The following is a 72089-nucleotide window of genomic DNA, read 5'->3' on the forward strand; positions in this document are numbered from 1 at the left end:
TCGCGAACTAAACACACCCTAAAGACGCGCCAAAAGCAAAACCACCCGGTGGAGCTGATGATCCGATGCGATTGCATGCATGGTCCACATCTCTAGCTGCGTAGCAACCTCTGCTGTGTCTCTCTGCTTGCGTGGCAAGTGCTAGCGGAGGCAGACAGCACAAAGCTAGGAGTAGCAGGGATAGTAGGATGTGAATCACTCCACTAGAGATTAAAAAAGAATAATTGGGCTTTCAGAAAGACAAAACAGAAATAAAAAGATAATGGAAAAGAGGCAGAGATCTTTCATCGATAAAAAGGATAAAGGCCGGATGTACGGTGCCAAATAAACATGCTAGGGCACACCAAAGACATGGCAATGGGAAATGGCCTTTTGATCTCTCTCGGAAAGCTGTGGTGGTGTCCAAAAACTCCAAAGACTAAAGGAAGATGAGATGGCCACTTGGCCGGACAGGCAATGCAAGGCAAAGTTGTTTGGTGGGACGAGCTAGACGATGGGGTCGGCAAAGTTTGGTGGGAAATCCGCATGCACCGGCCTTTCATTTCATTTGTACGGAGAATCTTATCTGCTCCATGATCTCTACTATATACCTACCTTTTTGTTTTCGTGTGCCGCTAGCCTTTGATTATTAATAAATTAATTAATTAAAGTTTGGTGGCGTACGGTTCCTTGTACGGAATCCAAGCATACCATGTAAAGCTGTTTTTATTAGGTCGATCTAAACGGATCCCAAGTCTTCATACATGCTCATCGTCTTCATGAGACGGGCTCAAATAAACCCTGCTACTCCTGGCATCAATTCAGCAAGATAGAATCGATATTGGAGATGATGATATTCATTTGAACAATCTATTAGTATGCATGTCTTGTAGTATGTATAAACTTACCTAGCTACCTACCTGCCTCGCTCTACGTACGACTAGGATGATGACATAATCTTAATTACTAGTAGCTCCCTAGCTAATCTTTCCTGTTTTTCAGTCATCGATGGATGCCTTTTACATTGTTTCAATACAAGTACGAATCATGAAACGAGAGGAATAATAGATACATACAGAAAACAGCAGAAGAGGACGACGATGAGTCGCGGCATTTGTTGTAGTGTTCGTTTTCACTTCACCCTCAATATTACGAGAGGAGAGGACACACATTCATGAATGAATACCCGGGAAAAGAACCTGCTGCTCTTCTACCAGTTTCTGTTTTGCTCACATCTTCTTCAACGCGTCAGTCAGTGTCACCGACTCACCGTATCCTTCTACTCCATATACGTATAGCTTCAACAAAGTTTTTGCCGCGAACTCTGTGAACCATACACACATTCTTTCTTATAGTACATTTGTTGTTATACTCTTTCAAAGAAAAAGAAAAAAAAGAAAAAATAGACGCAAATAGTCATATACACGCTCACCTCTAGAGATAAGCAAAATATGGGCCAGGCAAAGAAAAACAGAGATAGACAGGCCCAAGAATATGAACCTAGGCTACTCAGGCTGGCCTAGTTTTCCGTTGGGCCATGAAAAGCAGCTTCACACCTGGCAGGCTTGGGTCTAGATGGGCTGGACCAGATTTGCTCATGTGGTAATCAATGACATGCATGTGTGCCTTTTTCTAAACCGTGTTACTAGAAAATTAAGCAAGTGGGCAACCAAACTCATTGATTAATGAGGTTACCAAACTCCTTAGTTGGTCTTCAAATTGCTTGGATAACTTGTATTTTTCAGGATAAAGAGAGTAATTAGTTGTCTAATAGTTCGCAATTAATATTTGCTAGGTACCTATTAGCTTGGTCATGTTTGGATCCACCAACTAAAAGGTGAATGCATTAATAGTGTTGTCTACAATGTCTTTTTTTCCTATTTGCTATTGGTATGATTACGTGGACAGAAGTAGGTGGGAGGTTTGAGGTTGCTTATAAGATAATTGTTAGCTGAGTCCCCAGCTAACTATTAGTTGATTTATTTAGTTGTGGCCTTTTGGACCTACCCTAGCTAATAGCAGTTACTCCCTCTGTTCCCATTTATTTGTCGTTCTAGCTATGCTTCTAGTAGTCTAGATTCAAAGCATCTTCTATGTATCTAGATGTTATGTATGTCCAAATTCAGAGAATCTCTAATGTATCTTATAGAAGGCCAAAACGACATATAAATGGGGACGGAGAGAGTAACTATTAGCTGGATTGATCCGAACAATGTATTTTTGTTTGAGAGAAACTAACTATTATTAGCTGGATGATTTAAACAACAACCTCAGTGCAGAGTTTCTGTTGACGTAGAGGTAAAAGGGTTGGGGTAAAGGTAATAGATTGATTTGTTTGTCGATTGGATAGATGGGAACTCAATCGGCCATGATCCTCTCATATATATAGAGGGGGTGGTCTTATCCCAGTAGGAAACCTCTCCAAGCCTTATTTTTCAAGTTTCCCACGAGTTTGGAACAGTTCGGATAGGAATCCAAAATGCCAGATCCGAATAGGATTTTCTGTGAGATATGTCGGAAGTCCCGACTCAGGTTGGAACTCTCGACAGTCGAAACTTCCGACTTTTGTTGGGACTCCCGACGTAGGGATAACCCCAAACACCCAGGCAGATTTCTTTAGGCTTTTCGGAAGTCCCGACACCCGTCGGAACTTCCAATAGTCGGAAGTCCCGACTTGGGTCGGAACTCCCGACAACGAGGCATCTTTCCAAGAGCATAACTCCTTCATCCGGACTTCAAATTAGACGTTCCATACATGTTTTTTGACCGTCTTAACGAGAGGAACGCAATGGTGAAGTCCATTTCATATTTTGACAACTTCACAAAATGGACATTTTTTGTTGTCAACATATGCCCCCTGTTTTCAGGTGAATGATGCATGAACCTAAAAACACTTATTCAAAACCAAATAACGACGATACCCATCTCATCGGCTGCTTAGTGACTAAGGGTGATGTATATATCGGCCATTGTTTGGTGAGCACTTAGGCTTCTTGCCAAACACTTAGAAAGTACCTTTTCAAGTACCTCCCATTGAATGCTCTCATGAGACGTTCATCTTGCAATGTCTCGAGCACATATGAATTTCTGAATATAATTTTGACCACTTTGTAAGGACCTTCCCAATTTGGTGACCACTTGTCAAACTGATTGCTCTTCGATCCAATTGGTAGTGTGGTTTTCCACACCAATTCTCCCACTTGGAAGGATTTATTCCTGACTTTCTTGTTGTATGCTTTGGCAACTCGAGCTTTATCTTTCTCTATTTCCTTGAGAGATTTTAATCTCACATCAGTCACCTCATCGATATTATCCATCATCAAATCATGATACACAATAGCTGATAAATCATTTTATTTAGCAAGCCTGTATGCATCCAAATTCACTTCGACAGGCAACACGGCCTCTTGGCCATATACTAACTCAAAAGGAGTAACCTTTGTAGCACCATACCTTGAAATGCTATGTGCCCATAGAGCCTCAGACAAAACTTCATGCCATCTCCTTGGATTCTCCTCAATTTTTTTGATGAGCTTGATCAAAGTCTTATTACTAGACTCAGCTTGGCCATTGGCTTAAGCATAGTATGGAGATGAATTGAGCAACTTGATCTTATATAATTCGGCAAATTCCCTCACCTCTTTAGACACAAACAATGTCCCTTGATCTGTAGTTAATGTTTGAGGAATGCTAAATCTATGAATAATATGCTCAATAATGAACTCAATTACTTCCTTGTGTGTCATATTCTTCAAAGGAACTCCCTCGGTCCACTTAGTAAAGTGATCCGTAGCAACTAACACAAATCGGTGTCCCTTCGAAGATAGAGGATATATTTGGCCAATGAAGTCTAGCCCCCAACCACGAAAAGGCCATAGTTTGATGATAGGATAAAGCACAACAGCAGGCACAAGCTGAATATTTCTAAACTTCTGGCACTCTTCGCAATCTTTGTAGTAGCGAAAACAATCGGCCATCATAGTAGGTTAATAGAAACCGGCTCTACATAATAACCACTTCATCTTTGGGGCCGATTGATGCGTACCATAGATGCCTTCATGGACTTCTCCCAAATCCACTCTTGCCTGATCTGATCCCAAGCACTTAAGCAGCAAATCTTCGGCGGTTCTTCGATAGAGCTCATCATTATGCAATACATATTTGAAAGCGCTCCGCCAAATAATTTTATCAATTTTGGCACTTGGATCACGTAGATATCTCAATAAGGGAGTCCTCCAATCTTCTAAATCAGCCCCAACATCACTAGAAGTTATATCGGGCCGATTTGATAGCTTCTCGGGTGAATTGACCGGGCTGGTCATAGGGGAGTCGGCTGAGCCAATAGGGCCGGTAGGCTTAGCCGATTTGAAGGTGTCAGCTTGGCCAACTAAGGCAGTCGGCTTAGCCGACTTGGCCATAGTAGAAGAGTAGTCGACTGAGCTGACTTGGTCAGTCGGCTTAGCCGACTGGTCTGTACCTACATAGAAAAAATTGAAATCTTCATGCATCGGCTGTTCTTGAATATGAAAATTATGTCCACTGATATCATAGCCAAATGCTTGTTGAGCTAACATATTGGCCTTTTGATTTTCATGCCTCAGAATATGCTAAATTTGGAATTCGGCAAAATAGTCAATAATATCAAGGCAAGCATCAAGATAAGTTCTTAGTGACCCTTCTAAACATTGAAATTCACTAGCAACTTGTTGTACCACCAGCAAGGAATCACCATAGGCTTCAACATGTTATACCCCATGGATTGCAATATGGCCAAGCCGAATAAGAAAACTTCACATTCGGCTCAAATGTTGGTGCAAATATAATTTTAATCGGCTTGATGTCTCCAATAGCACCATTGTGAAAAATAATGATTATGCCAACACCATAGCCTTATTTGTAAGCTGACTAATCATATTGTCACATCCATGAAGTAAATCAAAATGCATATATCATGCCCCCCGGGCCTTAAGGCCATCAAAGTAAATTCTATGGGGCCTTTCTAATAGCACGATGGTTGCAAGCATTCGTCGACTATATTTTACACTAAGGGCGATATCAAAATATCGGTCATATGAATTCATCCACATAAATATGCATAGCCGAAACAAAATATTTCGGCTCTCGATCATTGGTAAGTAAAATAATTTGGCAACCCTCCATAACATAAAGATCCACACTAAAGATTAAAATAAGGAGCTGAGGGATAACCATGCATACCAGGGGATGAATTCCACATAGGCATAGGCATAGAGTATGGATGGTGCCATGACCAATGATTTTGATGATTTGGTGCAAACCTCCAACTTGGCAATTATTTCTTGAATCTCCTCTCCTTTGTTTTTGTTGCACCACTTGCTTGAGCATCATTCTTTTGAGATTGAATTCTTCCTTTAAACACCCATGCCAAGCCTTTTTCTTTCAGCTTCTCTGCACTAAGCTTCTGTAACTTATTTTCTTGCCACTTTGGTAAACCGATTGAGCATATCGGTTTTATTTCTGTTTTGGATAGCAGCAAATCTTTCTTGATTTTGGGCACTCTCATCTTCTTTTGTTCAGATTTGGCACCTAGAATATTAACAGATGATTTTCTCACTTCTTTGCCATCAATAGCCGGATTTTTCAGCAATGTAATCGGCTTTTTGATTGTTAAATTTAGATCTAAACTTTTCTTCTTTCGGCCATCATACTTCACGTGGTAAATTTGCTTTACCACTTTCTTCTTTGGTTGAGCTCTAGACCGATTTTGATCAAAATGGTCTTTACAAGATGATGATCTCTCTAAATGTCTAGGAGCTGCATACTCTATATATTGTGGCCTAAAATATGGTGAAACATGTGCCTTTTGATCAAACCAGCCCCAAGATGAATAAGGATGAAAATACGAGTTGTGGTCCATATGACATGGTAATTGGCTGCTCAAAAGGAGAATATGTTGCTGCTGTATGAGATCTATCTCCTTGCCAATTCCACTCAAGACTTATGCTTTGGAGGTAATTTTGATAATTGGATTTTCTTTGGCCGATTGGTGACATTTATTTTTGTAATCTTCTCATATTTAGCTAGAAGTTCCTTGAAGTTAAGCTTTGGCCTTCTACTTCTTTGTTTATCACGGCCTTTACCTCCATTAGCTTTACGAGCATCCTCCTTCTCCCCATCTTGACAGACATGCTCCAAAGGAGGATCCTTAGCCGATTCCCCTTGCTCAACGAGATCAATCGGCTTTTGCTTTGGTTGGAGAGATTTTAGCTGCCCCTAGTGTCTTCTGGAACTATGATAACTTTGTTGTCCTCTAGAATATCTTCTATTTGCAATTCATCAACAACAACCTTGCCTTCACTTGAGGGCTCCACATCTCTCTCTTAGGCGTTCAAGCTTTGAGCTTTGAGTGAATCGACTAATGCAAGCCGATTCGAAACCTGTTTGCCATCAAGACCAATTGAATCCAATTGGTCTATGTGTTGAGCTTTAGAAAATCTCAATCGTCCTTTATGAATGGCCGATTGGATGACTCGACGAAACACATTGCAATCAGAAGTATTATGATCAAATGAATTATGCCATTTGCAATATGTAAGCTCTTCTAAGTTTTGAATAGATGACAAAGCATTGTGATCAATGATTCTAATAAAATTATTCTTAAGTAGGATATCAAATATATGATCACAAAAAGTAAAGTCAAAGGTGTACTTTGATTTCTTGAGCCAATTCTTTTGTAGAGTTGGCTTTAAAGCTAGGCAAACGAATGGATCGGATTTATTATCAATCCATTAGCCCACACCTTTGTAATTGCTTACATGAAGCTTTAACTTTGACGAATTACCACTATCGGCCTTGCGATATGGAACAATGTCTTGGCCAATAGAATCTGAATTTATTTTATTATCAACAAATAAATTGCTATTCTCAATCGGTCTATTATAACAATTAGCAAGGATATCTCTAATAGATGCAGAAATTGAAATAGTATGACCAGATTGGAATTTGAGCAACATATTTGTGTTTTCTACCTTGTTCATGTTGGAAAAGTGCACGTCCCTGATTTGCATGATGTTGCTCTTCATATCCAGAGAATGATCAACAATAGGTGCCGAATCATCCGAAGATGCATCGACAGCTGCCGAGACCGAGAAAGCCGACTTAGCCGACTGGAAGCCGGCTAGACTGACTTGGGCACTAGCAGGGGCAGTCGGCCTAGCAACCTCAGGGAAGGCGACAGAGGTAGTCGGCCTAGCTGACTTAGGGCAGGCAGCAATCGGCTCAACTGACTTTGAAGTCGGCTCAGCCGATTCTGAGTAGGCAGGTGGGCCTCCTTTGTTGCTTGTAGGGGCTTGATCTCCATCAATGATGCGGTAATTACTAGATAAGTGTACAACCCCTTTAGCTCCTGAAAAATCAAGTCTAGCTGGTTTCTGGCATTTTTCATGCTTTTCTATAGCAAGACTTGTTTTTTGAGATGTGATTTATTCAGAAAGGATATTGTATTGTTCGGCTTTTGTAGCCGAACCTTTGCTTACATCCAAATCAATTATTCCTTTCATGCCCACTAGCAATCCTCTTTGAACCGATGACTCAACTGTGATCGGCCTTTTCTCATTAGTCTTTTCAAAATATTCATAGAATTGCTCCTCTAATTGAGACCATGAACCAATAGTACATTGCGACAAAGATGTAAACCATGCAAATGCAATATTGGTGAGAGATAAAGAAAAATTTCGCACTCTCATATAGTCTTCTTTACCGACAAAACCTAGCTGTGAGAGATATATACTAATATGTTCCATAGTGGTTTTATCATCTTCACCACTAAATTCATAAAAATCAGGTACCCACCAACCATTAGGAGTTTTCAAGTAATCATAGCAACTTGTTGCAAAATCGCAAACAAGATCACAAGAGGTCAAAACCAGATGCGATCAGCCTTTTTGGTCAGATGCAACGGTAATGGCGAGCTCAAGAAGATATATTAACGAGGAGTAAGGCTAGGTCAGAGAGATCGGCTATAAGAGATAGCTGAACCAATCATCCCCGGCGGAGTCGTCAAAAAGTGTGTTAACGTCGGAAGTGATCCGAATCAAACACCAATAGGGCCTTGGACTTCCGAGCCGCTACGGACCGAAGAACGCAGCGAGGATGTCACTCTTTCATGGTGAAGAACGGAGAGGTTTATAAGCAAACCACCAAAGGATAACCAACGTGCTTACATGATGAAGAACCAACTAGTTTTCAGGCAAACTAGCAAAGAAGTCGTCGAAGCTCTCGCCCGGGAGGGACCCCGTCAGGGCAAGGACATCGCCGGGGTGCCCTAGGTCGGCCGGCAAGCCTAGAGCGCCATCCTTGGTCGTCGGATCAAGGGATGAACAGCATGGGGGTTGGAGAAGAGGATAAAAGGGTTGGGGTAGAGGTAATAGATTGATTTGTTTGTCGATTGGATAGATGGGAACTCAATCGGCCATGATACTCTCATATATATAGAGGGTATGGTCTTATCCCAGTAGGAAACCTCTCCAAGCCTTATTTTCTAAGTTTCCCACGAGTTTGAAACAGTTCGGATCGGAATCCAAAAGGGCAGATCCGAACAGGATTTTCTGTCAGATACGTCGGAAGTCCCGACTTGGGTTGGAACATCTGACTTTTGTTGGAACTCCCGACGTAGGGATAACCCCAGACACCCGGGTAGATTTCTTCAGGCTCTCAGAAGTCCCGACACCCATTGGAACTTCCGACAGTCAGAAGTCCCGACTTGGGTCGGAACTCCCGACAACGAGGCATCTTTCCGAGAGCATAACTCCTTCATCTAGACTTCAAATTAGACGTTCCATATATGATTTTTTTGACCGTCTCGACGAGAGGAACGCAATGGTGAAATCCATTTCATATTTTGACAACTTCACAAAATAAACATTTTTTGGTTGTCAACCGTTTCAATACACAATTATCAAGAGTGCTACATCAGCTTTACAAGTAAATGAAATAGTTGATGACAATGCACAATTTTATAGGTTATCCACATTTAATTGTTATAATATGGTGTTATGATCAAATGTAGCATATGAAAAATATAGACTTGCAATTGCTTACAGTTATTTGCTTATCTCTCACAAGATCCTCGAGAACATTGTGAGAACGAAACAAATCGGTATTAGTTGAGGTTTCACTACATTTTTTTTGTGTTGATAAACTTGATGGATGAGTTTCATTCTACAGTAGTATAAAACTCTATTTCTCTTTTTCTTTATAAATAATTTTGCAGATGTATTACAGTTTTAAAATGAGAATGAAACCGAGTGAAACTCCACTGAAACTGATAATGTCTCATGTGTACGTGCGCCTGGCTTCTTGTCTTCTTGGAACGGAAGTTGCTCCGTTGCGCTGTCAGCAGCTGTAGCCTGGAAAGAGCTGCTGAGCTGTCGCCTCCGCATCGCCCTCCAATTCGGCGTTGGCAGAAGCACCACTGCACCAGCACCCCTCCCCTTCCACACCGCCGCTCCCGTCTCTTTCTTCGCTTCCTCCTCAACCACGCTGCCCCTCCGTACACCCGACCCAATCGCGGCGGAATCGCCTCCTCATCGCGCCGCCCCGACCGCATTGCACGGACCACGGAGCCTCCAGGGCGGCGGGGCGGCATGGCAGCCGCCTCGGCCGCGGCGGGATGGACCGCCGAGGACGACGTCCTCCTGAAGAATGCCGTCGAGGTAATCTACGCCGCCCTACCCAGACCCGAGCATTACCCCCCTTCGATACCCGCGCGAACTACACAGGAACGCTACGCCCAGGCGCGCCCTGTTCCTATCGGCGCGGAATTCCGGTGCTGCTCCACTAACTTCCCGCCTCACCTCGGCCGGTGGCCGCGTCGCCGGGCCTGGCGCTGGCGCCTGGCGTGGCGCCCCCCGTACTGGGATAGTCCGACCTCGTCGTCTCCATCGCGTTCGATTCGCGGTTCATCTTGTTTCTAGTATTGCTGAATTTTGGGTTCGCATTGCCGCCCCGTCGCTTGTGTGGCTTTGGATTGATTGCTCGGCGAGAAATTGAGAATACGATCGTCTCCTCCGCCCGCAACACTCTTCTAAGTGAAGAGTTCCTGTAGATTGTTCGAGCCACTGTTTTGCGCCGGGGCACCTGGGTTGCTGAAACGCTGCCATATCCGAGTGTTTTGTTGGTTCGCGTTACTACTTACTCGTGCTCTGTAATTGATAAATTCTCCACGTTGCTTGCTGCTAAATTTCGGGTGTGATTGATGTTGCTCAGTGGCCTAGCTACCGGATTTAGTGGTTTGAGCATCTGTGCAGAGGATTTGAGATCCTTGTTGAAAAATGTGGCCACATACCTGAATTCATGTTTGCAGAAGTGAACAACGTAGGAACACACCTTTATTCTTGAGGTCGATTCAGTTCACTGCAATGATCAACTTATCCTGATGCTATATGTCTTTCCCATTCCCGCCACATTTGATGCTATGGTTTTGTCTGCTTGTAACTTTCTTTAGTGGATTAGACGTCTAATGCACGGGGTTATTTGTGAAACAATTACTCTCCTGCAGTTGCATTTAATAATTAGATTTGTCAAAAGGTTGAGAAGTTATTGGTGTCTCAATTTGATAGAGAAGTGTCTTGGTACTGGCGTGTTTGATTTAATTTTGTCTATTCATTACTTCTCATCTCGAATGGAGTACTACCATGTGTCCGGTTTCAGGTTTGGAGACCAGTGCTGAATTTTCACTGTAGCATCCAGTCAGGTGTTAACGATTTTTTGAATTGACGTTAGTGGTACGTAGGGATACTATAATCTACTTGTCAAAAATCTTAACTAGTGTTAACTTGAGCCATATTTTGTGTGCCTGATTATGATTATGTGTTACTCAACAACTGCAGTTCTAAATGAATTCCTTATCTTCATATGTGTAAATCAAATGATGATTTGAGTACTTCCAATTTCCTTGTGTATTCATGAATCATAATATAGAAAACTCTCACATAAAATTCACAGAAACTAGAGTGCAATCTATTTAGCCCTCTTACCTATGGCAGTATCGTGTCAACATCTCGTGCCTACACTGATGCTACTCCTAGCTCCATGAACTGGCATTATGATAAAGATTTGACTCGCGCTTTTTTACATCATTTCATTAATTTGTATTTTGATTGGTTATATGTTGTGTGAGGACTCAGGACTGCCACTGCAGTGACTCTGTGCCATATATATCAAGATTAGTTGTAAAACCTAGTGATTTATGCATGGCCATGACCAGCACAAAACGGTGGTGGTATTGTGTTATGATTGTTTGAGCCAAAGCTAATAAGCCAAAGCCAATTTTACAGTGACATGGTTTGAGTTCCATGTTCAAACATCGCTATCTGTGGGATTATTTTTATGATCCTAACTTTTCACAGTGCATCCTAGCTGCTTCATCTTGTCTTTGAAAACAAGTTGACTTGATAATGTGTGCCAAGTAAATCCAAAAGCAAATCACAATGATCACAACTAGAATGTATACCTTTTACTGTGGGTAAATGAAAACTTGGACTATAAATTCAAATGTCTAAAAAACACACAATATACACTACTTTAAATTTAATATTCAATCAAGTTGACTGATTTGCACATTTGATATGTTAGGGCAAAAAAATAGTAACAGTGGTAATGATGTATGGCAGCTGCCATTGTATGATCGGTAGAAGTAACTGCTTGTTTAAATGATCCAGATTTTGCAAATATTGTGAGGATTAAGTTTCTTTTACTATATGTGAGTAGTATCGTTTTTTGTACCCTGTTAATTTATCTGTCTTATTCTTGTAGGCTGGTGCTTCATTGGAATCATTGGCTAAAGGAGCTGTATGCTTCTCCCATAAATTCACCCTTCCAGAACTGCAGGATCGCTGGTATTCATTGCTATATGACTCGGAGACATCAGCTCAAGCATCCGCTCGCATGGCCAAGTTTGAGATGGAGCTTTCAGCCTCCAATCCTGCTAAAGCATCTAAGCTTTTCAACCCAAAGGCAAAATGCTTTTCCCTGTACAAGCGGAAGATAGATAGTGTAAAGAATCACTATTATGCAATGAGAAAGAGAATTCGCCATGAACCATGTTTGTCTGCTGATTTTTGTTATAGTATTGCACCCTGCTCATGTAATCCTGTTGATGGTGGTGGTTGTGCATGTGGAGACCATCATTTGTTGCACAAAGTTGATCCATCAGGAGCTGTTGTAGGTGGCTATGGATGTATAGGCGGATGTGGCTCTAAGAGAAAACATGTACATTCCAATGGTAGTGGACAATACTCATTTCATGCAGAGCATTCTAACTCTGATGACAGCATGGTGATAGATGGAAATACCAACTATGAAAGCCCACATGGCAGCTCAGATGTAGACAAATTATATGGCTGTGACAACATGCAGAAGAGTTCTCAGACCAGTGGAAGTAATGCAATCTCTGCAAATAATAGGTCGGATCTTACTGATCAGTTTGACCATGGAGATAAAGGTTCCAAGGCTCCACTGGGCATTCATCAAGATGGTGTAAAGCTTGACCGATCTTCTGGAAATACCACAGGAGGATTTCTTGAGCCAGGCGCATTCAAAGCAATTAATCAAAAGTGGTGTCTTCGCGAACCTAGCGTTCCAACTTGGAGTAAGGTCCTAGGTGTTAATTCATCTGATATGCTTACAGATATGCATAAAATTGAAGGAGAAACTCTTACGCTTTCTGATGACAAGAAAATGGAAACAAATAGCATTGATATACTTGCATTTCAGGCAAATTTGGATAGTGTAGTATGTGATTCTGGTTTAGGCAGTGCAATGGCGCCAGAAGGTGGATTCATGCATTCCCACTTAAAGGGTTTTAGTCAGAAAGAAGACCTTGAGCTTCTCAGCAGTAATCTTTTCCTAGATTGTGCACTGGAGACAAATAAGGAAGATTTAGGGCCTCACCCCCCTGATGCAACCAACTGTGATGACCATATAGATCATATCCAAAAGAAACCAAATGTAGCAGATGTTTTTGGAGTAGACAGTATACCTGCTTCATCAGAAGTGCTTTATCCTGAACATAATGTCAAGTGCATGTTGAACACAGAAGATTCTGAAATCCCTATCAATGACTGTATACCTATACCTGGTCAGACCTCTTTAGAACCCACTTCTACCTTCGACCAGGATGCTCAGCATGATGCGCGTTTGGTTGCCAAAATGATAAATATGGAAAATGTCCAACCTTCATCGCCACCACCACCAGTTAATCTGGAATCAGCCATCCTAAAGCAAAATGCAAATATGGTGCCTCTTAAGGAAGGTTGTGCTGTAGGAAGTGAGCTGCCACCTGGCCTGCAGGGTAACTTTGGTGGTAACAATGCAAACACGTGTATTTCAGCACTGCATTCTGTTGATGGAGGTGAAGAAACAACTTGTGGTTTCATTAAACATGAGAGTTGTTATGATGTACAGAATTTGACTTTGGATAAGTCAATTCAAGTGTCCAATCAAATGAATTGCAAGTTTTTTGCTCATAAGCCCGGAATAGGCTGTGAAACTGCTATCCAAAGCTGCGTGTTGGCTTCTGCATTGCCAGATACAGAATTTCATGACCCTGTTGCAACCATTTCAACTACGGGCCAAGCAGAAGGATCTGACAGTGAGATTAGTGTTCCAAACTATTTTGACCTAGAAGCACTGGTACATATATAGTTCTTTTCTTCATTGAGTTTACATGGCTTTATATGCCTTGGTGCTTCTGACTTTCTCAAAAAAAATATTGCAGATACTTGATCTGGACCTGATTCCATGGGATCAAGAATCTGACTTCATCCAACCGGAAGGTAAATGCATATGAACACCTGATATTCTAATGTTCATCTATGTTAAATATTTTTTAATTGGTCCTGTTGTTATCTTTTATGCTCTTAGTGAACCCTAATACTATGTTTTTCTGTTTGTGCTATTTGTATGATCAGTTTCAAGGTTTCAGTATCCTGAAAGCAGGAAGGATTTGATAAGATTAGAGAAAGGTTCCTGCTCTTATATGAATAGATCTATCATGTCTAAGGGTGCTTTCGCAATTCTTTATGGCCAACGCATGAAATACTACATAAGAGAGCCTGAGGTAATATTAAGCAATGATATTGTGAATCTTCATTGCATTATACTCCCTAAAATTTTTAAAATACACGTTCTTTTAGATTGGCCACATAATAATAATATCATTAGATTTGTTATGAGGACTTTCCAAAAGTTAATAGTTTAGACTTGTGACCAACATTTTACTAATAATAAATTTATAGTCTAACTTGTTTATTCATACATGTCGAAAGAGGCAAAGAATATCCCATGGGTGTATTCCCTGTTGTGTAAATTGAAGTGCTTAAGCATTTCTATTTACATCAAGTGTTGTTGTTGTTGACAAGAGACATCACTTAATTGTTGGTTGTCAAACTCACCTGTTTTATTATTTTATTGCCTGATGAATTCTTAAATATAGTCTTTAACTAGCAAAACAGAATGTCACCCTGCAGGTTAAAACCTTTCTCTACCGCTGATATGCTTTTAAAATACACTTCTGTATCATTTTTATGCCATTTTGTAAAACTTTGCTTGGTCCTATTCTAATGCAGGTAAGTCTTGGGAGAGAAACAAAAGAAGTACATGTTGATATCGATTTGAGTAAAGAAGGGAAGGCAAACAAAATATCCCGTCGACAGGTACTTGCTTGCCTTTTTTATGAGTTAATAGGTGCAAAACAACCTTGGTTTGTTGGAAGCATTAATGCAATAACTGTAAGGAGGTTCTTATTATGTTTTTCAGGAGAATTTTCCCTTTGTGTTAATAAGCTTGGGCTTCTAAGGATTTCATTTTTATTTTCTTGCTTAAGCATGCAGCATGACCCTTTCTTAACCATTTCTCTGCTTCTGTACCTTCTGCTGCACTGTCTTTTTTCTTGACATGGCTATACCCACTTGCCGATTTGGTTCTGCTTGGTGACATGGCTATAGCCACTTGATGAGATCGTTCTGCTTGGTACTCACAAATCCCAAAGGAACAGGACCTACTGCATGCATTCTAGTCTGTTCGCTGCCGCCAAATTATGATGTTAAGTTGTTAATGTGCTAGCTTACCTTCTACTTGCAATTCTGTATTTTGATGTGCAGGCAGTTATTAAGATGGACGATGATGGATCTTTCTACATAAGCAATACTGGGAAGTATTCAATTTTCGTGAATGGCAAAGAAGTACCCTGTAGTAAACGTATCAACTTAATGTCAGACTCATTAATTGAGGTATGGCCTTCCAATCCTTTCTTTCTTCTAATACTAGGAGTTCCAAATGACTGCGCTGTACTAAATATCCATGCCCTGTTTAATTCTATGTACCAGTTCATTTTTTTAATCTAACTTCGAACTAGTAAGCTGTAGAGCTATTAACTGTGCATATTTTTATGAAAAATGTGCTTTCAATTGTACTATAAGATTGAAGTAATCAAGCATTCATAGTCATTTCAGATATGAGAAATTTTATAATGGTTGGAAAAAATAAAGACCACAAATCAGGAGGCATCGAACGGTGCAAAAATAAGAAGTACCAAAAATGTGGAGATAGTACCAAAATTAGGTGGGTCTAGTACCAAAATAGGTGGGCAAAATCTGGATTTTTATTATTTATTTATTAAGGGCAGAACTGTATTCAATAGGTTCATGGTGGGGTAAAAAATTGGGATGTCCCACCCACCCGTGGCCGTGGGTCAACTCGTCCTTCTCCCATGGCAGCCGGCAAAGAGTTGCCAGCCCGCCGCCAACGCCCGTCGCGAGGGCGATAACACGCAGGCGGAAACGGCTAGTGAGTAGCAGATGGTCGTCTAGAGGCTAATCAGAATCATCCTCCACAAAAAGGACTGCGTCTCGTGCAGCTTCCTCCTCCGGCAGCTCCGCCTGGCGCCCTGGCCGTCGTCAGCTCCAAAGCATGAAGGAACAGCAGCACAACTCCAAAGCGTTGAGAGTGTGGCGTGCCTAGTCGACAGCTACCTTTCCAAGATGTCCCGGTACGGGAACCTTGCCCTGGGCAAGTTCCAGGCCATGGCTGAGTTGCTGCCGGAGTTGGCACGCGTGTGCCACGATGGGCTGTACCGCGCCGTCGTACCTGAAAGCGCATCCGGGGGTGACGGAGCACGAGCGGTGGACTGCGGGGATGCGAGGAGGTGCGCACGCACGTGGCACAACGACACTGGCGGAGCCAAGGGGGGGCTGGCAGGGGCCATGGCCCCCCCAATGTTTCACAACAAAAAAAATTAGTAGTATGACTTAATATTTTTTATTTATATTAAAAGGGAGATTATATAAAATTCTTGTCATATATATCTATTAATATCTTCTAGATAATATAATCATACAAAACACAACTAGATAATAAAATTATCGCAATGAAAAAGACCGAGCCGGCCCCCCCTAAGTATAATTCCTGACGGCCGGCCCCCCCTGAGTATAAATCCTAGCTCCGCCACTGCACAACGAGTGGCTGCTGCTCCATGTCGAGGTGCGCAGGTGCTGCTGTCAGAGCAGGCAAAGATGGCCGGCGCCTGGCGCGCTCGGCAAGGTGGGCAAGGAGGACGACGTCAACGTGATGAGGCTTGAGTTGTAGTGCTTAAACGCAAAGTACATGGAGCTGCAGCGCGAGGTGGGGCTTCTGCATTGACAGGTAGAGCGCATGCTGCCGCGCGGTGACAACTGACAACCAATTACCGCTATACCCTAGAGAATAAAAATTAAATTTTAAATGATCTTCCACAATTAAATAACAAGTAAATATAAAAAAAAATCAAAAGTATCTGGAAGTACCATGGTACTTTTCCAACCATTGTAAAAGAGCTCGATATGATATAGCTGGATGAGAGTATGGTTACTTCACTAACTACTGTTTCATTTGTGGTTCCTTAGTTCACACCACACATGATATTTGTGCACCTATCTTTGTAACTGCATAAGGCGCTTAGGAAAACGCTAATCAGGAAAGTGAGTTGTACCTGGAAAGATACAGCATGCTTTCCTTTTGCAACTTATTGAATATTTGATGCCACTCAGCTGTTGTGAATTAGTCTGGAGTTAAATCAGGATTTTCCATTCGCGATGTCTGTTGGCTCATATTTGAAATGAAATGTCACTGGAACCAGAGAGAAACATTCATTTGGGATTCATAGATAATACTGCCTCCGTCTCAACATATAAGCATTTCTAGTTTTATTTAAGTCAAACTATTCTAAGTTTGACTAAGTTTATAAAGAAGAGTAATTACATCAATGATCTATGATATCAAAGAAGTAAACTACGAAAATATGTCAATGAATCTAATGATGCCCATTTGATATCATAAAAAAAATATTGTTCTTTTTCTATAAACTTGGTCAAACTTAGTATAGTTTGACTTAACAAACCCAGAAATGCTTATGTTGGGATGGGAGAAGCAATGTATAGCATTTGGATCTAGGTAATGTAATAATGGCTACTAGTTATGGTTCATTTGGTTAGTTTTGAACTAATGCTTCTACCCTACTTATTTCACTGATAATGTAAACAATTCATGTAGCACTTTGAACTCTTACGAAGCTGTTTTTTTGTTACCTACAGATAAGGAACCTGAAATTCATTTTTCATGTGAACCACGAGGCTGCAAGGAAGTACATAGTTCGAAAAAGGAGAGGAAGCTCCCAAGGCGAGAACACAGCATTTGATTGGAGTCAGAACCCTTGAGTTAATGTTATGATCAAGGTTATTTATAATCTGCGACAGCTATATCTCTCTTCCAGAAAGCATTGGATTGGATGAGAGCAAAGTTATTTATAATTCCCGGTAGCTAATATCTCTCTATTCCAGTTAGCACTTTATCCATTTACCACCCACCATATGCAAATCCATGTTTATTCTTGGTTCTTGTATTCTGATTACCCCCAAACTATGTTCTTGGGATGCGGGCTGCCATGTACCATTGTTTTCTATTTGGTTTCATTTCTTCCCATAAAATCTTCATTACTGGAAAAAAGTAGTTTAACTCGAGTTGGAATATTCAAAGATGACAACCGTAATACTAAAATAACTAATCTAGAAGGCATGTTTCGATCAGAATTTCATTGAAATGTTTCGGTACTAGCTCAAAATTTGAACTAATAATAACCATACATTGCATTGAACTCTTTGTTCAAACATCCGTTTCTAATAAATCTTTTGTTGTCAATTCTAAAAAAAAAAAATATTTTGTTGTCTAGGGTTTGTTGCACGATGCCAATCTAGTTATATTATATGGAGTCAAGTCTGTTTTGTCTCCTCAACTTGTTGCTGAAGTTGAAAAACTCCCCTAAACTCGAATACCAGACAACACATAAAACCAGATAAATTACCCCTCTTAAAATTTTGGAGTGACTTTAAAGGTGATTTTGCTAATGTGGCATGTAAATGATATATGACTCCTGCATGTCATTGGTCTTTTAACCATGTAAGTTTTTATTGAATATTTGAGCTCTGAAATAATCCCAATGAAAAAAATTTCAACTGGAAAGCTCTAGATCTTGTTGAGCACTACTACGGTGGTGTAGATTGTTTCACCATTTGAAGTAATTTAAAAATTTCAAACATTTGAATTTCAAAATATGACAACTCTAAACAAATATTTGGGACTCAAAATGATCTCAAATAAAACAATTGTCAAATACAAATTTGTAGTTAGGTTAAGAGCTACAGGTTGGTATAGATCATGTCAACATTCGACATCATTTTTAAAAAATTAAAATTGAACTAAAAATTTGATAACTTGAATTGAAATGAATATTTGAACCTATAAACGATTTTAAATTTTATAAAGGCAAGGCAAGGAGCCACAACACCAAGCACCGTGGCACGCCAAATTAAGACCCTGATGCACGGGAGAGACAACACATCATCTTCTTGGCTTCTTGACAATCCCTATCTTAACAGTAGACGATGGAAGTTTATCTGGCTTTGCAGCAACAATCAACACCCTGCCAGCCTCATCAAAAGGAAGGAAAAGCTTGCTCAACATCGGAAAGGGCAAACCAACCAACGACCAAAGGATGTAAGGAGTAGATCTAAGCTTGCAAAAACTCGATGGGACTGAGCTGATCGACCAAGAGCGAAATGTGAACCTGAGCCATGCTCAGACAAAGAATGGCCATCTTGTGATTTCCATTTGAACTCCAGACGATAGAAGTTTAATCGACACCTCTGGCTTTGCAACAACATCCAGCACCTTGAAAATCTCAACAATTAAATGAAGAGCAGAGCATGCTCGACACTGGAAGGATCACAGCAACCAATGACCAAAGGCTGTAAGGAGCATATCTAAGCCTTCAAAAACGCGATGAGGTCGAGCTTATTGACTAGGAGCAACTTGTGATCTAGATCCATGCTTAGACAAAGAATGACTTCCCTAGCTATTTCAAATGAGATCTTGATGGGAGGATATCCATCCGATAATGGCGCGACAGCGGTAGACCTACCACTTGCTCCCTCTTCAAGACAACCTGACCATCAACCATAGACAACAGAGGGGTTAAGGGTTTATCGTCCCCGCCGTCCTCAACGATGGCGGTAGTTAGAGAGGTGGGAGCTAACGATGGTGGAGGACGAAGGGAACGCGGATGAGGACTAGGGTAGGAGCTCGCTATGAGGGGAGGTGGTGATGGCGGGAACCAATGTGTAGGCTACCAAAGATCTAGATCCGAGTGAGTACCCAGCGATGGTGGGTCTAGTATCTCCAATATCTATCACCGCCGCGAACGTAGCGACAAAAAATGGTATACCCCAAATTTAGATCTGGATGTAGAGGGGTCACCTAGCCGTGGCATGACCATCTCCCACACTTCCTTGGTGATGATGGAAAACTGGGATAGTTGGATCTAGAGTAGGGCACACTAAAGATGTAAGCTACCAAATTCCCAGGAATTTTGTCTTCTAGTGCACTTGCACCTGAAATTTGTTATTTTTGTATGGATTTTTACACAATATGTTTGCCTCCCAACTTTTGCTACAATGTACATATATACATGAACTGTGGATTTGCATTGTTTCATAATTTTTGGAAAACTCAAAGTACGGTTTTTGGAAGGGTTTTCACGATTGCACCAAGAGGGTGGTTTGCACACAATATTTTCCTACCAAGAATTCACACCATCGATGAGGGGCGAGAGACGGGGTTGTGCGCGGGGGTGGGGGCTAGCAAGGTGAGGAATGAGGCGTTGGAGATGGCCTAAGCGCAAGAGATGTAGCTCAGTAGGTTCATCGGTGGTGACTAAGGCGGCGACGAGGACATGGCAGGTGGAAACCCCAAAAGTGCTCATTGTGTATCACCATCTCATAGCTAAGGTCCTCCATCCTGGTTTTTTCTTTTTGAGTTTATCCTAAGTGAAACTATCATAGGTTTGACGAAGTCTTGAGAGAAGAGTATTAACATCTACTACATTGTATGATGGATTAAATGAAACTAGTTTGGTGTTGGAGAGGTCGGTATATATTTATCTAGACTCGGTGAAAATTAGATAAGTTTAACTTAAAAAAAAAACCAAAACCACTCTGGGATGTTATAGTATGTACCGTTGTTTCTCAATCATTGTTGTCCCTAAAAGCTATTGTTGTTGGGTTTTGTTGAGAAAAAAGAAATCTCCCAACAGAATTACAGAAAAGAGTCTTGACAGAAATCTTGTTGAACGAATTGGCAGCAACGCCAACTCAACACAAACCCTCCACTTTTTGTTGGCCCCACCTGTCAGTCTTATGTATAAGTGCCGAAACGCTGACTGCAGCTCCCGTCCACAGCAACAGATTCCTTGGCGCCCTCCTCGGACGGTCAACAAATTCAACACCGCCTCCGGCCGCCACGTGTGTCGCGCCGCAAGAACTGCGGCGATGGCGCGCCCCTCCGTCCCCCGCACCGGTGAACACGCCGCGGCGCCCACCGGCGGCGACACCATTCTCGCGGTCCACGATGACGACGGCACAGTCCACTGCGACTCGTTGGACGCCACCGCGACGCGGGAGGTCCGGTACCGGGGGTGGAAGGCGATGCCGTTCGTGATCGGGAACGAGACGTTCGAGAAGCTGGGCAGTATCGGCACCGCGGCGAACCTGATGGTGTACCTCACCTCCGTCTTCTACATGACCAACGTCCGCGCCGCCGTGGCGCTCAACGTGTTCGGCGGCACCACCAACCTCGCCACCGTCTTCGGCGCCTTCGCCTCCGACCTCTGCCTCGGCCGCTACGCCACCGTTGGCTTCGGCTGCGTCGCGACAGTCATCGTACGTAAGAAACCGGCATCGCCAACGAACTTGATTTGCAGTAGTTAGTTGCGGCCGGCTGAAATCTGAATCTTGGTGTGGGAACTCTTTCTGATCTCGATGGCATGCAGGGCATGATCATCCTGACGCTGACGGCCGGCGTGCCGGCGCTGCACCCGCCGCCGTGCAGCGCCGGCGCGGGCGGGCAGCAGTGCGCCGGCGCGACGGAGGGACAGTTCGCGGTGCTGGCGCTGTCGTTCTTGTTCATCGTGGTGGGCGCGGGCGGCATCCGGCCGTGCAGCCTGCCGTTCGGCGCCGACCAGTTCGACCCGCGCACGGAGTCCGGCCGCCGCGGGATCAACAGCTTCTTCAACTGGTACTACTTCACCCTGACCATCGCCGTTGTGGGCTCGTCGACGGGGATCATCTACGTGCAGAGCAACGTGAGCTGGTGCATCGGGTTCGCCATCCCCGCCGCGCTCATGTTCGCCTCCTGCGTGCTCTTCTTCGCCGGCGCGGGGCTCTACGTCCGCGTGCGCCCCGAGGGGATCCCTTTGGCCAGCGTCTTCCGCGTCGCCGTCGCGGCGGTCCGTAAGCGGCGCGCCCCGGCGCCCGAGGACCCCGCGGCGTCCCTCTTCAGGACGCGCCACGCGAGCTCGCTCGTGTCGAGGCTCCCCTACACCGACCAGTTCAGGTTCCTCGACAAGGCCGCCGTGGTGGTGGAGTACGACAGCGAGGTCGACGACGCCAGCGGTGGCTGCCCCAGGGACCCGTGGCTGCTGTGCAGCCTGCAGCAGGTGGAGGAGGCCAAGTGCGTCCTCCGCATCATGCCGGTGTGGGCCACCTGCATCGTCTACTACGTGGCGTTCGCGCAGACCAACACCTACGTCGTCCTGCAGGCGGCGCAGGCCGACCGCCGCCTCGGCCCCGGCGGCGGCTTCGAGGTGCCGCCGGCGTCGTTCACCATCTTCCCCATGCTGGCGCTCGCCGTGTGGATCCCGCTCTACGACCGCCTCGTGGTGCCGTGGCTGCGCAGGCTCACCGGCGTTGAGGGCGGCGTCACGCTGCTCCAGCGCATGGGCGTGGGCATGGTGCTCTCCGTCGTGGCCATGCTCATCGCCGGCGTCGTGGAGCAGCGCCGGCGCGAGCTCGCCGTGCTCCACCAGGCGGAGGCGAACCGCGAGCTGCTTTCCGTCACCCTCGTCTCGCCGGCGTCAGCGTTCTGGCTGGTGCCGCAGCTGGCGGCGCTGGGCCTCTCGGAGGCGTTCAACCAGGTGAGCCAGATGGAGTTCTACTACAAGCAGTTCCCGGAGAACATGCGCAGCGTCGCCGGGTCGCTCCTCTTCACCGGCCTGGCGCTGTCCTTGTACCTCAGCGGGCTGCTGGTCGTCGTGGTGCACCGCGCGACGGCCGACCCCGTGCGGGGCGACGACGGGTGGCTCGCCGAGAACCTCAACAGGGGGAAGCTGGACTGGTTCTACTTCCTCATCGCCTTCATCGGTGCCGTCAACTTCTTCGTGTTCCTCGCATGCGCGAAATGGTACAGGTACAAGGGACTGGATGATGGTGAACAAGGTGCAGACGGGGTCCATCAATGGCAGCCAAGAACAGTGGAAGTAGACGACTGTCCTGAGGAAGGAAGAGTAGTACGTAAACGTAGCTTCTGATTAGGAGATCAACCTGCTGTTATCTTACTTATCTTCTCTCTCTAGTGGAGTAGTAATGGTACATATTACATACAGTAGAGATAGATGGCAGCAGTAATGTGGCATGATCAATAAACCTGTGTACTTATAATTTTTTGATTGTCATTATTTGGCTATAGAAAATGTAAATTGTTTTTTTTTGGTGAGTTGTACTTTTATTAGTTAGCAACCTCAACTACTTCTCCGATAACAAGCAGCAAGCAGGGGAGTAGGAGCTACGAGGTTCTGAAGGATACTAGAACTCTAGAAGCAAGAGATCTGGGTATATGAGAGAGGACTAGAAGAGGAAGAGAAACAATAGACTGGAGATGGATATGTGTCTGGTTCTCTGAATAATCTTCTCCCTCCTTGATTCCCCTAGTGCTGCTACTTATTATGTATTGTACTTGGGGCCTTGTCGAGAGCAATTGTATTCACGCAAATCACGCAGTCATTACTTGTGTAATTTTCTCCCTCGTTGATTCCCCTAGCTCTACAACACAAATTCTATTCATTATTACTCGAGTAATTTTCTCAACTTATTAGTCATTTTCTTGTCAGTCAGATATTGCTATTTGAGAATTCAGAGCGATAATTTTGGTCCTTTTTATTTCGCTAATGCTAGGAACGAGCGTCCAGGCGTCCGGACACTCCGTTGGTGGGCTGCGCGACGCCAGTCCAAGACCCCGATCCTCCGTTTTAAATAAAAAATTAGCTCGTTCATGTACTTGTTTCTGTCTGCTCACTTGCTCGTATCAATTCGTCTGCCGCCTCTAGCGCTCAACCACTGGCCCACCAGGTGTGGCGCGCGACCGCCTCCGAGGCGCAGTGTTCGGCCGCTAACCCTGCCAGACCACTCCAGCGCGCCGTCACCGCCATCCCCGCAGCGTCTTCGTCCCCCCACCGCATGAAGCCCATCCTTCGCCGTGCCCAGGGTCGGTACGCTGGCCCAGGCCCCGGAGCAGGTGCTCGCCCAGGGGTGCTCGTGTGCCTCGAGCAGGTGGTCACCCAGGCCTCCGAGCAGGTCCTCGGCCAGGGGCGCACCGGCGAGCTCCATCCCCATAGGCGCGCGTAGAGCTCCGTGATTCGTCCAAGCAGCAAGGTGACATTGCGCGCTGGAAATGCATGTTGCAAGAGTATGTTTTAAGTGTTTAAGATGTTTCATCTAGATGTTGCAAGTGTTTCATGTGGTTGTTGCAAAAGTAGATCGGGATGTTGCATATGTTGCAATGGTTGTACACGTATGCTGCAAGGTTTTGTTCCCAATGTTTTAGATATTTTTCAGACGTATGTTGTAAGTGTGTTTATCTGAATGTTGCGCATGTATCACACATATGTTGCATGTGTTTTATCTGGATGTTGCATATATTTTGCAATGGCTTTTCAAGCGTTTTCAGGTGTTTTTACAAGTGTTTCAGATGTATGTTGCAAGCTATTTTTGAACATATGTTGTAAATGTTTTATTTGGATGTTTCAAAAATAAATCGGGTGTTGTATCTCCCTCCTCGCCTTTGGCTGCCTCGCCTCGGTGTCTCCTCTTTTCGATGCTGGTGATGTTCGGACGACGTGGGCTCATGTGGGGACAGGTGGCGTGGGTGGAGCGAGTCGTTTGAGCGGCGCAGAATCCAAGTGGGTGGGGCGTGCGGAACGGAGTAGTCTCGGGGAGCGGCGTCCGAACGTGGGTCTAGGGCTAGACGTCCAAATGTGGGCCTTGTGCTAGACGTTCGGGCGCTAGCCTGATCGTTTTTATTTTTCCCAGGTCATGAGCTGCTTCTGTCTTTTACTTTGTTGTGCTCTGGAATTTAGCTCGGTCCAATGGGTAATCTCAGTTGCCGAGCTGCCTCGACCAAAACGGGGGGGGGGGGGGGGGGGGGGGGGGGGGGGGAATATCGCGTAACGTTTTCTGGCAATTTGATTGTTAAATAAAGCCCAACAAAGGAAGCCCATTTTGTGCCACTATCCTTGCAGGCCCAAACCAAATCTATGCCCTGATGGTGATTTGTCTTGTGTCTATGGTGCACTTGTGTTAATTAAGAGGGTCCATCCCAATGGTACTCACGACCATTGATGTTAGAAATACCAACAATTTGAAGGTGGGTGACGTTCCTAAACAATGTATGTATCGAAAGGTGTTTTATTTTTTGTTATCGAAAGGTGGTAACGAAAATTCAGAAATGTTACACAACAGAAGTAACAAAATTTCAGAAATGTCACCAACACAAGTTTTTCAACAAAGATTTCTGGCCTATGCATAATTCATTCACTTTAATCATTCCTCGTTACAGATCCATCCTTTGGCTGATAGCAACAAGCTCATAAAGAACAAACAAAAAGAAAGAAAGAAACACAGATGCAAGTACCATACTAAGGTCTAATCTATACCTAATAATAAAGACGTAAAATTTCCACCTCTTTTTTGGTCCAATTATTTTGGTCTGGCCTTTCTAACTAACTCTGTGAATGTCCAAACTGTTTCTATTTGTATGTCTACAATCCTCCTATTTTATATGCCTAGCATAGACACATCTGAATAGCTACAAATATCCTAATCCTAATCCTAATCCAAATAGGTCCCTTCGATTCTGAGTAAGTTGAATAGAAATCCTAATCCTAATCCAAATAGAAAGGGATAAAAGTAGAAATTAGATAATTCTACCTATTTGATTTCTACCTATTTGACGTCTTGGACATTGGCAAAAGGGAACGCGTGAGGTGTTTCTATGTTGGAGATTCTGGGAAATAAGCAATAAAAATGATCTCGGACTCATAGAGATGCCATGTGTAAAGAAATAAATAGAAGCTGAGTGCATGACCCCATGAGCCATGACGTGATCAAATAGAAATTTGTACGATCACAGAAATGAAGTGTTGAACCAGAGTCCGTTTGCAAGAAATTTTGGCCGTCGGTAATTTAACCATGCATGATATGACGTGCAGGAGAAGATACAAGTATGCAGGATCCGATAAAAGATGAAAGACTAAGAGGAATCGATAATTTAATCTTGCATGCAAATTCGTTTGCTAGACGGAGAGGCCAGGAGACTTGCGGATACGTAAACGTGAGCCGCAGTAACATGTTATTTTGTGACCCACTGGCTGGAAGCTAGATTACATAGATATTTTTCTATTTGGCTCGGGCTATTGAACTTTATATTCAAAGACAAGGTGCCGTCCTATATGGAGGGATTCCACATTCAATCCTCGAAAAACACATCTATTTCTTTATTATGTTCTACCTCAAACTCTTTCAACCCTTGCTGTCCGTCGTCTCTCTCGATGAGGTTCGTCGGCGTTCTAGAGTGCCTTGCCGACACTACAACACCCACATCATGCGTCTCCTCAATGATCTTCCCGGGAGGCGTACGTGAGTTTATCGGCCTCAAGAACGAGCATCTAATCAGCCTCGTTGACCTGTTGGTCGGCCTCGCCATCGGGGTCTTCCTCCGCTACGTGTGCTAGGCCGTCTTTGGGCGATGTAGCCCCTACCGGTGTGTGAACTAAATCGGCGTCAACACTACCTTAACCTATTCCAATAAGATTAACTAGCACACATGTACAGACTCACACCACACTCACACCATGCCAATTTGGTCACTCATGCCGTTGTGGTCACCATCCCCATGATCCACCTTCTAATAAGCTTAACTAGCAAACGCGTGTCGGCACTCATGCCGTTGTGGTCACCATCCCCATGAGCATGTCGGAGTCATCCACTGTACGTAGGCCGATGAATGGAGCGGTAGCACGGTCACATGGAGTAGTAGGTGCTCTACAACAGTTTGTGGGGGACGACGATGGCGCGCACAGACCTTTTTCAAGGGTGTGGCACCATGTTGAGTAGTATATACTAGGATGCATGTTTTGGTGTATGTGCGCGCATGCGCACGCACGAACATGTGCACATTATATATATATATATATATATATATATATATATATATATATATATATATATATATATAGTACTTCTTCCGTTCTAAAAAGAAAAATATAATTCTTACTTTTCGACGAGTTAATGACTTCGTGAATCTCGATATCTACCGACTTAGTCCTTCGGAGGTGCTCATAGGGGTAGGGTTTGCGTACGTGTATTCATAGGGATGAGTGTGCATGCATGTTCACCGCGTTCGGCTGTTCTAGTCCCGGATTGTTTCAGCTTGTTTCAGCTTATTCTCCCTCACAGAACACTATTCCATCATCCAAAACCAGCTGAGCTACAGTGCCCAAGTGTACCCTCCGAACGCGCTCGTTATGGCCATCAGCGTTGTACTGTGTAATTCTCAAAAAAAAAATATTCTTAAATTTGACCTAAAACTATAAAAAGTATTAATTTCTATAATGTTGAATAACTATTACTGGATTATATTAGTTATGGAATACATTTTCATAAATGAACTTATTTGGAACATAAATATTAACACTATTTTCTACAAATTTGGTCAAACGTAACAAAGTTCCACTGACTCAAAATTAAACCTAGGATACATTCTTTTTGGTAAGTAGAGAGTACTTGCATAGTTGCATTGAACAAGCTAGCAAAGAATTCAGCAAGCCTATTGTCGGACCACATGCATCAGTCGCCTCGATCATGATGTCCTTCAAAACCTTCTCACCTGTACGGCTGTACCTTGACAAAAAGCCGTTGGACACTAAACAAAACTGAAGATACACATGTTCATGCATTTTCGATCTATTACAGCAACTACGCATTATTATACTTATACGTTCGACAGCAACAAGAGAACGGCACGGGTGGACAATGCTTTTGATACGTACATCTTTTCCTATTGCAACGGACAGACATATTTACTATACTTAATTATTAGTATGGCCCTGTTCACTTATCTTATAATCCGTATTTTTCAGCTTATTTTTTCAGCCGGAACGGTGTTTTTCTTTCACAACAAATCAGTCAGAACGGTGTTTTTCTTTCACAACAAATCAGCCGGAACAATGTTTCGGCTTGTTTTTTCAGCAAAGCGAACAGACCTATATGTCCCAAATATATATTTAACATAAAAGGTGCCAAATATACACCAATATAATACGGCGATAAATATGCCTCTCCCATGAAATGTACAATACCTAGCTCATTCAAGCACCTCCCTTTTCCTCACTGTTATTACTATCACTATTATACAAGCTAAGATAAATTTGTACAGCATGTGCATGGAATGATGGAAACATGCACCACTACAGAAAAGTACAGCAGTCCTTACTCGTTAGTCATTCTGTGGCGTACTAATGTACTACTAGTCATGGCGTCCGTATTTTCCTGCTCAGCTAGCAGTCGTATTTGCCAGCTCAGATTTGTCACTAGCAGAAACTAGTACTAAGTAGGGGTAGCTGTCGTCAAGGTTTCCTCCTCCCATGTTTTTCAGAGTGTGTACATGTGTTCAAAGTTCAAACACATGTGAGTTGAGTCACCACTCACCACTCGCAGTCGCATGCAGGGCTTGAGAAGTAGCTAGTCCTGATCACTTGGTCAGTGTGTTTCAAACTCGATCCCAGGTCTTGATGAGATCGAGCTAGCTCCCTGCCGTGTAAACTGCGAAGGTGCCTACAAAAGTCTGATCACTGTCACTGCGAACTCATGCGCTGTGGAAGGATGACTTCACATGTTTTTGATTCTATAAATACAGACAACTGGATTTACCAAAAAGATGGCAATTTTTGGTTCTTGGGCTCTTCCTGTAGAAACGCTCACAGAATTTTGGCATATGACCACAGACTTTAGGCCTACGTAATATGAAATTCCTAGTTTTTCCTTTTCTTTTCTTTATTTTGCGGCTAACTATATATTAAGGTCCTGTTTTGAGTAATTTAATTATGAAACTGTTATGAACGACGTATAGGAATATGAAGTAAAGAATCAAGCCACAGAGGAGACATACGATTTAACGTGGAAAACCCCTCAGATGTGAAGGGGAAAAACCACGGGCACCAGCCAGCAACAATCTCACTATCTCAAGAGTTTTGGGTTACACGTCTATGGCGGCTTACAAGAGAATCAAGTCTCCACGAAACCCTAGCAAGGGTGTATATTCTGGAGTGAATTTGGAACAACTCCAACAGAAACAATAATCGGGCTATTCAGAAGACAAAACATAATAATATATAATAATTTAACTGAAAGAAAAAACTTAACATCGAGGGTGTATATAGTGAAGTCATCTTGTTTTTCCGAAGCTGTTTTTATCAACAATTGCATGTCGCATCCTCCGGCGGTTTAAATAGTTTTGTACTGTATCACCAAAACTATATATTTATATGCATAATATAAAAAAACTATTCAAGTAACTATTGTTTTGAAAAAAAGTATATAGAGAACCGAGCGGGGGCTCGGTTGGTCAGCTAAGCAGGGGCTCGGGCTGCCCGCCCACGGTTCGAGCGCTGGCTCTCGCGCGGCGCCTCACCTTTCTTCTTAAGAGTATATGGGAGACTCCCCGTGTGTTAAAAAAAAGTATACATATTTATGCATGTAATGAAGTATAATTGTTTATGCATGCAAGACATATAGTGTATACATATTCATATATTATTGATATATGTAAAAGTTCAGGTGGACTTGCCGCAGAGGAAGATCGAGGAGCATGCCACCCCGCTGAACCGCTGAACTGTCAAGTGGAGTGCGCGTCTGTTTGGCCGGGGCTACGGGTAGGCGACGCTCGGCGGGTTCTGTTTCTCGGCTCATCGGTTCGGTTAGGTCCTGTAATTGAAGTCGAAGCCAATAACCGAAGATCTCAGATACTAAAACCGAAGCCAAACTTGAAAACAAATCGACATTTTTAGCTCGGCTCGGTGCTCAAGTTCACAGTGTAAAAGTCCCCAGCCCTATCTGTATCAGTCCAGCACACTATGAAGAAAAAACAAGCTAAGCTTATATACAGTTCCATACCATCACACCAAACAAAACTATTGCGTCTGCTTGTACATTTTTCTGAACCATCATGTTAGTAGTACTTGCTACCTGCTTTGCGCTCCTAGAGCGTGCCTTCTTTAGCCTTTAGGCCTAACTTCATTTCTTTATTTGTGAAGCATGTGTGCTACTAGTACCAACCCCAGTCATCTGACACACATCACAAATAATATTTTTCACATAAACTTAATCCAGATTACGGCCATGTCTTCATTAGCCTATGGAATCTCTGTAACTACTATAACAAGTTAGTACTTTGCAATGACCGGTAGAGGGCTTGTTCGACTGGTATTAAAGCCGGCTGAAGTTGATTTATTGTGAGAGAAAAATATTATAGATTCTAGCTGATAAGCCGGCTGATAAGTTGAACATGCCTCCTGCTGCTCACCAGCGACACATGCAATCCTAGATGCTACCACCTCCACTCACATGATTCCATGGGCTTCAAGATAGCACCAGGACAAAACCCAACGGGAGGAGATCACAACTCCCATGGCAATGACTCTTTCTCAGCAGACAAGCAGCTACAACTATCCATCTGTCTCAGCAGCAGATCGACAAAAACAACTCACATCTTCTCTTTGTTTATACATACGTGTATGTATAGATCGAGCACTGAAGAATACGTACATGGTTCTTAATTTGTTATTCCTATGCAAGTTGTCTCATGCATCCCATACATACAAAAAATAAATAAAAGTACAAAAAAAAAACCTAGCAAGATCAGCTGATGACATATGGGACTATGCAGGCAAGCTGCCTGCCTACGTCACTGGCATCCACCTGCACTGCTCGAGGAATCAAGCAAGGACATGCCCCTCACTTCACAACCTTGTGCTCGTGCCACCCCTTCTTTATCCTCTTGCGTTTGGAAGCATCTGCTACGTGCCAAAAGGCCAAGGATCACGTACACGCATGGCCTTGCCTTCATCTCATCTCTTGTACGTACCCAAGCTAGGCCCAATTTTGGTAGCAGCAAACCGGCATGAAGATCTCCTCCACATGGAGGATTTCACTCTGCTTCAATTTGCTTTTATTTATCTGTTGGTGATGGTGCATGTGTGCAAGGTTGAAGAATGAAAGAAAACTATATAGATATCGTCGTCGTCGTCGTTCACTTGAGCTGCATGGCCTCCAATGGCCTCCCCAGCAGGGACAGCACGGTGGCGGCGATGTGCCGCGGCGTCAGCCCTGCCTCCTCCATCTGATCCTGCGGCGCGCCATGGTCGATGTACCGGTCCGGCAAGAACATGGATCTCAGCTGCAAATTAGCAACACAAGAACATACATTGTTAGCAATAATTCCATTTTCAACTGAAAATGACTAGTTACGTACAGGATAGCTTTTCGGTGACGTTGACTAGTACTTACTTTGAGGGGCCCGTCCAGGAGGCCGGTCAGGCTGAGGTAGTGGGCGACGTGGGAGCCGAAGCCGCCGATGGAGCCCTCCTCGGCGGTGATGAGCACCTCGTGCTCGGCGGCGAGCTCCCGGATGAGCTGCGTGTCGAGCGGCTTGCAGAACCGGGCGTCGGCCACGGTCACGTACACGTCGTGCTCCTTGAGCGCCTCGGCAGCCTTGAGGCAGGCCTGCACCATGGTGCCGTACCCGAGCAGCGCCACCCGGTTGCCGCCGACCAGCACCCTGCCCCTGCCCACCTCCAGCGGCGTCCCCTTGTTCCCCGGCGGGAGGACAGCCCCCACGCCGTTGCCGCGCGGGAAGCGGAAGCAGCTGGGCCGGTCGTCGATGGCGGCCGCCGTGGCCACCATGTGCATCAGCTCCGCCTCGTCGGCGGGCGCCATCACCACCATGTTGGGCAGGCACGCCATGTACGTCACGTCGAAGGCGCCGCAGTGCGTGGGCCCGTCGGCGCCGACGAGCCCCGCGCGGTCCAGCGCGAACCGCACGGGGAGCCGCTGCAGGTCCACGTCGTGCACCACCTGGTCGTACCCGCGCTGCAGGAAGGAGGAGTAGATGGCGCAGAACGGCTTGAGCCCGTCGGCGGCGAGCCCGGCCGCGAACGTGACGGCGTGCTGCTCCGCGATGCCCACGTCGAAGCACCGCTCCGGGAACCGCTTCTGGAAGTAGTTGAGCCCCGTGCCGCCGCCCATCGCCGCGTGGATCGCCACCACCTTGTCGTCGGCCTCCGCCTCCCGGATCAGCGACTCGGCGAAGTACTGCGTGTACGACAGCGTCGGGGACTTGGACTTGGCCTGCCTCCCCGTCGACGGCTCGAACTTGACGACGCCGTGCATCCGGTCAGCCGCCGCCTCCGCCGGCGGGTAGCCTTTGCCCTTCTCCGTCACGATGTGGATCAGTACGGGCCCCGGCGCCGGCATCGACTTCACCTTCTGGAAGATGGTGACCAGGTCCTCCACGCTGTGCCCATCCACGGGGCCGATGTAGTAGAGCCCCAGCTCCTCGAACAGCGACGAGCCCGACGCGCTGATCATGCCGCGCGCGTACTCGTCCACCTTGGCGGCCACCTCGTGCGTCGGCCCGCCGATCTGCTTGGTGACTGACTTGGCGGCCTCCCGGAGGCGCCGGAACTTGGTGCTGGACTGGAGCTTGGTGAGCGCCCGGCTGAGCGCGCCGACGGGCTTGGACGGGCCGTCGAGCGTGGCAGTCGGCAGCGACACCTGCTTGTTGTCGTTGAGCACCACGATCATGTTGGCGTCCAGGTACCCGGAGTTGTTCATGGCCTCGTACGCCTGCCCGGCCGTCATGGCGCCGTCGCCGATGACGGAGATAACGTGGTTCTTGCGGCCCAGGAGGTCCCTCGCCACGGCCATGCCCAGCGCCGCCGAGATGCTGGTGGAGCTGTGGCCCACGCCGAACGCGTCGTGCGCGCTCTCGTCGCGCTTGGGGAACCCCGCCAGCCCGGAGGTCTGCCGGATGGTGTGCATCCGGGACCGCCGCCCCGTCAGGATCTTGTGGCCGTACGCCTGGTGGCCCACGTCCCAGATGATCTTGTCGTCGGGGGTGTCGAACACGTGGTGCAGCGCCACCGAGAGCTCCACCACGCCCAGGCTCGAGCTCAGGTGGCCGCCCGTCTTGGACACCGTGTGCACGATCTCCGCGCGGAGCTCCGCCGCCAGCTGCTCCAGCTCCGAGGTGGAGAGGTTCTTCATGTGCAGCGGGTAGTTGATGGTGTCCAGCAGCGGCGTCGCCGGCTTCTCGCCGGAGGAGAAGTCGATCTTCCATGGGCCTGACGACGACGTGGCCGCCGCCGCCGGCTCCGCCTTGGAAACTATCATCTTCTCACCATCAGCTCCGATGCTGCTGCTGCTGCTGCCGCCGCCGGCCACCTGAGCGCGCACCTGGAACTGCAGACAAAATTCGATTTTTAAGCGCAAGGAACAAACGGAGGAGCATCGTTCTCCCCGGCCGCGTCACGGGGCAGTCAGTAGGTGGCAAGTACCTTCCGCCGGCAGGAAGCGTTGGCGGTGGCCGGGACCGCACGGAACGCGGACAGCGACGATGCCTGGAGCGCCATTGGAGACATGCACCGCGAGTTATTAGTTACTCTGTAGCTTGTATAACTAGCGTGCAAGGATGCCGATCGGTGCAGGTAAGCTTTGTATTAACTGCTCCAGTAGCTGGAACTGAAGCTCGACGGCGACGCCGCGCGCGCGCTGGGGCGAGGAGATGGAGGAAGAGGAGGAGGAAGAAGGCGGGGGACTGAGGGGAAGCAGAGGAGGAGGCGGGTCTATATAGGCGCGGCGCGCTGGTGGTGGTGCATTGACGTCAAGAGTGATCTACTACTACTGGAAGTGGAAGGAGAAGAAGAGAAGTACACGTGGTGGGAACGAGAAGGGATGGATTAGAAATTAGAAAGGCGAGAAAACGAGTAGAGTTCGGTTCGGGGGAAGCTGCTTCGTTCTCGTGCGATTAGCCGCCATTTGCATGCGAACCAGTGCTATTATATTACTATATACTACTCCTTCAGGTAAAACTTTCTACTTTTGAACTTGGACACTGTTTGCTTCGCTGAAAAACCATGATTTCGTTGATTTGTTGTGAAAGAAAAATAATGTTCGTCCACTGAAAAGTATGGCTCATAAGACAATATGAGCCTTTCTGGACATGTTTTGAGACTAGGTTTTGTATTTAATTTTTTCTATTTTTGAGAAAATATAGCGGAACAACAGAAAATATTTATAACATGAACTCCCGAACTCCTATAAATAACACAATAAATTCCAAATTTTTTTAAAACAACTTAAAAAATATTGAAATGACGTGTGAACCATGGATTAAACCTACTAAGGAGTTTCTCCTCAAATTTTGGTTTATTTTTAACAAAATTTGACAAATCTAAACCTGGGCACCTCATAGACCACCCTGTATTTTAGTACAAAATTTAAAGGCCATATACTTGTCATTTATCAACCAATCATCATTAATTATGTTGATAATAACGTCCGATTAGAAAATAAATTGAAGGCACATGGGTCCTTTTGTGTTTTATCTTAATCTGTCTTAAAATCTCTAGAATACACTATATTACAGGACAAAGTACACTTTAAGCTCGAGAAGTTAAAGGAAGCTCATTCCAAATTCACGCCCTCTCGACAATGACTGACTCGAATTGCAGTAGGATACCTTCTCAAAACAAACAAGTTCTACGATCAAGTTTTACTTTTAGTATGACTTCATTAGTTATAAACATGAAAAATTGTCAAGCCGATGCCTAGGTCCAAGCTGATGAATTCAGCCCGAACCACTTGGGGAAACATTGCCTATATGTCAAATTTTACTTTCAGGCCATATTGGTTTTCTGCTATACTACAAAATAATGTACACAAAGGTACAAGGCCTAACGCCAAATTAAAGACTGAGTTAAAATGAAATGCCTTTTGCTTTCAAGGAGTTAAAGTTAATTTATCTTTTTTGTAGTAGTGGTACTTTTAAGTTTCAACTTAGGTACAAGGCGCGTGTCTTGAAAACTCCTAGTTTGGGTTTCTGTCCACTGAACTCACACTGACTTCCAAGCACATGTCCTGACTAGTAGGAGAACTTGACTTGAGACCTTCCCAACAACAGGCACAGGTCGTAGGACCCAGCAAGCAGCAAGCTTGTGGTGTTTGTGAAGATGCTTTCGGTCCCAGGCGTGCGTGATCCCTCCATAGACCGGTCCAAGTTCCGGGGTTCTTCGATACCCAATCTGTCCTGGATATATTCCGCTGGATGAGAATCATCATCGTGCCCAGGCCATGTCGTTCCTGGCTAGGCAGCGGGGACGACAGTGCCCTCTATCTCTACCACAGGGGAAGTTATTTGTTGCGAGAGAAAAACACTGTACCATAGCTGATAAGCCAAGCTCATAAGTTCAAGCGAATAGAGCGGAGAACGTCTCTGATGAACTTGCACAACTCCGGAGTCTGGAGAGTGGAGAACGTCTCTGATGACTACACGTGTGTCTTTTAGCATCATCGTGGTTTTTCTGAATGTCTGTTAGCGGGCATTAGCTTGCACTAGTCTATCAACCAGTAGTAGTACTCCTGCACTAGCTTGCATTAGCTTGTCAGACAGCTACACAAACTCGACTGCCCCACCAATGTGCCAAAGCAAGAGCTTGGGACCTTCATTGCCCTCTCATGCTGGCAACTATGGAAACTGCGCAATGCAATCGTCTTCATGTCAGAGCAGACTTCAGTACAACGCTTATTTGGTACTTGCAGAAGTGAAGCGGAGCAATGGCGTGTGAGGCTGTCAAGGAAGAAAAGGCCGATTGTAGACACTTGGTGCCAGTTGTTCCAGGATGCAATGGTAACCTAACACAGTATCCTTGTAATATTTTATCTTTTTGAAGTAAAACTCGCATCTTTATTATAACACAGGGAAATCACGAATTGTCAAAAAAAAAAAAATTACAAACTCTGAGAGGAGATCTACCCATAAAAAGAATTGATACGGGTCCTAAAACAAACCCATGTAAGCTAACTCATGCGCTCTTAATATATATAAATAAAAATGGTTTCTAAAGGTGTCTCCTTATTTTTTACGAACCACCTCTAGAAATAGTAGAGAAATGGTGCCCACCTTATCAACCTGACAATCGGTTTCTAGGAACGGATTCATTTTTAGTGTATTTCCAACCGTTCCTAGAAGTAGATCAACAGCCGCGGTACATAAGATATGTATAGATAAGAGTAAACTTTGAAAAAGCATACAACTGCTGTAACTTTTTAGCCCTAAATGGCAAAGCTATAACAACCGTGACACTAAATTGTACTACCTCCATCAAGAAAAGAATATAATTCTTGTTTTGTTCATAGTCAGACTATCTAAATTTTGATCCTGTTTATTTGAAGAAAGATTACAAATAGTTCTAACATCAGATAGGTATACTATATATGAAAATACATTTCATGACGAATATAATGACAATTATTTAGTATAATAAATATTGTTATTAATTACAACAAAATGATTTTAGAAGACACCTAAATCATTTCATTTTTAGAGGCGATCATAAGAAAACACTGTCACCTAAATTCACTAGGTGGTCTCACACCCAACACACACCTTTGTAAATAAGTCTATTTTCACAGCAAGGCCTCATCATTCCACCGACACTGTAATTAGTTTCAAGGCTCATTAAATCTAGTCCACTCCTCAGCAGCCCAAGGGTTTCCACCGTCCTCCCAATCCTCGACTCCCATAGGCTTCTCTTCTCCCACTTTTCTCTTGGCTGGTGCCACAAACTACTCTCTTGGGATCTCCTTTTTCCCCCACCACCAGCACCGCGTACCCCCTTCTTCTGAAGACTGAGCCTCGTACCCTTCTTCCCGCGTGTGGTGGCCTCACTCCTCTGACTTTGAGTGGCTAGGATCCTTGGGCACATGGCCGATAGGCTACACAAGCACATAGGCCACCAGATTTTTAATTGGGCAAGGTCCACGGCTCAAGCGGTGGGGCGTGGTGGCCTCCTTCGACTTTGAGCAGTGGGCGAGCGACCGGGATCGGTGATGAGGACATCATCCCATTGGATAAACACTACATTCTTCAAGTTAGGCCTTTCCAATATCGATTTAGTATGAGTTCACATAGTTTCCCAAACCAAATTGTATGCTTATATTTTATATAGGTTGGTTTGTCGGTGTATGGTTTGAAATTAGAGATAGAGGAGGTCAAGGTCAACCCTAGGCAGCAATGAGGGGCTCCTCATCCCTGGCAATAGTGAATCCTACGCCACTGCCGCCAATGCGCTGCTGCTAGCTGTGTCGGTAGCTCCGGTCACCAAGAGTGGCCTCTTGACCCTGCTCAACTGTGGTGCCTCCTCCCATAAGGCTGATGATGACTCCATGGCTACTCACGGTGCATCCAAGAACATGACTACCGACCTCGCGGAACTCTTCACAATGTTGCCCTATGTTGCAACATCAGAGGGCTTTGAGGCCTTGTCCCATGGCGACAACATGTTTCAGAACTAGATGTTTTTGGACCTCATGTTGGTGGCTCTAGACTCCAACTTTGTGACGCACGTGGTGGCTCCCAAGTCAACACGTAGGGCTGCTGTCGGGGAGGTGGCTAGTGATAGGCCCAACGAGACAAAGCATGTGGTGACATAGTCCATGAGGGGCCGCGATGCCATTGACTACCTCCACTACCTGTGGGCATCATGTACCAGGCCACGACATCCCGCAGTGGCAACTGGTCTAGCTAGGTGTCGTGGGTTGGTTGCTGCGGCAAGCATTGCTGTTCATCGGGTATCACTGAGTGTGGGTCTCCGGTGGCGCGGGTAGACTTAAGAACACAAGAGAAGACACGACGATGTATCCTGGTTTTGGCTATCAGAGCCCTACATCCAGCAGTGGTTGTTATTTGTATTCGAGAGCACCCAAATTAGGGAGTTACAACGAAGAAGAAAGAGATTTGGCAGGGGACCACTCGGTGCTATCCTAGGCTCGTCGGCGGTGAGGTTGGTTTCCCTAGCGAGGGAGGGAGAAGAATGCTATGCTCTCTCATTAGATTGTTGTGGGGAGGAACGCTCAGCCGTTCCTCTCCGCTTGCTCTGCCTCTGGGCCGAGCTCGGAATGAGTTGCTCTGTTTTGTTTTGACCTCTCTGGTGTCGTCCTCCCCCTCAATATAGGATCTGACCACACCCTTATAGACCGAGGAGGGTCAGGTAAAGGCGGTTCGGGGGTTCTGAGTCTATGGTCTACATGCACCGGAGTCTAGGAGGGTGCTGCTGCTGCGTGGATGGACTCTAGCGTTGTCGTCAAGTCAGGGTGGCCTCGGGTGCCACCTGGCTCTTCTGGGCCTGACGCTCTAACCGTCAAGGGTTGTCGGCTTGGACCAGCCTCCACTGGGTGAGCCTTCTCGAGGCTTCCTTAGAGGCCAAGGTGCCTAGCTTGGGGTGTTGACAAGTGGGCCCGGGAGCCCCGCAACCCTAGAGCCGGCCCTAGGAGTTCTGTTCTTATGTCACGCCGCTTGCCTGACTTTGTCAGAGGAGTAGGTGACAGCGTCGCATGCCCGTCGGTCAATGCTCTCGAGCCTTGGACGCTCGATGCGCTGAGCGCTGAGTGGTGATGGCCGAAGCACTGAATTCTTGCCCGGGCACTCGCTCGGCCGTGGGCGAGCTCAGGGATCAAGCTCGAGCTGTTGTCGGTCGGGAGCATGGGGTCTTAGCGAGCCCCCTAGCGCTGAGCAGAGGCTAGGGGTATGCTTGGGCTCAGCCTGATCCTCAGCCAGAGGGTACGCGCGAGCGTACCAAGATGGGTATAAGCCCTAAGCGATCCTGACGGGATCGGTTGAGGGATCTCTTGGTCAGGAGTCTATCTCCCAGGGATTTGACATAACCCTATGTTTGACTCTCGTCACTAGGTCAAGGCAGTCATATGCTCAGTTATGGCTACGCTTGAGGATGAGCTATGACCATCACTGCCACTGCACTGGTTGCCAATGATCTCCACAAGTTGGACTACTAGATGGCTAGGCTGCTAGTCCAAACAAGCTTGTACGAAAGCTGTAGAGTTGGTTCTAGTGGGATGATTTTACACGCTGCATGGGTTGGCACCAAACAATGAACAGGGCTACCTAAAGTTTCTATGGTAGGGCCAATCACTAGAGTTCGAGCACAACAATTTAATCTCTAGGTGCACTCATTTCTCGGTACTCCCTTTTGTGATTATGATAATTGTTTGCTACCTAATGATATTATTATTGTTATTAAGAACTATGGAGAGATAAATTAAAGTAAGTACTTGAAGAGCGGCATGGAGGCAGAGAAAACCAACATGGTGTCCAAATGAAGTTGGAGACCCAATGCATATCAAATTTGAATCCACTTAGACTCTTGTCCCAACCCATACTAAAATCAACATATGGACACGTGACATTGTAGATATACATAAGAGGCTAAGGAGACAATATTTCCATTGACACTGGTCTATCCCGTGTCAAAATTTCCTTACTAATCAACGACAATCATCAATACAACTATGTTTTCAGAATCTATCACGGTGTTGTAGCACCATCTTTTGGGTCGTATATCATGTCGGGGTCTATTAGGAACACGTCTAAAGGTCCTTGACTGCCCCTAATCCTTTATATTTGATAGATGTCGTCCAACTAAGGGTTTGGAGTTTTGCTTAAATTAATCTATCATCAACAATTTCACCATTCACCGGTTTGTGGAACTTCAACTTCCGAGCTTAGTCTATGTTAGCAATATTTCAGATAGCATTCTTTCTTGTTCTTGTGTGTGTTCTTCAATTCGCAGGCAGTGATTAGCCTTTGTGGCCAGGTCTTTACGATCAGAAGCCGGATCCTATGTGTCAATTCTGTACCAAATCAAGAGTTATCTCCATATGATGGAAGATTGGGCACCCCTATTCCCATCAATCAACGAGCACGGGGGCAGGTTGCTTCTTCACCCGCAAGGCTCTGGATCTAAACTGGACTTCAATTCGCGAGTTGTGAAGGCCCAAATATAAGTTTTAGGTTCTCATATTTTTAAATTCTAATTTTTGAAAATGCTCAAAAAAATTTCTAATTTTTGAAATTTCTAGATGACCTCAGATGAAGACATGGTCTATACCAAAGTATTATTCGATTGGAACCAAAACTTTGTAGTAGAAATTCTTTTTTGTTTGAGATCATTTAAATGTACATAAATATTCAATTAAGTATCTACAAAAATTAATACAAAAGAATATGATCCAATACTTGATCACAAGTGGCCGTGTGGGATGATGATAAGGAAGCGGCTTGTGTGAGACAAGAGGGGCATGTGTCTGAATACTAGAATGCACGTATATTTTGATCGAAAATCACGTGACTTGTGATGTTTTTGCTATTTTTGCTGTTTAAAACTTTAAAATGATTTTATGGGACAGGTCACATTATCAATCGTCTCTTAAAATAGATTTTTAGGTATGGTTGCATACCTGCCTCTAAAATGCTTAGTTTTTAGTGGCGTTGGATAGAGAGTCGCGTCGGTTGCGGAAATCAAATCTGATTGCTCCTAAGATTCTCTCTATAGCAGCGCTTCTTATTTCGGTTTGTGACACAGACCTGACTCGACAAGGATTGTCACTCTCGTACATGCATAGTTTGAAGGGGAAACTACCGTATCACTCACTCGACAAGGATTGTCACTCTCGTACATGCATAGTTTGAAGGGGAAACTACCGTATCACTCAAAGTCCGTGATGTCTTGTGTAGTTTGCACTAACTTGGCTCAAATCAACTATCACAAAGTTGATCAGCTAACAAATTTTGATAGATAAGAATCAAGACAAAAAGATCACTCGAAAGATAAATCGAATATACTCAGTACTACGTGTGATCTTTTGATCAACGCTTTTCAGAGACGGGTGACTATGTGTCTCTCATGATTTCAGAGACGGGCGTACGTGCCAACACTCAACAGTACTGTGTTCACTGTTCAGTTTAATTAAAAATGTATGTAGTGAGTTCAAAATAAAATCATGTGCTTTTATTACTTAGTGCCTGTGGGCATCACCACCCATCCATCTTGTGCGCGCATGTGGGTAGCCAGACGTGTCACGTTATCTTGACTGATCGATCAACGCGTGAATCACGTGTGTGAGTGTGACAGAGACCTCAGAACAACCTTCTATCTGTATAGTATTTGGTTTATCGATGTTGCGCTCACATGGTGTAGTGACAGCAGGCACTGCTTTCAGCATCCATCGCTGCAAATGATAGTGCCGAGTGCCCACAGTTTGCAGTATGAACGTACGTGCCACGTGTGATGCTCATCGATCACCTTCTCGATCGCCAGAGAGCGACGACGACGACATCGATCGAGCACCTTGCAGGCATGGATGCTAGTATATTATACATATAACGCGGCAAACGAGCCAGCTGATGCGTTTCGTTACACATGCATATTTCACAGACCAATAGCTACCTTTGCCACTCGATGAATAAATATATAAGAAAAACAAGAAGTACAGGGAACTGAGCTATACAGCAGAAAATGAACGTGTTCCATGCATGCTTTTTTTTTTTGTTACAATAGCTCTCCAGCGCCACGCCTGGTGCGCCATTCGCCCAACGTGGAGGCCAGCGAACTCCTTCCAGATCAACGGCACCTGACTGCCACCGTGGCCGCCCCGCGAGCTCTCCTTCCCCACCCGCGACCGAGCTGTGTAAGTGGACGGGACGCACGCACATCACGTACGAGGAGCATTCATCTCCTCGAATCCAATCCAACTATAACTTTCCAGGTGCGGCTATACAGCCCGAAGAGGCTGTTCCAGTTCCAGCAGCTGGAGACAGCGAAGGAGGAGTACATCTGTGCCAACGTCGGCGTCCGCGGGCGGGCCGGCCGGGAGAACTGCGAAGCACAAGGCACTGGAGCTGTACGCGAGGGACGCCGGGCTGGGCGCGCAGGAGGTGGTGGCCGGGCCACGGTCGAGTGCCACCTTCCCGAGGGCCTCCGGGACGCCGTGCACTGGAGCCAGCAGGCCGGGCGAGCGCGCGGCAGAGGCGGCGGCGGCAGCGTGGAATGGAAGCCCCACAACTTGGCGTAAATGAAGAATATCCTTCTACCGAAAGGAGCCTTTTCTATCTTCTCAAATGAGGAACATGATTGGGATAATATTTATTCCAAATGAGGCCGACCCATTGGACATCTTTCTTAACTAGTCAATGCAAGCTACTTGATAAGAAGAGCATCATTATGAAGAGATAAAGTCATAACACCAAGGCCTCCCTTGTCTTTGGGCCTCATAACAAGACCAAGATAAGTAAAAGGAAAGTACAAACAGTGCATCCAAAAACACCAGCCAGGTTGGGAGCCAACTCATCTATTATGTTTACAGGAACTAAACATGATTTTTGTAAATTGAACCGTAAGCCCTGTGGACTGGGTGAAAATATGGAGAATCCCTTTGAGATAGAGAAGCTGCAAACCTATCCCTTGCATTACCATAGGTGTATCATCAACATTTTGAATGATTGGAAACAAACAATCTTGATTTTGAGGGAATGGAGGAGACGTGACGCCTTGGCTGTATTCTTTGTTGATCACACTTTGGAGGAGATCAGCAGACAGAAAAAAATAAAAGAGGTGATTAAGGATCACACTGCCTAACAATGCGTTTACGTTACCTGGTGGTTTTGTCAATCTCAAGATCTGCTAGCTCAATCTTCGGAGGTGTTCATAGAAGTAGGGGGTGTGCGCGAGCGGGTTCCGGACCAGTAGTATAGTGATTAAGACTTTGCTGGACCAGTGCTTGGTTCCCCCGAAAATTTGATGGGAAAATTTCTGCCCAAAAATTGTATGGCTTTATTGAGGCCCAAGTTTGTCAAGAGCTTCATGTGGTTCATATATCTTCACGGGTACTATGGAAGACTGACTATATTGTCAGTGGTTGTCGATAGCTAGTTTTCTCTCCTCAACCAGGCTTTTCACGTGATTCCTTGATGCGAGCTAGCTAGCTCCAAACCTTTCTGCACATGCATCACCAGAAATTGAACATAAAAGTCCAAAGATGTGCAGTACTAGTACAATGCAAGGTGACAAGCGCGGGAGGAAGACACAGACACCTCGATCGTGATTACGTCTCTGTACAGAGCACAGTTGCCTACCTGACGCGTGTGCATACGTGTTTGTTTTAAATTTGGAGGTGAGGAGCCATCCAAACAAAATGAAATCGCATCGATCTCCGTCACGCGTTGTGTCCGGTCGATCAAGCCGCCCTCGCTCGCCCTTGGCTTATAAGTCATATTTTTTCAGTCAACGAATAATATTTTTCTCTTACAACAAATCAGCTAATAGTATTTTCAGCCACGGCTTATCAGCCAAGCGAACAGGGCTCCGAGCTGCATGTCCGTGCTGTCAGTGACTCCGTGTGTACTAAACGCTAATCACGTGACTGTACATATAGACACAAACAGTACGCGTCTCCTGATTTTTTGACGGCTGGGACCATTTGGTTTTGGTTCATATGTACATGCAAATTAATATGCATCGATCAGCCTTGGAAAAATGATAAGCGCGTTACTGCCATAATATTTCGGAGCATATGCATAATCTTGTCAAAGGCTTTAATTTGCATAGTGATAGTGACAATATGGAAGCATTATACACTGCTACCACACAAAGCATTTTTAGAAACAAGTAGTCAAATTTGATTTGCAAAAACAGTTTTAGTTTTGCAACTGACTCTATCCAAATGCCTTAAGATATATCAACTATTTCTAGGGTGCTTGGTAACTAGCGAGCAAAAACTATTTAATTACTTAATTAGAAAAACCAAAACGACTTATAATTCAGATGGAGGTTTTAATCATGTGACAAGCCCACCACAAACACCACTAGCTAAGAAAATACGACAACACTATAATTTTGGTATAGAGGGTGTCTCATCTGAGGTCATTTAAAAATTGAAAATTTTGAATCAAAATATGAAAACTTAAAACATATATATTTAGGCCCGAGCCCTAAATGATTTAAAATAAAAAATTATTAGCCAACGTTTTAGATTTCGTTGAGCTCTATAGTTTCAATATAAAGTTTGTCTTCTTCCGACTTTATTAGTACGACACCAGTTTCTTCAGGTGGTCCATCTTGCAAACCACCTCTGAATACCCTGTTTGCTTCCCTGAAATTTGGCTTATGCTGATGCTTATACTGATTTGTTGTGAGAGGAAAACATTGTTCGTTCGCTGAAAAGTACTGCTGAAGTAGTGCAAGCGATGTTTGTTCGTTTCGCTGAAATTTGGCTTATGCTGATGCCAGTCTTAATGGGGTTTTATGGACATTAAATAAGCTGATGTGGCATAATATTGATGAAGAGAGATAATATAAAAGTTTTATGTGATGAAATGAGTTTCATGGAGATAAAACTTTTCTACACTGTATTCCAACACATAAGAGTATGGAAATAGTACCCCCACGTACTGAAATTGGCCCTAAGAACTTAGTTCTTCAACCCAACCACCCTCGGACATAGCAGAATAGGACATTGCAGAACCATGAGCGCGTGGATCTCCAGTATAAGGCTCCCGATGCCGCATGAACTCCTTGCAAGCATGACACCAGCTCGGCCTAGAATGCACTCAACGAATGATCCACCTTCATTCCCCTTCCAGTTAAGGGCTTGTTCGTTTCATCCCAAACCCAAGAGGGTTGGAAGGGATTGAGAGGGATTTAATCGCCTACAAATCAAAATCCTCTCTACCTCCTTCGATCCCTTATCAAACGAACAGGGCCTAAGACAGCATTTCCGGCGAGTCTTGCAGCTGAAGGAAGCTTATGATTCATTGTACATTCAATTAAAATTGAAAAAAAAAACTCAGGAACCCTAGCTAGCCAGCGTTTGTACGCAAGACCAACAGGGTGACGTGGCACGCGTTATTGCGGACTTTGGGGGAGCACTTGTCGCTGGTTGGTGCCACGTATGAAACACGGTCCCACGTACGCATACGGTGCAAGTCTTGTACCACGAGGCGACTTCTCGCGTCACGAGAATTCTCACGATAAACAAGCACCGGCCAAAATACCGTGTTCTGGAGTTCAATCTATCAATGCTATGTGATTGATTAAAGTATCATGATATATCAGGGGTATACGTAACTAGTAGTAGTAGTATTTTAGTTAAAATAAATAATTGAAAACTTTAGTTCAAATTCAAATCTTTATTTGTGTACTGGTTTTGATATTTAAAATTCACACAAATATAAACTATTTAGAGCACATCACATCGCGTTACCTTACGAAGCATCTCTGAACTGACTCTAAACATGACCTACTTTTTTTTTGCCAAAACAGAAAAAAAAACTTAATTTAATAGGACTTTACCTCGAGTCCCTACTTTAAGCAGTCCCTAAGGGGCCGTTTGGTGCAAGCTCGTGATGGCTCTGGCTCCGGCTGCCATGGCACTGTACTGTACTGTGTATCACTGTACCACCCTGTAGCTCTTGGGAAATCGGCTCCGGCTCTGCCTGGGAACACCTGCAAACGAAGAGGAGCCATCGGAGCTGCCTTGGTGTGGCTCCACCGGGCTCCATCAGTGTTTGCACAGGACTGCTATAGGGAGAGAGCCGAGCTGAGCGTAGCCTGGCCAAACGGGCCCTAAGTCTTCATCTCCCTGCCCCATCTCCCGGCCAACTCATTGGCGAACATCTGTTTTTCGTTTTGACTCTCTCTCACTTCCCGGCCCGGCTCCCCGATGAACCCTCCGCCCGGAGTGGCTCCACGCCCATCCCATCCTCCGATTAGACACCCATTCAATGCAGACCCGCTATGTGTCTCCTATGCTTCTCGCCCTCGTGCACCATAGCTCAGTCGATTGGAACGTCGCGAGTCACACAACCCCATTGTGTCGTCTCTAATGCTCCACACCCTCAGGTTTCCATAGCTCAGTCGATTGGAATGACGAGATGGATTTGGCTAAATGACTAGTGGGTCTCATATGGTAGCTGGAATGAATTTGAGGGCCCGTGTTAGAGTTACTGTATATATAAAAAGGTAAACACTTTAAATAGCTCGTAACGAGCTGAGTTAATTATATATACGCTGAATACCAGACGATATTGTCATGGGTGGCTGCAGTACTGTATTGGTGTTTGTTCACGATTGAACATGCTACTCCTATATATGTATATCAGTATCAACCATGAACATTTCAGAGTCAGATAACTAAGTAATGCCCCTGTTCGTTTGTCTTATAATCCGTACTTTTTAGCTAGTTTTTTCAGCAAGAACAGTATTTTTCTCTCACAACAAATCAGCCGAAATAGTGTTTCAGCTTTTCAGCGAAGCGAACGGGACCATTGGTGTCTTATATAAACTTATGCGTGACATATTTTGCGAGGACGACGTACTGAGGTAGTACTAATAATAAGGAGGTCAAGGGTGGTCTGAATTATTTCACTTATTTATTACTACGTAGTTGGATAGGGGACGTCGACATAGTGGGACGCAAGATGAACATAAGAAATCATTGTCCGATGTAAGCAGAAAGAAATGTAAAAGATTAAAAAAAAAACAAACAAAGCTAGCTGAAAAAACAAAGCGAGCTAGCTGCTGTGTATGCGTCTACTCCATCGAGTTTGCGACCAAAACAGTTGAGAAATTTAACTTTTACTGCCAAGACAAAGCAAAGCAGGGATCTGATCCAACACACAAACATAGGAATCATCGTTCAGTCGCTCTCGCTCATTCGTCGGAACACTGGAGCACCTGACATATAAAAAAGAGATCAATGGTGACCAAGCCCTTTATTATTAGTTTATTAGTCGTCCTTCAGGAGAAGGCCACCATCAAAATTGTTTGCAGTATATAAATGGCACATAGCTTTAGCAAACAAATTGCAGCATGCTTGCATGAGAAGGCGGACTCAAGGCAAGGGAATCAAAAGGTGAAAGCTTGTAGTTTGCCCCGCAGATTCCAATTTTGGACGTGATTTGTAAGAAAAAGAGAGGCGTAGATTTTAACAACACTCATGTTCCTGTCTCTTATTCTTATCGCTACTGAGACATCTCTAGAACTGTCTCAAAGACAAAGTACTTACTCAGTTGCCTGGACTGGCATGCATATACCAGTACTGTCCCCTAACAACAAAATTATTTTATTTTTGACCAATTATTTTATTTTTTGACCAAATTTATATAAAAATGTACAAATAATTATGTATCAATAAATATCATTAGATTTATTATCTAACATATTGTTAATATACTGAATTCATAAATATTGAATATTATTTTTTTTATAAATTTGGTTAAACTTAAAACAGTACGTAGGAGTAGCTAACAACAAAACTAAAGTGCCACTTTTTTTTAGGACGGAGGTAGTAGAAAACATCAGTAGACCGGTTCTAGAGGGATATAGCGAGTAGCTTATTTCGAAACTAGATTATTGGCAACATGGTTATCTGCTAAATATAATAAACGCCAGTTATTGTATCATCACCTAGCTAGAATCATGTTTTGTGATGATCCAACTAATTTTCAACTTTTCCTTTGATATATATGCCCTGGTCAAATACTGCAGCTCAATGTCACACCCAATTTTAAGGATAAAATTGAATGCACAAAACTCGTGTGTGCCCAGGAATCAATCACACACACAAGCTGACAAATTACATATAGTATCATCACGGTGTCTCATACATCAGAGTTATAATAAAACTTAGTCTTTTACATCACAGCGGAATAATAAAAAGATAATAAAACTCTCGTGGCCGTCATCACAGGGAAGGTCAACTGGTTGACCACAAGCCTAATAATCCTCCGGGAAATCCTCATACCCGTTGTCATCTGTTATCCATCCGGGATTTTTATCCAAGTAAAGAAAATAAACAAGTGTAAGTACATTCCGTACTTAGCAAGCTAACATGGGGTTATGAAGCTCAAAAAGGATAGACTCTGGTTTACTGCAGTTAGCATTTTTAATAGGTCAAGTTTTTATTCTCAAGTAATATCAAGTTTTGCTTAAGCTCCCATTTAATTCCCATAAGAACAAATATTGGGGTCAGGTGTACCATATATCATCATTGAACAACTTTAAATGATCATCAGCAATTAACCAGTTATTCTGTGAGTTTTTCGGGCCGCTCGTAACCGTGAGCACAGCTGTTATAACAGTTTGTTACCCTCTGCAGAGGTGGTGCACATTCACCGCGAGTCGTGATCCCCATATGCCCGGGTTAATTACTCCCATGTCACTACCAAGGTGAGCGGACAGGGTACACTATGAAGCCATTTCATAGGTTTCCCTAACAAGTTAGGGCCGCTAGGTTTCCTTGGCAGGCAGATGTAGGGACCCCCCTTTCCTATGGCACAAATCCATCGCGGCTATACTCAAAGGAACAGAGGCAGCCCTATACCCAAAGTGGCAAGCCCCATTTGCGCCGAAAAGGTAACCTCTAACCAGCTAGGAAAGGTCCTATTACTGAGCTAAAGTCAGAGCCATATGACTCTCCCGGTTGCACTGTCAGTCCCAGCTTTTGCCGACAGATAAGTCCTTATGGAGGGCTGGGAGCAATATGAACAAAGGTCATTTGCACTTTCGCCCTATGGAACAGTTGTTATAAATCATGTTACTCACTTTGTTCCATAGTATCATTCATCAACGTGTATGTCAAGTTCAGTTAGAGCACTAGCAATCTACCCATATGCATTTGACCTATAGGAGACAAGGAACAGGATAAACAATCACTAGGTTGTCCTTACGGGTATCAAAATTAGACACATGCAAATGAGTAATTGATTAAAGTGAAATAGGACATCAAGGAAGGCCCATGTTATACTTGCCTTGGTTCACAAACTCATGCTGGTCCTGCTGGTCGTCGAAGAGTTCTTGGTCTCCAACGTTTTCCTCACCGTCTGAACGCGACCAACACAACAACATACAACATTACAAAAGCATTCATGCAAAGCAAACATTCCTATCATTAGAACAGTACACCAACAGTATTGAAATCAAGATAAAATTCTTGTAAAACTAATCTACGTCTCGCTACGATCACGTCAACGCGAAGTTCACGAAAAAACGGAGCTAAAATGCGAAAGTTATGATTTAAACGGGTTTTCCTATAGCCATATATTTAATTAAATCTAATCATGAAATTAAAAAGTTCTAAACTTGACTAACAGTAGCTCCAACATGTAGCTTATGAAATTACGAAGCTAACGCGATTTGAATGGATCAATTCGGAGCTAAAACGACAATTTTATAAGCGAAACAGTTCAAATAGCATTTCTGTAAATACTGAAAACGTATTTTTGACTTAAGCCGTGGAGTTTACGCTTTCCAAACGGGATTGCGCATTCGGAAAATACGCTTTGGACTGTGGGTTAGGACATAGAAAAGTCCAGGGACTCTTTTGAAAAACAGCCACGCGAAGGGGTATCTTTCACTGGTGGCCGTTGATCTTGCGATGGACGGTTGAGATTAGACCGAGGAGGGAGAAGGGGGGGGGGGCTGACCGGAACATGGTCACCGGCGGCCAGGCGCCATGGCCGGCGGCGTGAAGGACTCGGTCGCGCGCGGATTAGGGGCTAGGGTTCACCAAACAGACGTCCGAGGGCACCCTTGAGCTCGGGGGAAGAAGGGGGTCGCGGCCATGCCGTTTCGGCGGCCGAAAACGGGGGCTAGCGCGGTGGTCGCCATGGCCGGCGACCATGGCCCATGGAGCTTGCGGCCAAGGCTCGGGAAGCCAAGAAAAACGAGAAAAAGAGATACCGGGAGATAGAGGGGAGGACGGCGAAGCTCACCAAGGGGGAAATGGAGACGGAGGCGGCTCGGTGGAGGCTGTCCGCGCGGAGGAGCGGTCGATGGAGCTCGGAGATCTCGGGGCGACGGTTGCGGCCTTCCTCGGTGCTCGGCAAGCGCAAAAACGAGAGCGGGGGGCAGCAGGGAGGGGCGGAGATGGCTCGGTGCCGATTTAAAGCGGCCGGGGCACGAGGGGGGCACGCTCCCACGACGCGGAGTGGGGCGGTTGCGGCATGCGGCCAGGCCGGGCGGTTCCGAGGAGCGCGGGGTGAAGACGGCGCCGACAAGTGGGCCCGGGCAGTCAGCGGCTGGGCGCGGGGGCGTGGGCGGTTGCCTGGCGCGGCTGCTGGGCTAGCGACGCCGAGGCGCGCGGCTGGGCTGCGGTGCCGGGCTGGGCACGGCTGCTGGGCCGAGCGCGGCTGCTGGGCTGGGCGCGGAAAGGGGAGAGGAGGGTCAACGGGCCGCGCGGGAAAAAGGCCATGTGGGCCGAAAATGAGGGAGGGGAGGAGATAATTATTTTTCCTTTTTATTTTCCAAACAAATTTTCCCAAAGGCATTTTCAAATAATTTTTGAATTCATTTGAACTCTAATTCAAAAACAATCATCACATGAGTAAATAGTGCAGCAGCATGTATGCATTCAAAAGTTTCAAATCTTATAATTGATTTTAATTCCCCAAAAATTATTAATTTCCTATAATTGAATGCACACTTAATAACATAATTAAATCAAATTTACTTATTTAAAAGAATGAAAATTTTTGGGTGTTACAATTCTAGTCCCCTTAAGATGAATCTCGTCCTCGAGATTCGGGTGATTGCTTACTCAAACAGTTGGGGATAAGTCTTTCTCAGATTCTCTTCTCTTTCCCAAGTAGCCTCATCCTCTATATAACGATTCCACTGCACCTTGCACATCTTTACTGTTCGGCTTCTCGTAACTCGTTCGGCAGTTTCCAAAATCTTTATCGGGTACTCTTCATAAGTAAGATCTTCCTTGACAACAAGTTCTTCCAAAGGAATTTGTTCTTCTGGTACCCTCAGACACTTTTTCAACTAGGAAACATGGAACACGTCGTGCACACCGGACAAACTCTCAGGCAGTTCCAACTGATAAGCTACTTCTCCACGTCTCTCTAGGATCTTAAAAGGTCCTATATACCTTGGTGCTAATTTTCCCCTCATATTGAATCTTCTCACACTTCTCATTGGTGACACTTTCAAGTACACATAATCACCAATCTCGAAAGTCAGCTCTCTTCTGCGGGTATCAGCGTAACTCTTCTGTCGAGACTGAGCTACTCTCAAATTGTCTCTAATCATTCTCACTTGTTCTTCCGCATCTCTAAGGACATCGGGACCAAACACTTGAGTTTCTCCAGTCTGATTCCAGAACAAAGGCGTTCTACACTTACGTCCATACAATGCCTCGAAAGGTGCCATCTTGAGGCTCTTTTGATAACTGTTGTTGTACGAGAACTCTGCGTAAGGCAGACTTTTATCCCAACTATCACCATACTGAAGTGCACAGGCTCTCAACATATCTTCCAAAATCTGGTTGATCCTTTCTGTCTGTCCATTAGTTTACGGGTGGTAAGCAGAACTGAAATTCAATTTTGTTCCCAAAGATCTATGTACTTTATGCCAGAATTGCGATGTAAATTGGGTGCCTCTATCCGACACAATTTTCTTGGGAACTCCATGTAAGCACACTATTCTTTCCATGTACAACTCTGCTAATCTTGCACCATTATAGGTAGTCTTGACTGGTAAAAAGTGAGCAACCTTGGTGAGTCGATCCACTATTACCCATATTGAATCATAACCTCTTTGAGTGCGGGGCAGTCCTACAATAAAATCCATACCAACTTCTTCCCATTTCCATTCAGGAATCTTCATTGGTTGTAGTAACCCTGTAGGTCTTTGATGCTCAGCTTTCACTCTTTGACAAGTGTCACACAAAGCCACATATTCTGCCATATCTCTCTTCAAACCATACCACCAATACTTTTCTTTGAGATCCAGGTACATCTTGGTACTTCCGGGATGTATAGAATAAGCAGACTCATGGGCCTCTTGCAGAATTGCATCTCGGATAGCTTTCACTTCAGGTACACATATCCTTTTTCTGAACCAAAGAGTTCCATTCTCATCCATTCTGAATCCGGGTGCCTTTCCAAGCACTACATTCTCTGCTATCTCCTTAAGTTTTTCATCCTCCAATTGTCCTTTGCGTATCTCCTGCTCCAATGTAGGCTCTATCACCAATTCCATTGCATTAGTGACCAGGCTCAAGTTGAGATACTCCATTTTAGCACACAACTCTGCTGACATAGATGTTATCTGAAGTCCATTGGCATAGCTCTTTCTGCTAAGTGCATCAGCTACGACATTTGCCTTTCCCGGGTGATAATGCACTTCCAAATCATAGTCTTTGATCAATTCCAACCAACGACGTTGTCTTAGATTCAGATCTGATTGGGTGAAGATATATTTCAAACTCTTATGATCAGTATAGATATCACTCTTATGTCCAATCAGATAATGTCTCCAGATCTTTAAAGCATGAACCACAGCTGCCAATTCTAAGTCATAAGTAGGATAATTCAACTCATGCTTCCTTAGTTGTCTAGATGCATATGCAACCACCCTTCCTTCTTGCATAAGCACACAACCAAGACCCAAACGGGATGCATCACAATATATAGAGAAGTTCTTGCTTAAGTCGGGCAAAATTAATACTGGAGCTGTAGTCAATCTCTTCTTTAACTCTTCAAAGTTTGCCTGGCATTTATCCGACCATACATACTTAGCACTCTTTTCCAACAGAGCTGTCATGGGCTTGGCTAGCTTGAAAAAACCTTCAATGAACCTTCGGTAATAACCAGCTAATCCCAAAAAGCTACGGATCTCACTTACAGTTGTTGGTGGTTTCCAATTCAGTACATCTTGCACTTTGCCTGGATCCACTGCTATTCCACCATTGGAGACAACATGACCCAGAAAAGAGACTTCCTTTAACCAAAATTCATACTTGCTCCGCTTAGCGTACAACTTATGTTCTCTAAGTTTTTGCAAGACCAACCTTATGTGTTCCGCATGTTCTTCTTCAGTCTTGGAGAATATTAGTATGTCATCTATGAATACTACCACAAATTTATCTAGAAACTCCATGAACACCTTATTCATCAGATACATGAAGTATGCAGGTGCATTGGTCAATCCAAAAGACATAATGGTGTACTCATATAATCCATACCGTGTAGTGAATGCTGTCTTGGGTATATCCGAGTTCCGAATCTTGAGCTGATGATAACCAGATCGGAGATCAATCTTGGAGAACACATGAGCTTCTCTCAACTGGTCAAACAAATCATCTATCCTAGGCAAAGGATATTTATTCTTGATGGTAACCTCATTAAGTGAGCGGTAATCCACACACATCCGTTGACTACCATCCTTCTTATCCACGAAGATCACAGGTGCCCCCCATGGGGAAGAACTGGGGCGTATGAAACCTTTTTCTTTTAGTTGTTTCTTAAGCTCTTCTAATTCATTAACTCCCATTCTATATGGACGTTTAGCTATTGGTGCAGTTCCAGGTAATAATTCAATAATGAATTCAATGTCTCGATCAGGTGGCATACCTGGCAAGTCATCGGGGAAGACATCCGGGAACTCCTCCACGACACGATCTTGTTCATTGACTTCACCATCTAGTTGGTTCACTGTGGCTGTAGGCTGAGCTTGCACTACTACTTCTACACAGATTCTATCCCCATTGAGTGATGTCACAACCACAGATTTCTCCTGACACTGAATCACTGCCCGGTGTTGTTTCATCCAATCCATTCCCAGGATAAGATCAATTCCCGTTGTTCTCAACACAATAGGCTTCACCTTGAAGTCTACCCCCTTAAGGAAATGCTAGTTGAGGGGCTCCAATAAGAAGCAGGCATACTACCTCTCGGGGAATTCACTAGTATAGGGTTTTTCATGGCACACAAAGGTATGCTATGCATTCTAACAAAAGCTTGGGAGATAAAAGAATGCGAAGCACCAGAATCAAAAAGTACGGTAGCAGAAACAGAGTTGACGCTGAACGTACCCAACATGACCTCAGGCGTCTCTTGAGCTGCATCAGATGACACATAGTTCACCTTCGCTGTGAGAGGTGGTCGGGCGTTGAACTTCTGATTGTTGGTCTGGTTCTGAGGTGCTTGTTGGTTCTGCTTCTTAGGACACTGATGAGCATAGTGACCTACTTCTCCACATCGGTAACAGGCATTGGGATTGTTGGGTGCACCACTCTTCATAGGAGCATTGTTAGGCACTCCCTGGCGTGTTGCAGGATTGCTAGTCTGTTATGGGGGACGCTAATTTCTAAACTGTTGCTGATACTGAGGGCGTTGCTGGAACTGGTTCCGCTGAGGATAATGACCACGGTTTCCCTGGTGAGTTGGTCCTTGATTCCTCTGCTGGAAACCTTGCTGGGGATAAGCACGTGGGCAAGTGTTGCTTCCAGAAGCTTGTCCTTAGAGCCTTCTCTTCTTAGCTTCCATCTCCTTGCGCTTATCATCAATCACGATTGCGCGATTCACCAAAGACTGAAAGTTAGGATAAGTATTAGACATCAGCTGGAGCTGCAATCCATCATAGAGTCCCTTAAGGAAACGGCGTTGCTTATCCTTGTCATCTGCCACATCATTAGGAGCGTAGCGAGATAGTTGTACGAACTTGTCCTGATATTCCGCCACAGTCATTGATCCTTGCTTGAGAGATCTGAATTCTTCCTGCTTCAGTTCCACTAGTCCATCAGGAATATGGTATGACCGGAAACTATCCTTAAATTCCTGCCAAGTGATAGCAGGAGCATTGTTGGGACGTCCAAACTGGAATGATTCCCACCAATCCTGAGCAGCTCCTTGGAGTTGCCCGGAAGTGTACAACACCTTCTCAAGGTCGTTGCATTGTGCTATGTTCAGTTGTTTCTCCACAGCACGCAACCAATCATCGGCCTCCATAGGGTCTGTGGCATGGGTGAACACTGGTGGACGACCTTTCATAAACTCTCCACGCTTATCTCTAACCTGGACAGGCGGTGGCCCTCTTGTAGGTTCATTGTCCAAGCGCTGCATCATAGCTTGCATCAGTTGCGCTTGCATTCCCAATATCTGTTCCATGGTCACAGGTGGCGGTGGTGGATTTATAAGAGCATCACGCCCACGACCACGGCCTCTGCCTCTTCCTCCTCTTGCGGCCATCTGTTTTCCAACAAATGTGCAAAATTTAGAGATTTTTTCCAATTATAGAGAGTTTACAAAAGATAAGAAACAATGCTGAGAATTTTCTGGGCAAGGTTCAAATTCAGCAGTTCAGTAAAACTGTTATAATTCGAGTTCCGGATATCCAACAGAGGTGCACCAAGATTCGTTAGAAAGCTTAGGACATCAGCTACAACTTTCATTTAGACCACTTTTACAGATTCGAACTCGCACATAGTCAAAAATAGAGCTAAACCGAAACTGTTCTGAGTTCCAGACAGCGCAGGAACATCAACTTGTGTCAGCTAGATCTCCCAAACCTGAACAGCTATTGACGTGATTCCAAAGACACTTGAAAGATACAGAGGTCTAGTTATCTCCACAAAAATTTCAGAATTTTTATCATCCCAGAGTTCGAGATACCAGATAAAGAACACAGGCTGCTCCAGAAATCAGCAGAGCAGAGATAAGATAAAACGAAACATCTGCATTAAGATTTCATTCTAAACTAAAAGTTCCAATCTAAGGAAGTTGTGGACATGCCCACAAACTCCCAGCAATCAAGCAAAATACCAAATCAACCAAGTTCACAAGACCAACAAGACTAATTAAGAACTCAAATCTATCGACGTGGTAATCTAGATCAAGGCACCTAACACCTATGGAGCGGTGTCAATCATGGTGAAGGAACGTCGCTTCTTCTTGTAAATGGAAGGCTATCCCAGTTGTGCTCGAAGTTCATCCACTTGTTTCTGAAGATGTCTCTGCGCCCTCTGAGATGCACGTAGTTCTCCTTTGACTTCATCATCCACTCCCTGCATAGCGTGGACATGCTGCACCGTTGCCTCCAGAGTTGGGTCATTCTCTGGTGGAGCCAAAACTTGCCAAACACCCTCATGATCATTTTGAGGAAGGAACCTGAAGCGATCCTCCCTCATGGCCTCAAAGCGACGACCATGGTAGTGAATGTAGGCATTTTGTGCTGCATCCTCCATGCCATCCAAAGCATGGGCTCTCCTGGCAGGGGCACTGTGGACAGTCTCCACCTCATGTCCATTAATGATATCATTCCATGCGGTGACCACCAGCTCTACCTTCCAGAAGGTAGCCTCTAGTGGGTGCTTGTACTCGGCGCAGTGGTAGCTGATGGAGGCATGCAAGTCGGGAAAGTAGTCGTCCAGCACGTGGGTGAGGAGAGTGTGGTAATAGGCTGTCTCTGGAGCTGGCTTGAAGTAGTACTTGCACTTCCAGCCAATCTCCTCGTCCTCCATGGGGGCAGCTGGGGAGGGTGCAGGTGTAGGGGAAGTAGCCGTCGACTCCTCAGGTGTAGCTACCACAGGGTAGACGGGCACGGCGACTAGCGTAGGAGTAGGTGTAGGCGTCAGTGTAGCCATCTCCTTGTTGTCGGAGATGATCACAATCTCCCTCTCCGCCGGTGGGGCACGCGGGGTGAACATGGCACGATATCCGGCGGTGCTGAGTCGAGCAGTCTTCGGATTATGAGACATCTATAGATTTAAAGTGAGATGAAATTAGAATCAACAATTTTAAATAATAGATTAAGGTATGAAAAGCATAAATGTTTTAATAAAATAACAAGAATAAGTCAGTAAGCAAGAAACCAGAGGAGCAAAGATGCTAAATCGACCATTTTCTAACTAGGCTTGCGTCCTATAGTCAACACGGCTTTGATACCAATTTGTCACACCCAATTTTAAGGATAAAATTGAATGCACAAAACTCGTGTGTGTCCAGGAATCAATCACACACACAAGCTGACAAATTACATATAGTATCATCACGGTGTCTCATACATCAGAGTTATAATAAAACTTAGTCTTTTACATCACAGCGGAATAATAAAAAGATAATAAAACTCTCGTGGCCGTCATCACAGGGAAGGTCAACTGGTTGACCACAAGCCTAATAATCCTCCGGGAAATCCTCATACCCGTTGTCATCTGTTACCCATCCGGGATTTTTATCCAAGTAAAGAAAATAAACAAGTGTAAGTACATTCCTTACTTAGCAAGCTAACATGGGGTTATGAAATGAAGCTCAAAAAGGATAGACTCTGGTTTACTGCAGTTAGCATTTTTAATAGGTCAAGTTTTTATTCTCAAGTAATATCAAGTTTTGCTTAAGCTCCCATTTAATTCCCATAAGAACAAATATCGGGGTCAGGTGTACCATATATCATCATTGAACAACTTTAAATGATCATCAGCAATTAACCAGTTATTCTGTGAGTTTTTCGGGCCGCTCGTAACTGTGAGCACGGCTATTATAACAGTTTGTTACCCTCTGCAGAGGTGGTGCACATTCACCGCGAGTCGTGATCCCCATATGCCCGGGTTAATTACTCCCATGTCACTACCAAGGTGAGCGGGCAGGGTACACTATGAAGCCATTTCATAGGTTTTCCTAACAAGTTAGGGCCGCTAGGTTTCCTTGGCAGGCAGATGTAGGGACCCCCCTTTCCTATGGCACAAATCCATCGCGGCTATACTCATAGGAACAGAGGCAGCCCTATATCCAAAGTGGCAAGCCCCATTTGCGCCAAAAAGGTAACCTCTAACCAGCTAGGAAAGGTCCTATTACTGAGCTAAAGTCAGAGCCATATGACTCTCCCGGTTGCACTGTCAGTCCCAGCTTTTGCCGACAGATAAGTCCTTATGGAGGGTCGGGAGCAATATGAACAAAGGTCATTTGCACTTTCGCCCTATGGAACAGTTGTTATAAATCATGTTACTCACTTTGTTCCATAGTATCATTCATCAACGTGTACGTCAAGTTCAGTTAGAGCACTAGCAATCTACCCATATGCATTTGACCCATAGGAGACAAGGAACAGGATAAACAATCACTAGGTTGTCCTTACAGGTATCAAAATTAGACACATGCAAATGAGTAATTGATTAAAGTGAAATAGGACATCAAGAAAGGCCCATGTTATACTTGCCTTGGTTCACAAACTTGTGCTGGTCCTGCTAGTCGTCGAAGAGTTCTTGGTCTCCAACGTTTTCCTCACCGTCTGAACACGACCAACACAGCAACATACAACATTCCAAAAGCATTCATGCAAAGCAAACATTCCTATCATTAGAACAGTACACCAACAGTATTGAAATCAAGATAAAATGCTTGTAAAACTAATCTACGTCTCGCTACGATCACGTCAACGCGAAGTTCACGAAAAACGGAGCTAAAATGCGAAAGTTATGATTTAAACGGGTTTTCCTATAGCCATATATTTAATTAAATCTAATCATAAAATTAAAAAGTTCTAAACTTGACTAATAGTAGCTCCAACATGTAGCTTATGAAATTACGAAGCTAACGCGATTTGAATGGATCAATTCAGAGCTAAAACGACAATTTTATAAGCGAAACAATTCAAATGGCATTTCTGTAAATACTGAAAACGTATTTTTGACTTAAGCCGTGGAGTTTACGCTTTCCAAACGGGATTGCGCATTCAGGAAATACGCTTTGGACTGCGGGTTAGGACATAGAAAAGTCCAGGGACTCTTTTGAAAAACAGCCACGCGAAGGGGTATCTTTCACTGGTGGCCGTTGATCTCGCGATGGACGGTTGAGATTAGACCAAGGAGGGAGAAGGGGGGGGGGGGGGCTAACCAGAATAGGGTCACCGGCGGCCAAGCGCCATGGCCGGCGGCGTGAAGGACTCGGTCGCGCGCGGATTAGGGGCTAGGGTTCACCAAACGGACGTCCGAGGGCACCCGTGAGCTCGGGGGAAGAAGGGGGCCGCGGCCATGCCGTTTCGACGGCTGGAAACGGGGGCTAGCGCGGTGGTCGCCATGGCCGGCGACCATGGCCCGCGGAGCTTGTGGCCAAGGCTCGGGAAGCCAAGAAAAACGAGAAAAAGAGATACCGGGAGATAGAGGGGAGGGCGGCGAAGCTCACCAAGGGGGAAATGGAGACGGAGGCGGCTCGGTGGAGGCTATCCGCGCGGAGGAACGGTCGACGGAGCTCGGAGATCTCGGGGCGACGGTTGCGGCCTTCCTCGGTGCTCGGCAAGCGCAAAAACGAGAGCGGGGGGCAGCAGGGAGGGGCGGAGACGGCTCGGTGCCGATTTAAAGCGGCCGGGGCGCGAGGGGGGGCACGCTCCCACGACGCGGAGTGGGGCGGTTGCGGCATGCGGCCAGGCCGGGCGGTTCCGAGGAGCGCGGGGTGAAGACGGCGCCGACAAGCGGGCCGGGCAGTCAGCGGCTGGGCGCGGGGGCGTGGGCGGTTGCCTGGCGCGGCTGCTGGGCTGGCGACGCCGAGGCGCGCGGCTGGGCTGCGGTGCCGGGCTGGGCGCGGCTGCTGGGCCGAGCGCGGTTGCTGGGCTAGGCGCGGAAAGGGGAGAGGAGGGACAACGGGCCGCGCAGGAAAAAGGCCATGTGGGCCGAAAATGAGGGAGGGGAGGAGATAATTATTTTTCCTTTTTATTTTCCAAACAAATTTTCCCAAAGGCATTTTCAAATAATTTTTGAATTCATTTGAACTCTAATTCAAAAACAATCATCACATGAGTAAATAGTGCAGCAGCATGTATGCATTCAAAAGTTTCAAATCTTATAATTGATTTTAATTCCCCAAAAATTATTAATTTCCTATAATTGAATGCACACTTAATAACATAATTAAATCAAATTTACTTATTTAAAAGAATGAAAAATTTTGGGTGTTACACTCAATTGCAATGGAGAATATATATAAGCAAAAACGAACCATTTGGGATTACTTTATTGAGTTATACTCTCCATTTATATACGTAGTACCTCCATTAAAAAATATATAATTCTAGATTTGGATTGAGTCAAACTTCTGATTAAATTTATAGAACATGTCATTAACATTTATGAGTCCGAAATCCAAATAGATACACACTACAAGAAATATATTCTATGATTAATGATATTTATTTGGTATGTACCATAAATGGTATGTAGTACATGTATAAAGATTTGGTCAAACTTTTAAAACTATTTAACTCTTCAAAGACAAGAATTACTTTTTTCTGAATGGAGGGAATACCTTATCATCCGCATTATTCATCTTGTTTTTTCAGCCAGAACAATATTTTTCTCTCACAACAATTCAACCAGAATAGTGTTTTTCAGTCAATTGAACCAAATTTCAGGGAGCCGAACGGGGCCACTATGTAGCAGCAGGCTTCGTTCATTCACATGCACGGATGCTTTCGACCAAAAGACCAGGAAGGTACAGATGCCTTCTGTTGGAGCAACCCGTTTGTCACTCACTCCAATAGCTACTCAATTTTAAAATATATGAACAGTCGTGGCAATAATAATGTTGCGAACTGAAATGGACGTCTGTAAAACAAACAAATTTAGGAAAATGAATGCAGTGCTTGTATTTATGTAGGACCTAACAACAGCTTAGACATTGATGTCTTTGGATGTTTGTATCCATCAGCTTGTTTTTTTTTGGTTCATATATGATGCTACATACTACTTCTGTCCCCAAAAGAAAGCAACTATAGTATGCATGCCAGCTAAAGTGCTTCATGTTTGACCAAGTTTCTAGTAAATAGTATTCACATTTATGACTTCAAATCAATTTATTATGAAAATATATTTCGTAATTAATCTAATGATGTTTATTTAATATTATAAATATATATACCTTTTTATTTATAGTTGGTCAAACTTGGTATACTAAAAACATGACACTGTTTCAGAATTGTATTTTTGTAAGGGACGGAGGGAGTATGATGCTTGGCTTTCACGTAGTAGGTGCTATATATGATGCTTGTTAGGCGTTGTGTCAGAGCGTAGCCGTAACCGTGCCTTCTCCATTTTGGTTGCGATTTGTATTTTCCCCTTCCTTAGCTTCATGCAATAAATTATCCTAGATAAATATAGGGTTTGTTTGGAACGACTCCTCCCCAGCTCTGGCTCCGGCCCCGGCTCCCGCTCCTCTCTGGAGGAGCTCTATCAAATGTTTTATAGGACGAGCCATTTTTCTGTAAAAAAAATAGAGGAGTCGGAGCCGTTTTGGAGAAGCCATAAATTGTGACTCCTTCAAAATGACTCTAGCTCATCCGGAGGAGCCCTGCCAAACACACCCATACTATTTCTTCATCATGAATTATAGCTAAAAATACACCACAAATTTGTTAATTACAATCAAAATTGCAGCTAGTTCCATATATTATATTAGTTTTAATTTCACACTCGGAAGTCTCCCATGTAACTATGCATTCCTGGTTAAGGGTAACACAAACTATTTTCACACTTAGAAATGTCACAATTTTTTATTTCTTTCAAATTATTGCCTATTCATTCCATGAAGGGTTCAACTCGTAGTCGTAGTATCTAAAATGTGGTGTTGCCTAAAACTAGCTAGCTTTATCCTAAGTCAAACTATGTTAAGTATGATCAAGTTTCTAAAAAAAGTACTGTAACACCCTAAAATTTGCTTCTTTTAAAATATAGCTAAAAAGATTTAATTTTAAATTTTGTGCTCATGAAATATAGGAAATTTATTTTATTAAATTAAAATTTATCATAAGGTTTAGAAACATTATTGGAGCATTCATGCCTTTGCATTGGATTTATTGCATTATGTGAAATTCATAATGAATTCAAATTGCTTTTGAAAATGAATTTGAAAATGGCTTGGAAATAAAAGAAAAAAATAGAAAATAAAAGAGTTTAAAAAGTTGTAAAATTTATTTTTGAAAGCCTACCAAAATTGCTCATTTATATTTGCATTGAAAAGTATATTTGAAATAATATTTGAATTTAATTTGGTTCAAAGTTCAAATAAATTCAAACCTTATTTGAAAATGAATTTGGAAAATCAAATTAGAAAAAGAAAAGAAGAAAGAAAACTCTCTCTCCCTCTCCCCTCTATTCGGTCCAGCTTAGTGGCAGCTGACCTGCTCTCTCTTCTCCTCTCCCTCACTTCCTTCTCCCGCATGGGCCTATTGCTTCCGACCCAGTTTTCTTTTCGCCTTTCTCTCCTTTTGGCGCTGGCCCAAGCGCTCTCCCCTTCCTCTCTTTCTCTCTCCTGGCCGTAGGCCCAATCTCGCCCGCAGGCCTAGCTTTGGCCGTGGCAGCGCGCCACGCGTAATATAACCCGCAGTCCATAGCGCACTTCCAGAATACGTTTTCATATTCCGAAAGCGCAGTTTCTTTCTAGTAGATTCAGAATACGTTTTCTCTTTCAGAAAACATAAAATCCCTCTGTTAGATTCAAAATACGTTTTCTTCTTTTGAAAACGTAGTTTCTTTGTTAGATTTAAAATACGCTTTCATCTATTTACAGTTTTGCCACTAGTTTTATTAAGGCCATAACATCTTCGTTTTAACTCTGTTTTGATCCATTCAAGTTGGGTTAGATTCATAATTGAGTAATCTACATGTTCATCCTACTATTAAATATATTTTCAACTTTTGAAATTTGAGGTTAGATTTAATCTATTATTTTATTAAAGGAAATCTTGTTTAATTCATAACTTTTTGTTATAGCTCCGATTAGAGTGCTTTTCGTGTCTGTGTGTTCATAGCGAGACGTAGATTCGTTTTACAAACTTTTTATCTTGATTTTATGTTTGGTGTATTGTTCTAATTTAGATCTATTATTTGCTTCGTGTATGTTTGCATGTATGCTTGTGTGGTGCTCTATGATCATGTCCAGTCGGTGAGCTATACGTGGCGAATCAAGAAGCAGATCTTTAAAGTTTTGGAGTAGAAGAATGATCTAAGTTTAAGGCAAGTATAGCATGGAATCTTCCTTATTGTATATTGAGCATTGCCTTTCCGTTGTTTGTTGTCTAAGGTTATATCCTTTATACCAAGTACGTTATATATTGAGAATTGTCTTTTGATATTACCCTTATTTGTAGCTATATGTGAGATTTGACTTTCTGGTCTCACGTATGGTGCGTATCTGGTTTTGTTCTTAAAATTGGGTGCTATAAAGTGGTATCAGAGTAATACTGACTGTAGGACGCAAGTCTAGTAGAAACTGGTCATTCTAAGGTTTAGAAGTTGCTACAAAAACCCTTGCTCTATGAGCCTTGATATTTTCTTCTCTACTATATCTCTACCCTCGCTATTCATCTCTATCTTGGTGCTTATTTTAAAGTCTTTGTTCTCATCTTTACTCCTTGATTTGATATGCTTTTAGATTTGTCCCTCACCACCTTCTTGCGTAATCTGAAGATGAGTCTTAGAATTGTTACCCCTAGTACAATGAGCATGATAGTGTCGCAAGTTGAGTCAATGATTGAGTTGTGCACCTTTATGACATTGTTGAATTGTTATTATGTTTATGCTTGTTTTGGATCTTTATAATGAATACAATGATCTTATGGGGTTTGCCCATAATTTCATTTAGTTTATAGGCCTAAGGTATAAGGATCAGTGCAATAAATAGTTGGGTTTTGGTTTCTCCTATTTCATCTATCTTGTCTTTCAGAGGAACCTGTCTTTATCGGCTTATATATCTATTCTTGGATGACCAAAAATCATGAGAAAATTCTGTACAACAGTGGACTTCAACATCTTTCTCTGAACATAAGAATCACCCTGATAGCTATGTTGGTTATGGAATTATGAAAATCATAAGACGATGCACCTGTGCTGTCTGAAGCCTGGAGTAGATTCTGTTGTGCACTGTTTTCGACTACCTAAACTGTAGAATTTGGAAAAGTGTTCTATAAGGAAGTTGTGGAGGATTCGATAAGCTTTCAAACGGTATAAGCTACAGGTTCATTGGACTAATAGAATGAAAGTTATGATTGTTTTACTGTGCTGCTGTTTTTCATCCGCGAGGAATTTCAGATTTCTTGTCCTTGCCCATACACGAGAGTATCATTGGGATGTCAGAGTGTCTTGATACTAATTAGCCCATCTAGAAGGAGGTGTAAGCTATACTTTGGTGTCCCCTACTTTATCTTTTCTTAAGGGGGTAGCTAAGTTGAAGGATTTGTAAGATGAAGTATCACACGTTCTAGTTTGCGTAGCGGAAGCATGGTGGGCCCATAACCCATGGGTCCTAGGATCAAAACCTTTGGAGGAGATCAATAAGATAGACAATCACGCCTATGCAAACTATCCAATGAAGAAGGGTTCGAATGCTCAAGGTGTCATATGAAGTTTAGTTATGCTCTCTAGCTCTCATTTGGAAGAATCGGTTAATCTGATAAGAAATGTGGTACCTAGAGGATGTACATCACTTAGGGGCTTCATAAGCCAGAGTAAGTATCCTTTGCTCGGTTGATAAGTTGTTGGATCATCTACAAGAGCTTATGCATTCATCAAGATTGATCCAATTCAAGTTATCATCAGTTGGGAATCCAATCTTCAACATACCTAAGATAAGTAGGCGTTGATGACATAGGAATGAGATATCTGATAACTACAGATGGTTCTATGGAGTCTTAGGAAATCCCAATGATATACTAAGCATGACAAGAAGGTTTAGATTGAAGAAAGTTAATGATATGATAGGAACCCACCCAAGGATGTGAGAGAGAAACTCAGAGTTTTCATTGATGAGGTTTGGTTAGAGGTTCAAGGGAGGTTTATCCAAGGCCATCTAGATAGTATTACTAGAGAAGGTTTTAAGTTCGGATCAAGAGACCTTAGGTAAGTATTTGAAGGAGTAAAAAAAGAGAGAGGTTGAAGTAAAACCTAAGTATTAGCTTTGCTAGATCCAGACAAGAGCTTTATATCCACTATGATGCACCTTGTCAAAGGTGTGGGATGTGTCCTTATGCAAGAAGAAAAAGTAGTAGCTTATTCATTAAGTCAACTAAGGAAGCATGAGTTGGATTACCCAACATATTATGATCTGTAGTTATCCATTATGGAGCATGGAGATACTATCTACTTGGACGTAAAAGTGACATCTAGGTGGGTCGTAGGAATCTATAGGACATCTTCACTGAGACAGTTTTGAGTTCAGATATCATTGTTGTATTGAAGCAATTAAGGTTTTATGACTTGGAAAAGTGCTATCACTTCGAGGAGCAAAGTCATGGCCGATGCCCTTAGCAAAAGAGAGTTGTGTTAAGTGTAAGGTTGAGATGGCGGACTAGAGGGGGGGGGGGGGGTGAATAGTCCTTTCTAAAATTAATCACGTCGGCTAACCGAAACAAGTGTGGAATTAAAACTATCGGTCTAGCCAAGACTACACCCCTCTATCTATGTTCTCTAGCACCTTCCAAAGATACTAATTAAGCAACAAAGGTGCCGGGCTAGCTAGAGCTCGCCTAACCAATTCTAGAAGCAAGGTGACACAAACCTATGCCACTAGTACTTTAAACAACAAGGGAGCTCCTATACAAACTAGTAAGCAAAAGCACAAAGCTATCTAAGCTTACTAGCAATGCTCAATAACAAAGCAACCAATGCCAAATTAGGGAGCGCAATTACTTAGCTACACAAACTAAGCAATGTGACTAACAAGGTTACACAAACTAAATTAGCCATGCAAGGGAGCTACTTCTATGCTACACAAGCAAGAAGCTAACTAGTAAGCTACACAAGCTAACTAATTACAAGAGCAACTACACAAGCACAATGTATATAATCGATTCTTACAAGCTTGTGTAACAAGGATGCAAACCAACGGGAAGAACAAGGTTGATAGGGTGATTTTTCCTGAGGTTCACGTGTTTGCCAACACGCTAGTCCCCATTGTGTCGACCGCTCACTTGGTGGTTCGGCGGCTAATTGGCATCACCCGCCAAGCACGCACGTCGGGCACCGCAAGAACCTACCCCGAAAGTGAGGGTAGCTCAATGACACGCTCAACTAGAGTTGCTCTTCGAGGCTCTCACGGGGCGAGCACAATGCCCCTCACAAAGCTCTTCTCCGGAGCACCGCACAAGCTTCTTGCGGGATTCGACGGAGACCACCACCAAGCCATCTAGGAGGTGGCAACCTCCTAGAGTAACAAGCACCACCGGCTTGCAATTCAATCACCTAGTGCCACTCAATGCAACCTCACGATGCAATCGTACTAGAATCGCTCTCTCACATAATCGGATGATCACTATCAAGCATATGTGAGATGGAGGGCTCCCAAGCACTACTACATAAGCCACCAAGGCTCTAGTGTGCTCAGCTTGTCCAAGCTCCCGGTCAAAGGCCGACCATGGCTCCTATTTATAACCCCACGAACAAATAGAGCCATTACCCCTTCACTGGGCAAATGTTGGGACGACCAGACGCTCCGGTCCGATCGACCAGACGCTGGACCCCTGCGTCTGGTCGTGCGATGCACGCCACGTGTCCCCTTCTTCAAATGCTGATCGCTCGATCTCAACGGTCATATGACGACCGGATGCTGCTCCCAAAGTGATCGAACGTTGAACCTCCAGAGTCCGGTTGTTTCCAGTAAGCTTCTAGAAACGCTTTTCTTCGACCGGACGTGTTCGGTCACCCTTGACCAGACATAGCCAGCGTCTAGTCAGTCAGTGACTTCCTTCTGCGTTGTCTGACAACATGACTAGACGCTGGATCTCAGCGTCCGGTCAGTCCAAGACCCAGTGTCCGGTCGATGACCGACGCTGGCGTCTACGCTACCACACTTGACCGGACGCGCCGGTCCCTCTGAGACCAATGTCCGGTCACTCAGTGACCAGCAAGACTAACTCCTTTTCACCTCTAACTTCTTCTCCTTTGCAAATGTGCCAACACCACCAAGTATACACCACCATGTGTATGTGTGTTAGCATTTTCACAATCATTTTCCAAAGGATTAGCCACTCAACTTGCCACGCCACTCAATCCTAGCGACGATGCGAAGTTAGATCACTCGAGTGGCACTAGATGACCGATATGCAAACAAGTTTGCCCCTCTTGATAGTACAGCCATCTATCCTAAACCCGGTCATCAACTTCTCTACACACCTATGACCGGTGAAATGAAATGCCCTAGGTTATAGCTTTGCCTTGCGCATTCCATTTCATCTCCTCCAATGTCGATGCAACACATGCACCAACATGATCAACAATGATATGATCCACTTTGTATCATCACGTAATCATATTGGTTCATCGATCTTGATTTTCACCGTTGCCTTCATCCATCGGTGCCAAGTCTTGCTCAAGCTTCACCGCCACGCGGTCCATCACTCTAAAGCCTCCGACTTGCCCTTCACGCTTGCAACCGGTCCATCAAGCCAAGTCATGTCTTGATCTTCTCCACCTTGATCACATGACTCAATGTCATGTCTCATGTGCAATAAGCTCCTTCATCATCACATGTGTGAGCTTTGCAACATCTCCAAGCCATTTTCACCTTCATGGCATATGTTGCTCACACACATGTACCTATGGACTAATTACCTGTGTATCTCACATAAACACAATTAGTCCACCTAGGTTGTCACTCAATTACCAAAACCACACAAGGACCTTTCATTAAGGAGGTTCAGGTGACACCAAAGACAAAGAATTGTATTCCAAGTTCGAGCAACTTAACTAGAATCATTAATATTTTGAAGATTGGTAGTAGAATCTCCTTCTGACCAAGAGATTCATCAGGCTCTGTTAGAAGGTGAACATCTTAAGAAAGAGGTCTAATAAGTATGGACTAAAAAGAAAAAATGGCCTAGTGATTGAAGTTACCTAGGCATGGTCTGGAGAATCTGTTAGAATCTTGGAATCAGTTGGGCAAGATATTTGGAGTAAGGTTAACAGGTATGCAAAGTAAAGTGAGATCCTTATCAAGACGATGGAACTACACGAGAAAGTAAAGAAGAATCCAAAGACGGAGTATCCCCATCTCCTAGTCGACGTCGTCCGAATCTCGAGGACGAGCTTCATCTTAAGGGGGGGTAGAATTGTAACACCCTAAAGTTTGCTTCTTTTAAAATATAGCTAAAAAGATTTAATTTTGAATTTTGTGCTCATGAATATAGGAAAAAATTCATTAAATTAAAATTTGTCATAAGGTTTAGAAACATTATTGGAGCATTCATGCCTTTGCATTGGATTTATTGTATTGTGTGAAATTCAGAATGAATTCAAATTGCTTTTGAAAATGAATTTGAAAATGGATTGGAAAGAAAAGAAAAAAATTAGAAAGTAAAAGAGTTTAAAAAGTTGTAAAATTTATTTGGAAAGCCTCCCAAAATTTCTCATTTCTATTTGCATTGAAAAGTATATTTGAAATAATATTTGAATTTGATTTGGTTCAAAGTTCAAATAAATTCAAACCTTATTTGAAAATGAATTTGGAAAATCAAATCAAAAAAAGAAAAGAAGAAAGTAAACTCTCTCTCCCTCTCCCCTCTATTCGGCCCAGTTCAGTGGCAGCCGGCCTGCTCTCTCTTCTCCTCTCCCTCACTTCCTTCTCCCGCATGGGCCTATTGCTTCTGGCCCAGTTCTCTTTTCTCCTTTCTCTCCTTTTGCGTCGGCCCAAGCGCTCTCCCCTTCCTCTCTTTCTCTCTCCCGATCGTAGGCCCAATCTCGCCCACAGGCCCAGCTTTGGCCATGGCAGCATGCCGCTTGTCTCCTCTTCTCTCTCAGTCGCTGACATACTGGGCCCGCATGTTAGGCCCTTCTCCTACCTCGCGTAGTCATACCGGACTCTTCGCCGCCGCCGAGTCGGAGACCGTGTCGCTCACAACTCCACCCTTTACCTTGCGTCCCAAGTCGCTTTCGGCCATAAATACCGAAGCTCGAGCCCACGTTGCCTCCTATCCCGAGCCTAGGAGCCGCAGCCGCCTCACCAAATTGCCAAATCATCGTGCCGCAGCGCAACCCTAGCGCCGCCGTCCGCCATTGCCCCACCGAGCCACGCACCGCTTCTGTCCACTCTGCGCCCTGGTAAGATGCCTAGCCGAGTTTGTAGTTCTATCCTCTTGTTACCTATGCTCTTGGCTCGTCAAACCGTGGCCTCTAGGGCCCAAACCAAGTGCTCCGGGGAGCTTCTCACCACCGGTAATGGAGCTCCACCGTGCTGGTTTTCTTCTTCGGCTGGTGACTCTCTCTCCCCCTCCTTTCTAATTTGGGCACCATCTAGATTCAATCCCATGGTCCAAGATCGCCCGTACCCCTTCGCTGGGTTTCGCGTAATATAACCCGCAGTCCATAGCGCACTTCTAGAATATGTTTTCCTATTTCAAAAGCGTAGTTTCTTTCTAGTAGATTTAGAATATGTTTTCTCTTTCAAAAAGCGTAAAATCCCTCTGTTATATTCAAAATACGTTTTTTCTTTTGAAAACGTAGTTTCTTCGGTTAGATTCAAAATGCGCTTTCATCTATTTACAGTTTTGCCACTAGTCTTATTTAGGCCATAAAATCTTCGTTTTAACTGCATTTTGATCCATTCAAGTTGCGTTAGATTGGTAATTGAGTAATCTACATGTTCATCCTACTACTAAATATATTTTCAACTTTTGAAATTCGAGGTTAGATTTAATCTATTATTTTATTAAAGGAAATCTTGTTTAATTCATAACTTTTTCGTTATAGCTTCGATTAGAGTGTTTTTCGTGTTTGTGTGTTCGTAGCGAGACGTAGATTCGTTTTACAAACTTTTCATCTTAATTTTATGTTTGGTGTACTGTTCTAATTTAGATCTATTGTTTGCTTCATGTATTATTGCATGGATGCTTGTATGGTGCTCTATGATCATATCTAGTCGGTGAGCTATACATTGTGAATCAAGAAGTAGATCTTTGAAGTTTTGGAGTAGAAGAAGGATCTAAGTTTAAGGCAAGAATAGCATGGGATCTTCCTTGTTGTCCTATACACCTTTAATCATTTAATTTATACTGCATGTGTCTACCTTGGCAACCGTAGTAATTTTACTAGCTATTTAATATCCTAGATTCCTTGTCACCTATGGGGTATTGCATTGGTTAGTATGATGGTAGTGCTCAACTAAAACCATGATCTTATAACTTGACTAATGGTATATGCAATAAACACTAAAAGATGCTTTTTAGCAACCGAAATCAGGGGCCTAGAGCATTAGGCTATTTTTATGGTGCTCTAGATTCCTCTCCATAAGGACTTATCTGTAAGTGATCATCTAAGACTTATAGTATAGCTATGAGGGCTACATGGCTCTGGCTTTAGCTTAGTATGATGACATTTTCTAGCTTGTTAGTGGTTACCTTTATTGGCATAAGAATGGCTTGACGAATTAGGTATAGTGCGGCCTCTGTCCCCTTGTGTATAGGTTGCGCGTCATTGTGCCATTGGGAAGAGGGGCTCTACATCTGTTTGCCGAATGAATCTAATGGTCCTAACTTGTTAAACAAACCTTTGAAAGGCTTCATAGTGAACCCTGCCGACCTTCCTTGGAATTGGGTCAAGAGATTAGCTACCTCGGGCGAAAGGATAAATCATGACTCACAGTGAAAGTATACAACCTCTGTAGAGTGTAAAACTGGTATATCAGCCGTGCTCACGGTCACGAGCAGCCTTAGAACATTTACAAAATAGATGATCATTAATGGTTAATGATGATGACCACTGATTATACTGATGATAAAGATGCTCACTAATGAATACTATTTATGCTATTCATTATTCATGTTTACCAGATCATGTGTTTATGGGCTTATGATAACTTTGTTGCCACCCTATTGCTAAAATCATGACTCAATAAAAGCTAATCGCAGATAAACCAGTGTCAGCCTTTTGAGCCTCATGAACCCCATGTTATATTTGTTGAGTACGACATGTACTTACGCTTGCTTTATTTTTCACATATTTGAAAAAAATCCTGGATGGGTGAAAGGTCCTAATGGCTAGAGGGGGGGTGAATAGCCTATTAAAAAATTCTACAACAACACTTAACAAACCGGTTAGACAATTATGAGGCGAAGCAAGTGTTGTGCTAGCCTACTAAAAATGCAAGCCACCTACCACAATTCTAGTTTCTATAGTTTCTATCCACACAATGGCTATAACACTACACTAAGTTAGTGTGCTCTCAAAAGCTAACTAAAGAGCCACACTAACAAAAACTAACAAGCTCTCACAACTTGCTACACTAAAGAGCTTCACAACTAGTTTACGGTAATGTAACGAGAGTGAGAAAGAAAGTTATACCACCATGTCGAGGAGGGAGCCAATCAATCACAAGAATGAATAACAATGAAGACCAATCACCTCAGAATCAAATAATGAACACGATGATTTTTTACCGAGGTTCACTTGCTTGCCGGCAAGCTACTCCTCGTTGTGGCGATTCACTCACTTGGAGGTTCATGCGCTAATTGGCATCACACGCCAAACCCTTAATAGGATGCCGCACAACCAACACAAGATGAGGATCACACAAGCCACGAGCAATTCACTAGAGTACCTTTTGGCTCTCCGCCGGGGAAAGGTCAAGAACCCCTCACAATCACCATGATCGGAGCCAGAGACAATCACCAACCTCCGCTCAACGATCCTCGCTGTTCCAAGCCATCTAGGTGGTGGCAACCACCAAGAGTAACAAGCGAATCCCGCAGCGAAACACGAACACCAAGTGCCTCTAGATGCAAACACTCAAGCAATGCACTTGGATTCTCTCCTAATCTCACAAAGATGATGAATCAATGATGGGGATGAGTGGGAGAGCTTTGGCTATGCTCACAAGGTTGCTATGTCAATGCAAATGGCCAAGAGGTTGAGCTTGAGCCGGCCATGGGGCTTAAATAGAGACTCCCACGAAATAGAGCCATTGTACCCCTTCACTGGGCACAACACGGGGTGACCGAACGCTCCGGTCATATCGACCGGACGCAGGACCCTAGCGTCTGGTCGTGCGATCCACACCACGTGTCCCCTCTCTTCAAATACCAATGTTTTTCTAAACAGTAAACGGTCTTTACACGGTCACCCTTCGTTTAGCGTTTAAGCTGTTTACACGGTCTTTAAACGAAGTTAAACGGTTTTGTACTTTAAAAAAATACATATAATTATATATGTGCATGTAAAAAATCAAGTATTCTAGCATTTATACATATTTATCCAAGTAAAAATCAATTATTTTGGTATGTATATATATTTATGCATGTGAAAAGAACCAAATATAGATATTTATGCATGTAACATATCAAGTGTACACATTTATAAATATAATAAACTTAAGTATACAAATTTATCCATACAAAACTAAACTAGATTTACCTTGTGTTTGCCTAAACGGCCATTTAAACAACTACTTAGCCCATTTAATGCTGTTTATCTCTGTTCCGTTTAGGCCGTTTTCCCATTTTTTGACCGTTTAATTTCCGTTTACCCCCTAAACAAAATAGTTTACCACCGTTTACCGTT

The 72089-nt window shown here is 44.1% G+C and overlaps 3 protein-coding genes across 3 annotated transcripts; 2 read left to right on the forward strand and 1 right to left on the reverse strand.

The window, feature by feature from the left end:
• Window positions 1-9435: 9435 nt before the first annotated feature.
• LOC136545515 (uncharacterized) lies at window positions 9436-18052 on the forward strand. The gene is made up of 7 exons (XM_066537528.1): window positions 9436-9671; window positions 11773-13650; window positions 13736-13793; window positions 13929-14077; window positions 14586-14672; window positions 15120-15248; window positions 17586-18052. The coding sequence occupies exons 1-7, from the start codon at window positions 9603-9605 to the stop codon at window positions 17706-17708; spliced, it is 2493 nt and encodes an 830-aa protein (XP_066393625.1). The 5' UTR covers window positions 9436-9602; the 3' UTR covers window positions 17709-18052.
• Window positions 18053-20834: 2782 nt separating this feature from the next.
• LOC136545516 (protein NRT1/ PTR FAMILY 2.9-like) lies at window positions 20835-23056 on the forward strand. Its single transcript, XM_066537529.1, has 2 exons — window positions 20835-21263; window positions 21374-23056. Exons 1-2 carry the CDS (start codon window positions 20874-20876, stop codon window positions 22907-22909), a joined length of 1926 nt encoding a protein of 641 aa, XP_066393626.1. The 5' UTR covers window positions 20835-20873; the 3' UTR covers window positions 22910-23056.
• A 7349-nt stretch (window positions 23057-30405) lies between these two features.
• LOC136545517 (probable 1-deoxy-D-xylulose-5-phosphate synthase 2, chloroplastic) lies at window positions 30406-33518 on the reverse strand. Its single transcript, XM_066537530.1, has 3 exons — window positions 33266-33518; window positions 31218-33170; window positions 30406-31107 (listed from the first exon to the last, which is right to left on the reverse strand). The coding sequence occupies exons 1-3, from the start codon at window positions 33347-33349 to the stop codon at window positions 30961-30963; spliced, it is 2184 nt and encodes a 727-aa protein (XP_066393627.1). The 5' UTR covers window positions 33350-33518; the 3' UTR covers window positions 30406-30960.
• Between the last annotated feature and the right edge of the window lie 38571 nt (window positions 33519-72089).

This window comes from Miscanthus floridulus, chromosome 3 (assembly GCF_019320115.1).
Source record: "Miscanthus floridulus cultivar M001 chromosome 3, ASM1932011v1, whole genome shotgun sequence".
Lineage (NCBI taxonomy): Eukaryota > Viridiplantae > Streptophyta > Magnoliopsida > Poales > Poaceae > Miscanthus > Miscanthus floridulus.

What these genes read in the sequence shown, in the direction of transcription:
- LOC136545515 (XM_066537528.1), top strand. Translation starts at nt 9,603, where the DNA reads ATGGCAGCCGCCTCGGCCGCGGCGGGATGGACCGCCGAGGACGACGTC. An exon ending in ATTTTGACCTAGAAGCACTG is followed by an intron (nt 13,651 to 13,735) that starts GTACATATATAG and finishes AAAATATTGCAG; the next exon opens with ATACTTGATCTGGACCTGAT. An exon ending in ACAAAATATCCCGTCGACAG is followed by an intron (nt 14,673 to 15,119) that starts GTACTTGCTTGC and finishes TTTGATGTGCAG; the next exon opens with GCAGTTATTAAGATGGACGA.
- LOC136545516 (XM_066537529.1), top strand. Translation starts at nt 20,874, where the DNA reads ATGGCGCGCCCCTCCGTCCCCCGCACCGGTGAACACGCCGCGGCGCCC. An exon ending in GCTGCGTCGCGACAGTCATC is followed by an intron (nt 21,264 to 21,373) that starts GTACGTAAGAAA and finishes GATGGCATGCAG; the next exon opens with GGCATGATCATCCTGACGCT.
- LOC136545517 (XM_066537530.1), bottom strand. Translation starts at nt 33,349, where the DNA reads ATGTCTCCAATGGCGCTCCAGGCATCGTCGCTGTCCGCGTTCCGTGCG. An exon ending in ACGCTTCCTGCCGGCGGAAG is followed by an intron (nt 33,171 to 33,265) that starts GTACTTGCCACC and finishes TTTTGTCTGCAG; the next exon opens with TTCCAGGTGCGCGCTCAGGT. An exon ending in TCCTGGACGGGCCCCTCAAA is followed by an intron (nt 31,108 to 31,217) that starts GTAAGTACTAGT and finishes GCTAATTTGCAG; the next exon opens with CTGAGATCCATGTTCTTGCC.